Genomic DNA, 65024 nt, shown 5'->3' on the forward strand with positions numbered 1-65024 from the left:
CACAGCTGGATACTGGAATGCCTAGAATTGTACAAGATCAATGGGACCCTAAGAACCTTCATCAGGAACTCAATGGGGATGTGGCGTACAACACTAGAGGCCAACTCCAAGCCCATAGCACAAGTCACCATCAAGTGCGGGATCTACCAGGGAGATGCTCTGTCCCCACTGCTGTTCTGCATAGGCCTGAACCCCCTCAGTGAGATCATTAACAAGACTGGCTACGGATACCGACTACGGAACGGAGCAGTTGTCAGCCACCTCCTGTACATGGATGACATCAAGCTGTATGCCAAGAGTGAACGAGACATCGATTCACTGATCCACACTACCAGGCTATACAGCAATGACATTGGAATGTCGTTCGGACTGGAGAAGTGTAGTCGGATGGTATCAAAGAGAGGGAAGGTAGTCAGAACTGAGGGGATTGAACTACCAGAAGGCAACATTGCAGACATAGAGGACAGTTACAAGTACCTGGGGATCCCGCAGGCGAATGGGAACCATGAAGAGGCCGCTAGAAAAGCTGCAACCACCAAGTACCTGCAGAGGGTCAGGCAAGTCCTGAGGAGACAGCTGAATGGTAAGAACAAGATCCGGGCCATCAACACGTACGCCCTGCCCGTGATCAGGTACCCTGCTGGGGTAATAGGCTGGCCAAAGGAGGAGATAGAAGCCACTGACATAAAGACAAGAAAGCTCCTTACCATGCATGGAGGGTTTCACCCCAAGTCCAGCACCCTGAGGCTGTACGCTAAGCGGAAGGAAGGGGGCCGGGGACTGGTGAGTGTCAGCACCACAGTCCAGGATGAGACAACGAACATCCAAGAATACATTGGGAAGATGGCCCCAACTGACCTAGTGCTCAGTGAATACCTCAGGCAACAGAAACCCAAGAAAGAGGAGGGAGACGAGGAACCATCATGGAAGGACAGGCCCTTGCACGGTATGTACCACCGGCAGATAGAGGAGGTGGCTGATATCCAGAAATCCTACCAGTGGCTGGACAAAGCTGGACTGAAAGACAGCACAGAGGCACTAATCATGGCAGCACAAGAACAAGCTCTGAGCACAAGATCCATAGAGGCTGGGGTCTATCACACCAGGCAAGACCCCAGGTGCAGGCTGTGTAAAGATGCCCCAGAGACAATCCAGCACATAACAGCAGGGTGCAAGATGCTAGCAGGCAAGGCATACATGGAACGCCATAACCAAGTGGCCGGCATAGTGTACAGGAACATCTGTGCCGAGTATAACCTGGAAGTCCCGAGGTCAAAATGGGAGATGCCCCCAAGGGTGGTGGAGAATGACCGAGCTAAGATCCTGTGGGACTTCCAGATACAGACGGACAAAATGGTGGTGGCTAACCAACCGGACATAGTGGTGGTAGACAAACAGAAGAAGACGGCCGTAGTGATCGATGTAGCAGTTCCGAATGACAGCAATATCAGGAAGAAGGAACACGAGAAGCTGGAGAAATACCAAGGGCTCAGAGAAGAGCTCGAGAGGATGTGGAGGGTGAAGGTAACGGTGGTCCCCGTGGTAATCGGAGCACTAGGTGCGGTGACTCCCAAGCTAGGCGAGTGGCTCCAGCAGATCCCGGGAACAACATCGGAGATCTCTGTCCAGAAGAGCGCAGTCCTGGGAACAGCTAAAATACTGCGCAGGACCCTCAAGCTCCCAGGCCTCTGGTAGAGGACCCGAGCTTGAAGGATAAAACCGCCCGCATGGGCGTGCTGGGTGTTTTTTTTATTTTTTATTAAATATATATAAAATTGTAGGTTGTGTATCCTTCAGGTGTTAATGGGGTTATTGAAAATGTGTATATGTGCGTATGTGTGTATATACGTAGGTATGGATAGATAGAAACATATATGTGTATATATTAAAAAAAAAAAAAAAAAAAAAAAAAAATTACACATAACATATAATGTAATTACAAGGAGGTATTTCTGTAGTCTATTGATACTAGATAGTGGAAAAGGGGTGGGATTAAATAAGCTTATGCTTCTTCCTGCTCCTTTTTGAACATGGACGTTATTTGGAGTTGTGGTTGCTCGTTTTCCTTTTGTTTGCTTTGTTCATTTGTCTCTTTTAATTCTATTTTTTTTTTATACTTTTTCAACATGTTCAAAATAAAGATTCAATCAATCAATCAAACATAATTGGTGATATAGGTTACAAGCAAGTCTGGCGCTGAACAGAAATTGTCGCGCTATGCTCCTTTATTTATTGTGCATAAATAGTGAATTGTCCTGACAGAATATTGTGTTTCGCTTCTGTTATTATGGTACATTGACAAAAACATATACTTTTATTCACAGGGTAAAACAGTTGTCTTGTATCACTAATTGTCCAGTGCGATTACAGCATACAATATTATTGTCACTGCTACATTTCTGTGATGCTACCAGAAATTATTTCCACTGCTAATTAACTACCGTTGAGCTCAAAGGTCCTATTAATAAACGGTTAACGAACGTGTATTTATGACGACGATTTGTGAGACTGGTAAACTTATGATACGTACGATGGTCTTTACTTTCTACACGGTGCATTTCAAGGTCCTGCACCCATCCATCGGTAAACTGTACCTGGGCTTGTTGCAGTGACCGGAAGTTACTAAACTTCATGAGTGTATGCACTCACTCCAAGAAGCGTATAATTATAAATATGCATATAAATATGCTACGATGAGATAGCTGACTTCATCTAACTAGCAAATGTTTTCCAGGCTACGTTGGTGATGCAGTTTTTTTTTAAATTATATATTTTTTAAAATATCATTTATTTATGTATGATATTTTTGTCATGCGATTTTAAAGCCGGTCCTACAAGCGCATCCAAGAATAACATGCAGCTTATCTCAGAACTGTCGGTGAAAATTATTCTTGGAGCTAGGTTTAATTGAGCTGCATTTTAAAGAGGTGCAATTTCACAATTTGTGTATATTTTCTAAGTTCACTATTTTGTCATGTGTTGAGAAAAACACAGATTTAAAAATTACATGGTCTAATATTTACATTTAGCATATAACTGCAACATGCTTTTTTTCGGTTTTTTTTTAAAGACTCGAAAGGACTTGAAATTCAAAATTTCAGACTTGTGACTTTACTTGGACTTTTACACCAGTGACTTGAGACTCGACTCTGACTTGCCTGACATTACTTGAGACTTGACTTGAGACTTGAGGATAAAGACTTGAGACTTACTTGAGACTTGCAAAACAATGACTTGGTCCCACCTCTGCCTGTTTGTAACCGCCGCCTGTTTTTTAATAAAGATTTGGATTTCTGACTTCAACACAGCCTCTGCGTGTCCTCCCTTTGTGTCCTCTTCCTCTGTGAATGTGTTGCATGTGTCACAGATTCATTTTATTAACAGCTTTCCCACAGTGAGTTGCATCAGCATTCATTCACAGCACATTTCAGAAGGATTCAGATTAATACAGTGATCTTATAGTCAGAATGATCCTGACAGAGTGCCACTGTAAATGATCTTTCATCAGGTAAATTTTAAAGTTCAGTATTTCAAAGCAGGAGTTATGAAGACTCATACTGGCATTAGGACTAATAATATGTACTTACAAAGTCAAAGTTTTTTAATTATGCTAGAATATTGGAAGACAATCAACTTTTAGTGTTTTCCACATATTAATTATTCTGAAATAGAGAAGGTGACCCTAACTGTACAGAAGCACTAAACAACTGACAATCTAACAGACATCATTGGCCTGAGCCGTCATGCACAGTGAGTCTGATCCTTTGCTGTGAGAGTCTGACAAGCATGTTTCTGGTCAGTTTGGAAGAAATAATATCACAATGTTGATCTTTTTTTCAATATTCCTTCTCTTTTACAACATAAACTGTGATCAAAGGTACTTATGTTCACAGCATGTAATAATACTGACAGTCCAGGGCATTGTGGTCTGCTGAGCTAGGGTTAGGGTTAGCAATTCAGACATATGTATTCAATATTAAACGTCTCTGACGTGGGCCACTGTCCACAGTGTTGGGAAATCCATACCAGGCTGGAATGAGTCAAGGTAGGTGAGCATCCACGAGAAGACACAGCAGATGCATCCTACTAATACTGACAGGACCAGGAGACTCCAGAAACCGAGCATCTTCTCTTCAGTGCCGTCCTCTCCTGTCACCCTCTCTGCCCGCAGCTGAGTATGGAGTAGATAAGGGCGCAGAGAAACCCTTATTACTAATTTGTATTTTAATTCAATTTTCATGAAATATTCAAATTCAGTATTGGTCCTTTTATACTAATAACCACGTATCCACCCAGGCTCATGGTGGGGCAGGGCTCTGTCCTGGAATACTTGAGTACAAGGTAATGTACACCCTGACCAGGTATCCAGTCTGTCAGAATTGTTTTCAATATTTGGTGCAAAAACATGAGTGACAACAAAAATCCAACTAGGATTCTTGCATATGATGAATGAAGTCTGTCTTTGACTGTTGTCCAGCTGATCCATCAAACCCCCAGCAGGTGAACCTTATTCATGACATAACACCGCAACAATGTAAAAAATGAAACAGCAACAGTCTAAATGTAAAGTGCATTCTAAAGTCCTCTTCAATAAATCATATGCAAAGAGTCATTCAGGACTGTAAAACGTGAACTACAGAGTCTTCATCATTAAATCTCTGGTTGCTTCATTTTTCTATCCTATATCAGATATTTTAAAGGTTAGCTTAGGTAAAGTTCCATTCTCATGGTGAGGCAAAATGCTTTATGTGTGTGTGTGCGTGTCATGAACGGCTATAAAAGGCCTATAATTAAAGAACAAAGAGGGGTTTGAGTTCGAGTTGCGGCAGACTGTCACTACTTGTAAGTGGAACGCAGCCTTCCTGCGGCGGACAGCTAATAACAGGAATCGGACGCGGTCCACCCAAGTCCACAGCAACCACCATAGCAACCGCCTAGCATGACCTTAAAAACATATTTTGTCTTCATAACTATCAAAAACATGAAATGATTTGCAAAGTGTGAAAGTGTTACAGCTGCAGAGAGCTATGGCGGTATCTTTGGAAGCTACACAGCTAATAATATACGATGTAACCATGGAGACAGTCAGTCACGTGAGCTAGCGGTGCATGTTTACTACAGTGAATAAGGTGATTGTGTGCACAGCATCCACACTCTGCAGAGGGTAAAGACATTACTTCAATATTGTTTTATATTGATATATATTTGCCTTCTGTTGACCATCACCTCAGGTTCACCATTACAGTTTCAGCATACAGATGCACACTGTCTAAATATGAACACATTCAAAAACTCATGTCTCAAAAATAAGCACAGCTGTTCATGTTTGTCATTAGAGTTTTATTTGTAAGAAAATTATGAACTTCATATTGTGTATCAAATAAAAGAACATTTCACAACTCTGAGTCAACAGAAACAGGAAACAGAAATGTCTCTAATGTAGACATGTACAGTGTAGTGTAAGCATTAAAAGATCATAAAAGGAAACACTAACATTTATGTGAAACTAATTGTAATTAAAAAAAGGAACAGGAATCTGAAAACAACACTTTTTTGGTCTAAGTGATCAAAGTAGAAAACAGAACTGATGTTCAAAAACAAACCGTAGCTGCACTAATATTACACATCTCGATCGTTGTACTGAACAGACATGTTGCTTTTAAAACCACATGCAGTGTGTGACCATGACTGTTCACTGAGACCATGAACGCCACTTCGCTGAAAGCATTCTTCTTCTTCTTCTTCTTCTAAATTGGAAGCAGAAGGAGCACGAGCTGCTTTGATCTACTGAAATGAAAAAGCAGAACATCTGAGCTGAAACCATTAAGACAGGAACAAATTCAATGCAGTGTCTCAAGTGGCTTAGCCTGTTACAACTGTTGATACAAGCTAAATACGGTTAACACACAGTATCAGGGAGCTCCAGTGTGGGAACTAGTGGCTTTAGGTTTGTAGTCATTTAACTTTCATCCATTCATTCATTTAATTCAGGAGGAAGAAATGCCAGGTTGGTGCAGGCTGGTTACATGCATTTGGTCCCATGCTGTCTTGAATTAAATGACTTGGTTCACTTTATGGCTGGGCTGTATGTGGGGTTATATCATGTTATTTGGGCAGGAGTACCTGTCCCCTGTTAGACTTAGAAAGTTTCTCCATAAGTAGAGTTTCTAACTCTTATAGCACATCTGTGGCTGACAGCTTTTTGGTGGCTCTTTTTACCCCACACTGGTTGTGAGTGTGTAAATAGCCCCACTAGTTCTTTTGGGTTGCAGTTAACTTGGGAGGAAGAGGTGGGTATGCCATGACTAGATGAATAACAATTATCTGGGATACATAAATTTCATAATGCATGCATATATCTCTATAAACCTGCCTGAGGGCTGCCATTTTTACATTCAGTTATTTCTTTGTTGAATCTAAATAATGAATGTGTTACAGTTAAAGTGGCACTGATCAGTGTAAATGGCTCATTGGGACACAGAAACCTTTAAATTAAACCCTATCACCTGATATCGAGTGTCAAACAATATCAAAGCTGTAAAAGATGTTTACAGTCAGAATTTATAAAACTATGATTGTAAATAAATTCAAACAAGTGAGCTTTTCTCTTTGTGCTGAACATCAACACTGTGATTTCTTAGACTGTAAGCTTTACTTTAGTGCAACCAGTTGTAGAAGCTGCCACTCCAAATGTCTTTTGATAACAAGAAAAAAATACCTTTTCAGTACACGGCCTGAAGTTCTTCTCCGACATCTTCTGCAATCAGCTTTGTCTGCTGGTTTGAAGACAATAAACCACAAAAAAGATTATTTAGTCACTTTGTCTGTGTCATGCAGCTCGAATGTGTCGTGTAACGATGTTGAATAGCTGTCGTTATCCCTCTGCTGTGTCAGTAGGATTGTACTGTACAGCATCTCATTGATATGTGAGGAATGCTAATGTAACACGATAACAGACTTACATCATTAAAATATAAAGTGCAGGAGATATTTAGATATTTTTATATTTATATTACATTTTATAGCTTTTTTTTTTTTTTTTACCTTTTATTGTTCATTTTATTTTCACTTACTGAATACAGGACACACTTGACTGGGGGAAAGAAGGGTAGAAAGAAAGAGGGAAAGAGAAACAGCTGAGAAGAGGGACGGGGGAGAAGGGCAAAAGACAAAAACCAACAGAATGAGCAGAAAAAAAAAGAAGAAAAAAAAATGCATATATCGATCACCTGGGTCACCTGCTGAGAAAGAAAAAAGAAAACAAGCAGAAGAGAACAAGAGTAATAGAATAAACAACATCACAATGATATATGGGAATATGACAGTAAATACTAAATATTAAACATTATTGTGCAGCACATAAGATCAACAGAACACAGTGTGCTTTGAGGTAGGAGCCAAAAAGGGTGTAGTTTGTGGGTGTGATCACCCGTGTGTACACCTGTGAGCATGGACGCGCTTGTTTTTTTTTTTTTTTGTTTTTTTTAAAGGTTCCTTCATGTAATGATCTGCTAGAGGGTGTGGGGGGGCCACAGCCCCGTCCTCCAGGGCATGAAGCAGGTATGGAGGAGATCAAAACTCCAGACATCCAGAGGCCCCCAGAACACAAGAGACCAAGGAAGACCAACAGAGGGGCAGCCGCGCCACTGTCCCAGTAAGAGCTGAGGAGAGTCCCAGATGAGGGCTCACTCAGCAGCCGCAGAGCAGAAGCCAGGGGGAGTTGCAGTGACGCGCCCTTGAGCTCCGCCGGCAGCCAGTCGTGCCTGAGTGACCGAGCCCCAGGCCGAGAGGCCGGGGGCACCCCACCTCCGAAGTGGCCCGAGCGAGCCCCAGGCTCCAGGCCCCGATAAGCGGCCGCCAAGGAGTGAGCCGGTGTGTACCTGGACGCCCATCCCCGGACACAAAGAACCACCAACGCACCGATGTCTGAGGGGGTCCGCCACTGGCAGGGGAAGTGGTGGTAGGGGGAGATAGGTCTCCAAACCTTGGAGGGCCTAAGATGTCCCCAGAGAGGTGGCGCCTGACACCCAACCTGACATATAGACACAGAAATACAGGCACACACATATACAAACATCCATTCCCACCCTCATGCTCTCATATGCACTCACTCCACACTCAACCAACATGGAGACAGACATAAAGAGACGCTGTACACACGATCACACTCCCCAAGCGTACTCTACACACCGGGTCTAGGTACCCTTGCCCCTGGAGGGGGGAACTGCGCCCAGACCCAGGTGGTGTTACCCTTTTCCCTGCGGTGGGGGGAGGCAGACCGCCCCGACTCCGCAGCAGCAGGGATATTTATATTACATTTTACATTTTATAGCTGACGGATATTACTAAATAGACAGAATTTACTAAATAGCTGGATGAATATGAAAAATATGTCTATAATAACAAATGACCATGAGAGCCAGTAGAATTAATTCAACTGGACACTCAAAAGACGTCCTTAAATGCTCTTTAAGTGGCAGAACAAACGAACAAACAGTTAATCGCTTACTTGAGATGAAATCTAATCAGCTACTTTGAAAACAGCTAAGTGGTTCCTCCTTTAACAGGATGACGGCTCAGGGGTAAGGCCATCATGCAGTCCAGCAACCTTTATGGTTCTGCTTTGATTCACCAGGAACTATTAGGGAAACCTTCCAGCGCCTCCTGTGAAAGACACAGGCATAAACACACAAACATTTATTAACATGTTCCACAGTCTTCCAGTTTGATTTTCTCATCCTGTGGACAACAACGTACATGGATGCAGGTTTATTGTTAACTTTTGTAAGGTTTATTTAATGAACATATCCAGCTGCAGCTCCACTGTGATCCTGAACTGGATAAGCACTTAAGAAAATGTGTCAATAAATGGACAAACATCAACTTACTATATTTATCCAAACAGACAGGACCAATAATGCTTCACTGAGTTAGAGACTTTAACAGACTCTTCTATGTAAGAATGTCTCGTGCTGATAGACCTGCAAACTTGACAACAAAGGTTTTTCAGACTACATGTAGCTGTCCTCTATGTCAGCTCACACATTTACATTTATGTCACACTTATTTCTGCTTTCCCATTTTATAATTATTACTTACATTTTGATTAGATACCTTGAGTTTGTAAATGATCAGATTACATAATTGGAATACAATGTATCCAATTCAGGGTTGCGGGAGGATGAAGCCTATCCCAGCTGATACAGGACAAAGACAGGCTGCCAGTTTATCGCAGGGCTAACACAATATGTGTAACAGAAAATCCACTTAAATGTTTGATATTTCTTATAATAATCATAATTATGACTATTATTTAAAGGTTTCTTTATAAATACATTTTGATTTTTTATAACCCCTAAAATATAAACCTGAGCTGTTTCAGATTCTGACCTCTGACCTCACTGGAGCTCCCTCTTGGAAGTACATCTGCTTCTTGTCTACCCCCAGTGTTGACCGCCTGCCCTTGATATCACGTACTGTACCTGAGGAACAAAAAAGGACAAACACTTGCCTTCATTTAAGAAGTACATTCATACAGAGGTAATCTATGGAAACACACTAGTTCAACCTTTGGGAGGAATCAGTTCCTGTGAAACATTTCTGTAAATGAACATCATGTGGAGAATGAATGAAATGAGTTTTTCAGGTGACTCAGCAGTCCCACACTGACAAATGAAATCTAGTTAAACTATTAAGCATATTTGCTCTTCTGAAATCTGTGTTAAACAACAACAAACATAAATTAGTAACAAAAATACAGCTGAGTAGAGGCTTTACAAACCACCAGCAGCCATAATGCTAAATTTTAATCTTCAAATGTTTCTGAGCCGTCTTCAACCTGCTTTCAACACATTAAAGTCCCACAGTCAATGCAGCCTGACTCAATCCTAAATGTTCAGCACACAGAGACACAGAGGTGCCGTTTAAAGTTTAGTGTTAACCTGAGTCACTGATCATTTGCAGTATTACAGAGTCTGGCAGTCTGCTTCTAGCTGACTCTCAGGTGTGACAGGTGTGCCAGCAGGAAAGAGTAATAATAACCTGCATCCTGAGGTTTTTCATGCAGGATTAAAGGAGCCAGGCTTTGTTCACACAGCTAGGATTGTATTTTACACTGACCCTGGGTCAGTTAAAGCAATGGCGACAGGGAATAGGTAGCTCGAGGACATTCAATAAAAATCAGGTATAATTATAGAATTATGAAAACAGTGTGAAATATGTAACGATTTACTTCTCCTTCACTATATGAGAATATTTTTCTTGGCAATACGAACAGCTGTACCTTGAATTTTTCAGTATGTAATCCAGCCACACATAAACCAGCGTAGTAAAAGTCTAAAGCCTGCTGGTATTATGAAGTAGTGTTTCTCAGTTTTGCGGCTACTGCAGTAAAGAGTTTGTAAAGGCTGCAACAGAGTATTCTGAGGAAAAAAGTATGTGATTTAAAATACAGGCACAATTTTTGTTTATTGAGGATATCAGTAAGCGACGTTAGTGATGGTGTTCCTCTCTCCTGGTGAGAAAATGATGTGCAGTAGCTGTAATGTCAGCAGTGCCTCTGTTTCCCTTATATGTCTTGTTTATTTCTGTCTGAACAGCATTTCCTGCCCATGTGATGGTGGATTTCCTGTTAACAATCCCTACACCCATTTCAAATAAAGCTCCAACTATAGTTGAAATGTTGCTGGTCTGAGAAAAAGAATCACTGGCTGCTATTTTAAGAAGAGAAAAACATGTTTAAATGAATTTTATCACTATGGTGCAATCAGGCACTTTCCGGAAAGCACAGATTTCTTTTCCATTGACTGCCTCCGTTGTTCAGTTTCTGTGTGGAAACTAATCTATAAACAAAAATGAAAGTATACTTTTGAGATAATGTAACATTAACACACAAAAAAGAATAAACAAACAGAAAATGAATCATGATAAGCATAATCGAGGAAGAGGCCCATCTTCTTGCAAAGATAACTCTGAGGCCCACTCCACACTGAAGTTCATACCAGAAAAGCCACCAGACCATATAAGGTCAGACATATCCAGGTTGTTTGGTTAATGCAGTGATGCAGTTTGAAGTTAATGATGTGATGACGAATGCTACAGCAGATCACGAGTGGGATTAGATCCCCTTTGTAAACAACCGTCTCCCTCCCAGACACCCCACCCAGAAGATATCAAAGCCACTTTTCTGTATCTACTGTCTTTGAACATGAGCCCATCATCATCATCATCATCATCATCCTTTCAGCACCCTGCCCTCTAGTTCACCAACAATTCCCATATTAACTCCAGCTACACATACAAGAAAACCGACTTTAACCTTTGCTGATGTTAAAATTGTATTTGAACAATGAGGTTTGAGTAAATTCATTTATGTTAATAAAAGTCAAACCATTTAGCCACATAATGGTGTTTTACACTGCACCTTAAAAACCTTACAGTACTGACTGTATCCTTGTTGTTTGCTTCCAGCAGTTCTTGTAATTAGGTGTTACACTTCATTTTGGGCAGTGCTTAATGATAATGATACTTGTAGTGATAATAATTTCTTTTGGGATCAATAAAGTGTTCTGATAGTAATGGGTACCTTGAATAATTTCAATAAATGACCGATGACAGCCGTTCGTTGACCTCAGTGAATCGTTAATCCAGTTAGACACAGCTTTTCTTTGTGAGCTGGTGCATGTTACAGATAGTAATCTTTGCTCTTAGCTGACATCAGAGCCCGATGGTGTATTCTTTGATGTTTTTTGCTCATCACAAATGATTCCATCTGCTAACAACAACGAAGTCACCATCAAAATTGGTGTGCTCTGGCTTTCCTGTATCTAAAGGATTTTCTACATGTTGGTCCTCGTGATAGGCTGATTAGATAATTGAATGAATAAACAGGCGTGTGCCTTTTCCTAAGAAATTGTATGTTTGCACAGCAATGCATATACATCATAGTTAGGACCCAACAGAAACTTACAGTGACATATCAGTGAAACTTTAAATACATATACTATATACAGTGGGGCAAAAAAGTATTTAGTCAGCCAGTTCCCCCACTTAAAATGATGACAGAGGTCAGTAATTTGCACCAGAGGTACACTTCAACTGTGAGAGACAGAATGTGAAAAAAAAAATCCATGAATTCACATGGTAGGATTTGTAAAGAATTTATTCGTAAATCAGGGTGGAAAATAAGTATTTGGTCACCTCAAACAAGGAAAATCTCTGGCTCTCACAGACCTGTAACGTCTTCTGTAAGAAGCTTTTCTGTCCCCCACTCGTTACCTGTATGAATGGCACCTGTTTGAACTCATCATCTGTATAAAAGACACCTGTCCACAGCCTCAAACAGTCAGACTCCAAACGCCGCCATGGCCAAGACCAAAGAGCTTTCAAAGGACACCAGGAAAAGTATTGTAGACCTGCACCAGACTGGGAAGAGTGAATCTACAATAGGCAAGCAGCTTGGTGTGAACAAATCAACTGTGGGAGCAATCATCAGAAAATGGAAGCCATACAAGACCACTGATAATCTCCCTCGATCTGGGGCTCCACGCAAGATCTCATCCCGTGGGGTCAAAATGATCATGAGAACGGTGAGCAAAGATCCCAGAACCACACGGGGGGACCTGGTGAATGACCTGCAGAGAGCTGGGACCAAAGTAACAAAGGTCACCATCAGTAACACACTACAACGGCAGGGAATCAAATCCCGCAGTGCCAGACGTGTTCCGCTGCTGAAGCCAGTGCATGTCCAGGCCCGTCTGAAGTTTGCCAGAGAGCACATGGATGATACAGCAGAGGATTGGGAGAATGTCATGTGGTCAGATGAAACCAAAGTAGAACTTTTTGGTATAAACTCAACTCGTCGTGTTTGGAGGAAGAAGAATACTGAGTTGCATCCCAAGAACACCATACCTACTGTGAAGCATGGGGGTGGAAACATCATGCTATGGGGCTGTTTTTCTGCCAAGGGGACAGGACGACTGATCCGTGTTAAGGACAGAATGAATGGGGCCATGTATCGTGAGATTTTGAGCCAAAACCTCCTTCCATCAGTGAGAACTTTGAAGATGAAACGAGGCTGGGTCTTCCAACATGACAATGATCCAAAACACACCGCCCGGGCAACAAAGGAGTGGCTCCGTAAGAAGCATTTGAAAGTCCTGGAGTGGCCTAGCCAGTCTCCAGACCTCAACCCCATAGAAAATCTGTGGCGGGAGTTGAAAGTCAGTGTTGCTCGGCGACAGCCCCAAAACATCACTGCTCTCGAGAAGATCTGCATGGAGGAATGGGCCAAAATACCAGCTACTGTGTGTGCAAACCTGGTAAAGACCTATAGTAAACGTTTGACCTCTGTTATTGCCAACAAAGGTTATGTTACAAAGTATTGAGTTGTATTTTTGTTTTTGGCCAAATACTTATTTTCCACCCTGATTTACGAATGAATTCTTTGCAAATCCTACCATGTGGATTCATGGATTTTTTTTTTCACATTCTGTCTCTCACAGTTGAAGTGTACCTCTGGTGCAAATTACTGACCTCTGTCATCGTTTTAAGTGGGGGAACTTGCATGATCAGTGACTGACTAAATACTTTTTTTTGCCCCACTGTATACTATATTCTAGAGTAAACTAGATATAGTATATGTATTTATTCAGATTTATTTTAGAAGCCAGCACAAGAATTATTTACCATGACCTGTTCATCCCCTTTAGAACTCTACTTACAGCCATTAAAACATCAGCGTCTTTTGATCTCACTTTCTCATTAGCCCCCTCCCTTTGGTCGGTTGTTTGTGGTTAATTTCCTGTCACAGAGGAAGTGCCTCACCCAGCTGCCTGGCTCTTTATTGGCTCAAGCTCTGATGAACAGTGATTTTTGGGGGTGAGACAAAGTGACATGAGCACTCAGCCAGCACAGAAGATAGGCAGAGGGACTGGAATTTGGAGATTGAGACATGGGCACAAGAACTGGCTGAGGGGGTAGTGGTGCTTACAAAGTACTCATTCATACAGAGACAGATGAGTGCTGGACAGATTCACTGCAAGGGAGGAAATGGCTGCGTGTTGCAAGAGGTAAGTAAGCACAAAATGCAGACAAAGCAACTAAATGAGATTCAATAGAGCATGTTGGAAGAGCATATTCTCTGTTTTCTATTTTATTTTGTGTTTAAAGTGACTAATTACTGTAATTCTGAGTTCCATGTTTCCAATACAACTTACTGACAACATTTACTGTAATTACTGTTTTGACTGTAGTGTGCAGACTTGACTTATTCTTTTATATTTCAAAGCACTGAAGCACTTTCCTTATATGTTTTGGGGGATTTTGGCAGTTGTGACATTATTATTTATCAAGTTTTGCAGTTTAATCTCACCATTACAATCTCCTGAAGTCCTGCATGCGTTCTTGGTCTGGTCACTCCCAATCCTTGTACCAGTGTCTTGACACCAGTGACGCTGGACGGGTTTTGGGGGGGCTGTGCTAAAGACTGTTCATCATTCCTATTGCCTGTGTTTTCATAACTAGTATAATTCTCATTTTGATGTTGTTTTTTCATTAGAATTCCGTCATCGTGATAAGTACCTTCCTAAATAAAATAGACGCCAATCTTGGCGCAAACATTTTTCTGTCATGATCTTTGTATTGTTGTATGCTTACTTGGTCAAGTGGGAGCAACACACATATCACAAATAAATAGCACAAATCTTCACGTATACAGACAATGTTCAATCCAAGGCGTTGTGTGGCACTCTGAGAAAACTGCTCAGAAATAGTGGTTGTGTCTCTTGCCCTCAGAAGATAATATATGTGGGAGATATAACTATACTGTATCATAATGACTTGTTTCACGGGGTATGAAAGATTTGGTGTAACGTCAACCCTAACCCAGTTAGAGAAAGTTCTCCACTGCCTGTCCAGTGGCACAGAGAGATTATCCATGATGAATAAAAGTATGTTTGTTGACCTTTCCACCACAGCTTCAAATGTGTATATTCATTTGATATCAAAAAACATTTAAAAAAAAGATTTACAATTTAAAAAAAGGAAAAATCTGTCTAAGGATGTGGAAAGACTGAAGTGTTTCCTAAGAAATAAATGATATTTATATGACATTAAGAATCACAACAACAACAAATAAAAGACTCATCAAACCAAAATATTTTTATTCTGTGGGGATGATCACATTTGATCAAAGGTAGCTCCATAAGCAAACACGTCACCACATTCTGATGCAAATGCTCTTCAGATTAACTCGTGTATGATAGTGCATGACATCACATTTTTCCAGCAATATCATGTCACATCTGGAGAGGATCTTTACTGTTTTGTGTCCTAAATTGTATTATGTTCAGAAGATTAGATGATGAATATCATGAATCTAGAATTAGAGTCAGGTCAGACTACAATCCCACACCTTTTCCCAAATTTAGTGTGCATCCTAAACGTTTCAAGCACTTGTGTTTACTTTTGTCACAGAAGAGTTATGAGAAAGCCAAACTCTTATTTTTCTGTTGCCAATTTTGGTACTGCAGTGTAGCAGTGTGTGGATCCATAAAACCTCAAGGCAAAATCTTTGCAGCTTTGCTGCAGCTCACACCAGAAAAGTCAAATACAGACATCTAGTGAAGTCATGTACAAATAGCATGTGAAGAACCGCACTAGTGCAAGCTAAATTCAAAAAACTGTGTGAATAGTATTGTGGAGATCGAAATGTACACTGAGATTAAAAATGAGTGCAGTCCATACTGTGAGTAACCTACTGAAGTAGAGTTATATTGAAAGATGTGAGCCCATGGCATATTACCTTACAATCCCCATAGTAATCTCTTTAGCTTATATAGAACATCGTCATGGCTGGTATGGCAAATAGATTTAACGGACTCTTTTGTAATATTACTCACCATAAACTGCCAAAAAAGCATTCTGTTCACCTGGATTAGCGTTTTCAGTGGGAGAAATGTTTCTTCGCTCATCAAAGAGACTTCTTCAGTCTCAGCTGACTGCAGGTTCATAAAGTACTTACTTCAAAACCATGTTCTTATACACACAGACACTCACACTTGCTTCATTGAACATATACTCATACACTCCTGTACCACATGAGACCACCTCAACATACAGACTGGAGCAGGAAGCAAATCAGAAACCTTCCAATAAGTGGAAGACATCGACTTCCTCATTCTGCAGCAAGAAAACAGAAACATACAGATTGAACTCAAAAAATAGCTTTTACAAGCAGTCACAGATACATAGACTGATTTAGACAAATTTGAGTAATAAAAAGAGGGAGGAAAATGTCATGTCAGGAGACAGTTACTGGTGTATCTGGTGGAGAGGAGAATGAAATTGGTGGTGAGTGTGGGAAAATCAAACACTAATATCAACATCTTCTCTTGTGGACTCATAAGCAGGACTAGTTGTCCTGGAGCAGCTGGTGACAGTCTAGAAAGGCTCTGTACAACAATGGTGCTCAAGCAGTGTTGTCTGCAACAAGTGATAGAAAGAAACAGAGGAAAACTGACAGTGACAGCAACAGTATGGACAGAGGAAGGAAGAGGAGGAAGAATGGTGTTGAGTGTTGAATCAGAAAGCAAAGGAAGAGGAGTGGTACACAGCTAACTTACTGTGGTGGTGAGATCTGAGAAAGAGGGGTATGTGAAAAGATGGACCCAACAAAATTAACTGGAATTATCAGAGGACAATTGGGAGACGTAAAAATGCACGTTCTGAGTTATGGAAATTTACTAATAGGCAGTAAATCTGAAATGGGGGTAAAGAAGGTTAAAAAATGTAAAAAGAGAGTAACTGGTGGAAAATCTACAAGTGAGAAACAAGTGAAGTAAATGAAGAAAATGCTTGGGAGAACATATAAAAAAAAGGGACTGCAGCTATGCTTTGAGGAGCAGGAACTATAATTTTGATATGACAAAACTGCTTATATGTACAGAGAATTTGCACCAAAGCCCATTAAATGTTTTAGCTCTTAAGAATTCAGACAGCTGTATGTAAAAGGAATCACAGGTGAGCTCATTGTGGAGGGGACAATAGAAGTGGCAAGTGTGCAGCAGGAGTTCCTCCAGAATCCTGCAGCCACAGAGGAAGCCACAATATAGCATTGTGGGGTTGCAAAGCAGTGAAAAGAGAGACAAAAGTACAGAAAATTAGAATTAAATTTACAAAAAAATTAAATAAAACTAGTGATAAATGCAACATATTGAATAAAACTGAAAGAATATAAATAATAGTTAACGCTGCGGACCACCACTTCAGGATGACAGATTTAAAATGGGAGGAAATAAATGACAAACTTAAGATTCAGTCAAGCCGAGAAGCAATATGTATCAGATACTGTAATACTATTAACTACACTCATTCTCCAATGGAATGCCAGAAGTTTCAATGCTAAGAGCCAGAAATTCAAGCAATTTATTTGAGATATGAAAGAAAAGTCCAAGATAATCCATATCCAGGCATCCTGGGTTAAATCTAATTCGGAATTCGTTCTATTTAACTATGCAACAGTTTACAGGGACAGAGAAGAAGGAGAAGGAGGAGGCTGTGCCACGCTTCTTAAGCAAGGCATCCCATATACAATACTCATATAGAATAGGGGAGTGCAAATGAGCAAGGATATGTTGTTAGAAATTGGGCTGAAAGACTATGTGATAATAAATTATTATAAGCCATGTGGACGGCTGTAGCTCAGGTGGTGGTGAGTATCCTTGGGCAAGATACTAACCCTAACATGTTGATCATCTCCAAATGTGTGTGGATGTTAATTAGGAAGCATTTAGAAACAGTAGAAAAAACTGCTGTTGTGAATGGGTGAATTGTCTAAAGCCCTTTGCGTGCTTAAGATAAAGTAGAAAAGCACTTTATAAGTACCAGTCCATTTACCAAAATGTTGAAAAAAAAATAATCCAGAGAAACAACAAAAACATGTCATGGTGGGGTTTACGTTCATATTTTACATTAAAAATGGTTAACCCACCTTGTCTATGGTCACTTTGCAGCACAGCTGTGTGACTCTATGGTTTTCATTTTGGAACACTGCATTAACACCCAATAATCCACCACAATGAATATGAGGAAGAGAGGAGAAGATTAGTGACTTTATTTAAGAACAGCAAACAAAGCATTAAACTGTGGAATCTGTTAGTACACGGAAAGTAGGCAATCTTTAATTTGATTATGTTTGAACAACGGGATTAATGGTGGTGGCAGTAATGCACCTGTAAGTTGGGTGTGCCTACCGCATTTAAACTAGTAGTAGTTGAAGAAGAAGTGGAATCAAAAGGATCAGTGATGATTTATCAGTGTACACAGGTGAAATGGTTTCAATATTGTTAGCAGTCCACTGGATTGAAGAAACAAAACCACTAAGATCTGTGATATGTTCAGACTCGAACTCTTCACTGGCCAGTCTGCAAGACAGTCACTCAGAATGCAGACCTGGCATTCTGATAGAGATCCAGCAAACATTGTTCAGAATTGTTATGATGGGGCTTATGGTCACATTCTTATGGGTACCAGCGCATCATGGAGATAAAGGAAATGAAATGGCAGATAGGACAGCAAAAGTCGCAACAAGGAGACCGATAGTAGATATGGTTATTAGTGTGAGTAGGACGGAGCTCAAGAGTAGAATACGATACAAAATGATCGAAAGGTTGGCAGAAGCAATGGGAGGAAGAGAGGAAAGGGCGATGGTTTTATAGAATCCAAAGGAAGGTGGGGGAAATGAGAAGTACAGGCCGAAACAGGAGAGAGGAGACGATTATATCTCGACTGAGATTTGGACACACTGGTTTAAATACCACATTGTTTTTAATAGGTAAACACTGTACAGGGGAGTGTGACTGCAGTAGGGAACAGGAAACAATAGAACATGTTTTCTTGAATTGTCAGAGGTATGATATTGAATGCAGACAACTGATCAAAAAGCTGGACGATATGGAAGTGCAGTTGGACTTGATTGTTTTGTTTCGCACGACCTCTGTAAGTGAAAGTTATCGGGCTGCATTTTGGTTTTTAAGGCAGGCCCATTTGTTCGAGAGGCTTTGAATTTTTTTTTTTTTTTTAACTTTTCATTTTTTTGTCATTTCGGTCCACACTCCACACCAGTTGGTGGCGGTAATGCGCTATTTTGCTGTTTGCCAACCGCCAGTAAACCCTATACAGAAGAAGAAGAAGAAGACGTGGAAGCGGCAGAAGAAGACGATTACCACGGAGTTCAATGTAGCTGCGCAAGAAAACGGCAAAAACATTCTAAACCTCAATTCGGGTCTACTTCGACACGTCGAGACACACCTCGAGGTACAAAGTTTTTATTGTATATATAAGTTTGTCTCAGTCTAGCATGTATTTACCTTTCGTAAAAGTTAGTGAAATATTCTTTGAACTCGAGTCATCAATACCGCGGAAAAGTTCTGTCCCTGGTCGGTCGGGCGATTACTGTTCTTAATTCACGTATTCTTTGATTAAAATGAATTGAGCTAAAGTTTTTAAACGATATTAAAGAGTACCTTGGCAGAGGTATCTCATAGATGAGGGTCGTCGTAAATTTTGTTTTTTTGGAGGGGGGTTATAAAAAGTGTGTAAGGCGGTGTTTTGTTAGGTGGTGTAAGGAATGAATGGAATGGAACTATTAGAATCACTTGTTTGTTTCTGTTTCTCTTTCAAGCTGTTTCGAACCTGTTAACAACAACAGAGAGTTCGCAAAAGAATCGATTGGGCGGAACGTAGAGAACGTATACACAATCGAACGTCACTTGAATATTATCTAGAAAAAAAATTCTTTAATTGAAACATGTAAATAAGCAGTCAATTCTATAGCTCCATGGGGTTTTTCCATGTCATTTTTGTCTCTTATGTTGAGCAAATTTGTTCCTTAGGGAAAAAAAACAAAAAAAAAACTGAGTTACTAGCATAAGAAAGTACATGAGTATACATATTATAAGGAACAGCTCTTTATACTACCATCAAATAAGGAAAAGCACTGGGGGATAACTTCGCAATACGTCAGAATCAGAGAAACGTTACTAATTCCAGAGAGAATTTGTGCAGCACACATACATACAGTGCAGTGAAGTATGTTTAGTCTGGTTCAGTTTGTGTTGGTCTAACCCAAGTTGATGAACTAAACACTCTCATAGCACCAGAAATTAAAATAAAGCAAAAAAAAAAACATGCATAACGACAGTCGATTGTAAGTGCTAGTTTCAATCATTGGATCATGAAGTCAGTTCCATGATAACTAGACGAAAATCAGCCACAATAAACAATTTGCTGATCAACTCTGTGGATAGATCAAGTTCACCAGGGAGGATATGAAAAATGGCAGACTGGCTTTGTTGGTCTGCAAAATTTTCCTCAGTAATGGAGGACATTTGAAAGTCACTGTGTATTTTAAACATATGGATTAGTATTTAAGGTTTGTTTTAGTTATATTATTAGTTGTATTATTATTACATTTTTGCATCTTGGAGCAAAGGAAAGGAGATTTAAAGATTAAAATATCAGAATTTCCTAATGCAGGACATTATCCAGTCATTTGATTTAAACTGCTGGACTGTCTTAAAGACATAAAGACCTGGATGGCCTCTAACTTTCTGCTTCTTAATTCAGATAAAACTGAGGTTGTTGTACTCTGCCCTGAAAATCTTAGAAATATGGTATCTAACCAGATTCTTACTCTGGATGGCATTACCTTGGCCTCCAGTAACACTGTGAGGAACCTTGGAGTCATTTTTGACCAGGACATGTCCTTCAATGCACATATTAAACAAATATGTAAGACTGCTTTCTTCCATTTGCACAACATCTCTAAAATGAGAAATATCCTGTCTCAGAGTGATGCTGAAAAACTAGTTCATGCATTTATTACTTCCAGGCTGCACTAATGTAATTCATTATTATCAGGATGTCCTAAAAACTCCCTTCAGTTAATCCAAAATGCTGCAGCAAGAGTCCTGACAGGGACTAGAAAGGGAGAGCAGATTTTACCTGTATTGGCTTCCCTTCATTGGCTCCCTGTTAAATCCAGAATTCAAAATCCTGCTCCTCACATACAAGGTCGTAAATAATCAGGCCCCATCTTAGAAACCCAAATCAGAAAAAGTTGGGACAGTATGGAAAATGCAAAAAAAGAAAGAAAGAAAGGAGTGATTTCTAAATTTGACTTATATGTCATTGCAGACAATATGAACACAAAATATTTCATGTTTTGTCTGGTCAACTTTATTTCATTTGTAAATAGACATCCTTTGCTGTCATTCAGACCTGCAACATATTCCGTAAAAGGTTGGGATAGGAGCAATGTAGTGCTAGCAATCAGGTGAATTTGTTAAATAATGACGTGATTTGAAACACGTGATGTCAACAGGTGATTGTAATTATGATTTGGTACAAAAAATTAAAAATTGTCTTTACATATTTCAATAATTTTCAAAAAAATTAATGTTCCTCAAATAAAGATAGAAAGAGATTTGGATAGTTTAACTTCAACAGTGCATAAGATAATTAAAAGATTGAAATTCCATCAATGTATTATTGTAGGGTCTACCTTAGAATATAAAGTGCCTTGAGGTAGGGCTGGGCGATATGGCCTAAAATCCATATCACGGTATAATTTGAAGCATGTGCGGTAACGATATATATATCGCGATATATTATTTTCTTTTGTATAACGTATTCTACACACTAAGGCACGCTTAAAATCCTTTAATTCTCTCAAAAATCGACAGTGTGCCTGGTTCTGGGTGTGCTTACTGACCTCAAACAGATTTTATGCGGTACACGGCTCTCAAAAATCTGTCAAAAATGTTTGTCGGAGCATTACGGTTACCGTAGTCAGGAGCCTCGCGGAGTAATCTGGGTCCAAAACTCCATCTGCTTTCAGGTCCCAAAGTCAAACGAACACTGCAGCATCACTGAGAGTTAAAAACTGTCTAAATTCTTTCATCTTTAATAAAATGATCAGCGTTGCTGCTTTACCAGGTGCAACAATTAAGTTTAACATCCAGGCATCCATGAAAACAGAATTTATTCAATTCAACGGAGTTAGAAGTTAGCTAGCTAGTTTCCACCTAAACATGATGTGCCATGTTCTGACTGAGAGATATCTGAAAAAATTAAAACGTACAGCTCTGCTATCACTTCCAACATAAATGAAGACAGAAAACTAAACAGCAGTGACGTTTGTAGGGTTACTGAAGTTGGACTAGCTGGTATATAGTGATGTCCTAAGTCACAGGTGTCGAACTCCAGGCCTCGAGGGCCGGTGTCCTGCATGTTTTAGATGTGTCCTTGATCCAACACAGCTGATTTAAGATAAGATAAGATAAGATAACCTTTATTAGTCCCACACGTGGGAAATTTGTTTTGTCACAGCAGGAAGTGGACAGTGCAAAAGTTATGACGCAAAAATTAGAATACAATAAGAATAAATACAGTACACAGCTGTACAGAATAGAATAAAATAATATACTATATACAGTAGAATAAAATAGAATAAAAATATACAATAAGATAAAAAATAGAATACGAATGCTATATACAACTGAGTAAAAATACAACGATGCCAGAAAAGATTATTGCACTTAGTGTTATTGCACATGTGTGGATGTGTGTGTTTGTTCAGTTAAAGTTTAATGGCTTTAATTTAAATGGCTAAATTATCACCAACATGTCTTGAAGTTCTCCAGAAGCCTGTTAATGAACTAATAATTTGATTCAGGTGTGTTGAAACAGGGTGATATCTAAAACCTGCGGGACACCGGCCCTCGAGGCCTGGAGTTCGACACCCCTGTCCTAAGTGATTGCTAGCAAAACAGCTACATTGGCATAACATTAGCACAGTGAAGCTGAAGGATGAACGCTAACCTTTTTCCACTCAATAAAAGATAACGTGAGGGTTTCTGGTGGTTAGGGACAAATGCAATTGCATAACAGGATGCTATAAACGGACTAAACTTCAGTCAGGAAAACTACTGAGATAATCCATCCACAATACGAGGTTGGTCATTAATATACTGCAACAACATGGGAATAGAGCGGCTGCGAGAGAATTCGGCATTAGTGAATCAATGATAGGGAAGTGGAGGAAGCACAGTTTTTGGCTTTCCTCATATTCCAAAAGTGCTTCATCTTTTTGCTATTACTGTTGCCCAGCACAATTTGCAGATGATGTTGTTTGCAGCTGCTGCAATGCTTTCGACCAAAACAGGTGCAGCTTGATGATGACACCATCAACATGTGCTATTGCGGTAGAGCGGTATAGTAAAAATCTCTACCGTTGGTCAAATTTATATCGTTTCTATCATTTACCGTTTATACCGCCCACCCCTACCTTGAGGCGACTGTTGTTGTGATTTGGTGCTGTATAAATGCAGTTGAATTGAACTATTTCACACAGGGCCATGTAGGTTTGGATTTTTTTTCCCCTTAACCCTTTAGAGCCGGTCGGAGCGGGCACGCTTTGTTTTGTGTAACTATTTTTAAATCCCGGTAGCTCTGCAACCACGTAAGCTAGTGCAATAATTTTTTTTGCATATGAAACTGGAGGAGTTGTACTTACATCTTATGCCATCAGCTTGTCCTAGGTCACGGTTTCCTTCCACATAAAGCTTTGCAAAAACTGCATAAAAAGCACTTGCAGCAACAAAAACATAATATTACGGAAACACGCTTTGCCGATCCGTCAGCGCGAACTTTTGAATGTCCGCCATTACCTGCCCGAAACCGGAAGTGATGTCATTTTCGCGGAAATGTAGTTTTTTTTTTTTTTTTTTTTACCATCAGGGCCTCAGGGTCTATACTGGTGTTTTTAAAAGTTATCTTTGACTTTATGACTTTCTGTGTCGTTTCTGGGATGCTTAGGACTCATATTGCACTGCTGGAAATAGTTTATTTTGATGCATATGCTGCTTTTTTGCAAATTTGTAGTATAATATTTTCGTTTTTCCTGCAGTATATAAAAATTGGTGTATTCAAAAATAAAACTATGAAGACACTCAAAATAAATTTCCTGTGGTAGGAAACTATTTTGTGCAACTTTTTTGTATTTACAGTTTTGAGGGATAAGCCTCTTAAATTTCTCTAACTAGAAATATATGTTAAAAAAGCAAAAACGATTTTCAATTTTTTTGTAGTTTATTGCACGGTTTTGCAATTTATGTAATTACTATGCACTTAATGAATACATATTATTAAAATCTGGGCTATAATTGCTGTATTGATGTATAGCAACTTGAAATGCTCCCAAAAATGGCACCACACGATGTAAAAATATACTATAAGCTCTGGCGGACTTGGTTCTATGGTAGGTCTTAAAGGGTTAATAATAAACACCTTCATTTAGAAACTGCATTTTATGTTTACTTGTATCATCTTTTTCTAATATTTAAATTTGTTTGATGAAACATTTAAGTGTGACAAACATGCATAAAAAGAGGAAATTAGGGGGTCAAACACTTTTTCACTCTATTGTAGCTTATTTTTTGAGGATTTTATAACATGACTTAAGTTTTTTTTTTCTTCTGTAAACTGCAGTGATGTCAGACTCTGAAGGACGCCGCTCATCTGTGTCCTCCATCTCTTTGATTGAGATTAAGAGTGAGACTCATTTAGTGCTCCAAGCTTTTCTACATCGCTCCCTTTTAATTCCTCTGAAAGAGAGGCCTGGGAGGGTAGGAGGGGCCTACAACGATCACCACAAGTACAGGTAATATAACTCACTACTATTCTATTTTTTGCTTGTTTGTCTTTGTGTTTGTATCTTTTTTTTAAAAAAATTGTAGCTCAAGACACAACATTCTGGATAATAACTCACTGACTTGTGCCGTTTGTGACCTTTACCAGTGAGTAGCAATGATTAAAGGGTAGATAGTTTTAGGACTTACTACATTTTAATCAATCTAAAGGTTTAAGTAAGTAATTATTTTAAATATAGTAATTGAATATTTGCAATATTATTTATGTGACCATTTATTTTTAATGAATTGTCTTGTTTTCCCATGCTAGTTCCAACCCAAAACCAAAAACAAAGGATGAGCGGAATCCTCAGGTTGTCACTTCAGGAGATGAAAAAAAGACTGGATTCAAAGACCTCATAAAGCAACTGCCACATCGTAACAGCACACAACGTCCTGCCAAAGACCCTGAAGGCTCATTGGGCAGGAAGAGCAAAGCAAAACCTGCACACCTCAAAGACAAAAGCGAAGTAAGTGTGTTGTATTGTTTTGAGCTGGAACACATGAAAGACCATGAGTGATGTTGGACACAAACCTGTAGTGTAGTGTCTACATGGTATTGTTATACATTAGTACTATGATACATTAAGACCATGGAGGCTAGAAAAGAGTACTAAATGGGAAAAATTTATAATTTTCACTTCAGTGTCTGAGACTGGTTCTTTTTTTTTTTTTTTTTTTTTTTCCTTTTTTCTCATCATAATTATCAGTACTTAACTAAAATTTAATAGTTTAAATACTTCAACTGTTTCCACAGGATGACACCTCCTGTACATCAGAAGAGGATGAAAGTGAAAAGAAACTAAAGAAAAAGCTCAGCCAAAAAAACATCAAACAGAAGCTCTCCAAGATCTTCAGTTTAAGGTTACAGAAGGATAAGGACAAACAGGAGCGTCCGTCTCATCCGCAGCGACCTGACACATTACCAATTAACAAAAAACCGGAGCCTACACCAAATGTCATCTCTCCCAGTAAGCTCTCTGACTGTTACATTTTCCAAAAGAAGAAATATCAGTCGTATTTAATCACCTGGACACACAAAATTCGCTCGTCTTGTGTACATTTGTAATATTAAAGATGTATAAAAATTGCATAAATGTATTCATCTAAATGTAATTTTCACCTGTTGTGTGGTGAACTATTCATGCCGATTGATGTCAGCAATACTTCCTGACCATTTAATTTAGTAGGGCAAGGAATTTTTTTCCATTACAGCACCTTTTCATCTGACTTTTACTCAGGAACCTCTTCTCACTTTTTACTAAAGAATTTTATTTGATGATCTTGTTGACAAAGATAATCTACATAAGGTTCTTGCACTCAAAGGAGGTAACTTCTATGGTACAACTTTTATTTTGATATTAATATTTAAGATCATGGGGGACTTAAATGGCAACTAAAAATGGATGAGATTGACATTTTTTTTTTTTTTTTTTAGTTGAATGAACTGAGTGAGGTGGGAGAGATAAGATATAAATTATTTTGAAGGGTATCTCAGTGAGTCGAATAGAAGCTAGCCTGAGAAGGAGAATGCTGCAATGAGCTATAGTGCCAAAGGCAGCACTCACACTGAGGAGGAAGACAGTGGTTAATAAACCAGAGTCAGCCATTGCTTTCTTGGAAGATACTAGTGAACATAGTTCTCCTGCAATAACTCAAATTAAACACTTGACTGCATTTGAGTGGCAAAAGTCTTTTTATTGTTCATGGATATTTCATATACATTTGTCCATACAGATCACCCTCCTGAGTTCTACAGTAATGTGGCAGAGAAGCTGGAAAAGATTGCCCAGAAGTCTACCAGTATAAAGAGAAATAGTCCCAAAACACAGCCACCAACAGGTAATTGCATGCACAGCCACGCATATACATTAATTCACTTTAAAATGGTATATTGACCCAAACTAGAATTCACAGAACGGTAAAGTAACTAATAAATGTAAGTAAAATGTATTTATAAAGCAGATTTACCGTGTTTTCACACTTACAAGGTCCTATAGGGTAGCAACTAACCACAAAATGAACATAAATTTTTCATGTTCTTCAATAGTGCAGAGCACCTTCTTTGTGTTTTACTTTGCTACCACCCCAGATGCATCAAAACGTTAAAAATGACAACAACCACCAGAGGACAGGAGGGGATGCATGAGTTAGACATGCAGCAAATGAGACATTAGTTTGTTAGCAAGGGAATATTAACAGGGACAAAGGTGGGTTTTGAGTCTAGACTCAGAAGCAAAGATGTGGGTCTCCTCCTCCTCCTCCTCTCTCCCCCCCCCCCCCCCCCATTTCAGGTGATAAGATCATTCAATACACATGGAGCAGTGACCACAAAGGCCGCATCACCTTTTTGTTTGAGGCATCAACTTGTATGTAAAGATCTGTAAAGAGCTTTGATTCTACAAAAGATCTGACACGTATAGGAGCTAAATCAGTGATATAAGCTGACCCCTGCCCATTAAGAGTCTTAAAAATAATGAGTAAGCTCTTAAATGAATTCTAATGTGGCAAGGACAAGACTGTAATGATGTGCCAGTCAGCAGTCTTGCTGAAAGGACAAAAGATTTCAAAGAGGTGATGACGCTTAGCTGGTTTTTGACAACGGAGCAAATTTGTTTGTCAGAGTAAAGCTCTGAGTCACAAAGTTATATTTTGCAAGAGATGTAAAATATAGGATACAATAATCTAACACGCTGGCAAAGGAGCTTGTATGGAGATTTGGATGGACAAAAGATGATGAAAATCTGTTTCGTTCTTGTTCAACTGGACGAAATTGTTAGTCTTCCAGCCTTTTAATATATATTTTAGTGGAAGATATAACTCAAAGTCATCAGTGTACAAATGAAAGGAGATGTTATCTTCTAATAATATTACCAAGTGGAAGCAGATCCAAACAGAAGAAGATTGATCCTGAGATGAACAGTTACTGAAAAACTCTTCTTCTTAAGCTCTACATTGGCTCATTGATAAGAGCCAATGTAGAGCTGCACCCTTAATGCCAAGCCAGTCTGCAAGGGGTGGCAAAAAATTTTTTATCCACAGAATAAAATGCATCACTGAGGTCCTGCAGACTCGGGGCTGCAATATCACTTTAATCTAATGTGACTGGTAAACTACTGGTCACTGTCAGCAAAACTGTTTCTGTACTATGAAAGGCTTTGATGCCCATCTAAAATGCTCCAGAAAGGCAGCACTTGTGACATGGTAGTTTAGAGCAAGGATAATGGTTTTTGGTCAGTTTGCATCCAAGTTTTGTTTGTTTAAGTATTTTTATTTTATTTATTTATTTGACCTGGACTACAGCATGCTTAAAATATGCAGCAATATTTTCCAAGGTTAGGCGTATTGTTAGGTATTAATTATAACTTGGAAACTAGGACTGAGTGTATCAACTTAGTTACCTATGCTGTAACACAGGAAACATCATAGAAGGGGCTCATGTGAAATGTTACATGAAAAAGTATTTGCCCCTTGCCTGATTTTGTTTTTTTGCATATGATTGTGTCCAAAAAATAAATATAAAATATAGTCATTTATTTATTATTTCATTTATGGGGAAAAAGCTGCCCAAATCTCCTTGGCACTATTTGAAACCTCCCCCCTTGTCAACTCATGAATTAACTGTGATTAACCACGTTTTTGGAAATGGTGAGTTTAATTTCACTAGCCACACCCAGAACTTACTCATCACTGCCAGACCTGAAATAGAACCTGATAAGATAAAACCAGCATATCATTCCACAATAAAAAGAAACTCAAGAACAAATGACTTGAACTTGGTTCAGGTCACTAACATCAGAATAGGTATATCTATAATCCAGTTTTGAGTTCCCTCCCAGACGCCTTAACGCCCACTCACATCCTGGGCCATCTGACCTCAGGAAATCGCATGATAAGGTGGGGCTAGGTTTCACAATGAGCTCACCTGAAAACCCTGGCTGATTGGGACCCACACCCGTTTTCACACCTTCGCTCAGGCGATTAGAGGATCATCAGGGGGTCCTTTTGTCCCTCTTTGAGGGGATACTCCCACTGGGTTTAAATCTGGGACTCTCCGCCATTTAACCTTAGAACTGAAGAAGCTTCTCGGATGAGAGGTGAAACGTCTTCAAGCAACTTAAAGAAGTCCAGATGCTTTTCTTTGCAAGCTCCTTTGACTACGGTGACCTGGATGACTGAGAACCTTCACAGACATCAGAATAGGTTACAAAGCCATTTCTAAGGCTTTGGGACTCTGGACTGTCTCTCAGCTAAAGAAACCTTACTGAATTGGTTGAAGGTGACTGATAACACCGGAAAAACACTTGAGCAACTGGTGATTGATTAAAAAAAATTGATAGATCAGAAATACATGCAGTACATTATGTGAAGTTAGAAAAACTGATCAAGAACTATAATATCTTCATCTTCAGTAAAGCTGATGTTTCTTTCTCAGCAGTATGTGATAAAGAAACAATAGTGCAGGAACTTGTCAAGGTGCTCTCTTCGGAAGGAGACTCTATCAATACTGTGGTAAGTAGTGGTTCATTATACTGTCTGTAAAGGTCCTTTATTCATTTGTCAAATGTTTTGGGAATAATAATAATAATAATAATAATTACAATAAATTAATCAATTCAGGTAAACATAAAGCTGAAGACGGTGTAAATTTTCCTCATGTGTTTGCGTGCGCACTCAAAGCAAATGTGCATCATTTAACAGATCCAATCGGACCGTTTTCTTCGCTCCAGTTTGACCCGTCTTTCATATGCATCGTTTTCCAAACTCCTGGATGCTGTGAGCAGCAGTCATGTAGCTGAAACTCTTTCTCAGCAACCAACAGCCAGTCCTACACTGCAACGGATGGCTGTCAGCATGGAAGTATCACGGCGAATAGTGACAGCCACGGGAACTCAGCGGATGCAAGGCTATGCAGAGTGCTACATGGAGAACTTCGCCCCATGGCTGAAAAGCAATGGAGGATGGGTAAGTGATTTCATTTTTGCATTGACTGTGATTATGTTTTTTACAGACGGGCCTCGGCTGTTATGAACTCTAATTTTTCCTCTGTATAATTAATCATACAGACTTTTTCATCTGCAGGAGAATGCAGTAACTTTGGATGCGCATCTAGAATATGACTGAGCAGTTTTGTTTTTTTTGTTTTTTTTTTCAACTAAACACCAACTGCTGGACCTGACGGGAAAGTGAAGAGGAATAGAGAAACCTTCTCTGCTTTAATATGTGACTTACTTTTTCTTCCATGGCCTTATGTAAACACTCAGTAATTCTTGAAGCCTTTTGAATTCTGCTGACATTAGAAAGACTCTCCAGGTTTTTGATTTGCACAAGTCATTTGTTGTTACTAATATAGATTATTTTATAAAAAAAAAAGGCCTGTCAGTTAAATTGAGAATACCTCTAACATCAGTTTTCTGTTCTGTAGTGACTGGGCAATTTTTGCCTTCTTCCTTTCTGTTCAGTGAATTGGTAAAAACTCCTACTTGTTTCTGTGTCCTTAAGACTGAGTCTAAACACTTTATTTGTATTAAAAAAAAACTGTAAATACCACCAGCCACCCAGTACCCTTTTAAGATTGAATCTCACTGAAAAATCTAATTAACAATCACCCTTATAGTTTAGTTTCACAACTATCCAGTGAGCTAAAGCAGACCAAGATTTTATTTCTTCTTTAGTCAATTTCCAAATATTTACATTTGCATTTTATTCTAAAGTTTGATTTGTTAGTTCCTGCACTGCATGCCTTACTACTGGTATTGTTCTTTCTGTGGATCTAATTTACATGGGATCACAAGATGTGGATTTGTGTATGTTAGCAAAAGCTATATAGAGAGGGTATAATGTTTAGAGATTAGTGACTGATATTTCTATTGCTATCGTTTGATTGACAGGTCTTTAATCCACAAAAGGTAAACACTAAAGTTTTTGATTTTTTTGTTTTTGCTATTTTTCCAGTTTTTTTAATTGAGTTGGAACAGTCTGTGTTTTTGCATGATCCAAAGTGTTTTTGTGTGTCTATTTTCTATTTGAGTAGGAGCATTTAAACGCCTCCTGTCTGTAAGTTATGAGGAGAGATTCTACATGTTTGAATTGCACTAGGTGTAATAGGGACTGTCCCTTTTTGTTGTTGTTTTTTGTTTGTTTGGTTTGGTTTCACACCAAGATGATCCTGGGTTCAAACCCACCAGGAGGAGCCTTTCTGTGTGGAGCATATTGTCCCTGTGCTCATCTGTTCACTCCAGGCAATCTGGGCTTCCTTAGCCACAGTTGTAAATCTGTCTCTCTATATAACTTGTGTGTGTGTGTGTGTGTGTGTGTGTGTGTGTGTGTGTGTGTGTGTGTGTGTGTGTGTGTGTGTAATATTTTATTATTTTTATTGTAAATAATAACCGTTTCCTGTTGAAAGTGGACAAATTCCTTAAGGATGTAAGTATTAACATGAATGGACATAATGTAATATTCAACCTAAAACCTTAGTAAAGCCACAGTCTTTACACTGTATGTATGTAATTGTGAGTTTACCTTTTATGTTTTTATTGATTTTTTTTTTTTTTTTTTTTTTTTGCAAAGGCACTTTACATTATTTTGACATGAAACATCCATCTCTGTTCTCTTAAGGTTTTAATAGTTCACTGTTTTTGTTAATTAATTACACCAATTTACAAGCAAAACACTGATATATGCCACACAGGGGATGTCATGTCTAAAGGATAAATTACTGGTTTTATGTGAAGTCCTTTCTGTGTGGAGTTTGCATCTTCTCCTCCTGTTTGCGTGGGTTGTTCTCTCCGGGTACTTCGGCTTCCTCCCACAGTCCAAAGACACGGAGCGACCAAGCGAGAGGGAACAGATGGATGGAGTTGAAACTGAGCTGCACGTCTTACAGGGAATCACCTGAATCAAGTCTTCATGTACTTTATCTTACTTTCTGCTAGTCTCACAAAGCTTACTCAGTTTGTTACTCAAACTTTTGTCAAATAGGACATTTTTTATTTATTTATTTTTACTGTTTTTCATTTTTAGGTGAACTTACTCTAATGTTAAGACATTGGAGTCATGTTGAGTATGTTGAGACTAATGTCTCAACATACTCAAATTCTTGTGCATGTTGTGACCTTTAAGCAGGGTGGATATCAGTGATCCTCACATCTAATAAATTTTACCAGTACTACCCTTGCCTGCATCTGTACTTTAAATTTTGCCCTGTATCAGTTAGAATATATAGGCTATAAAGGAATACCAAGAGTTACATTCTGAGTGACTATGAGGATATTTGAAAATTGTTGCGGTAAAATAAGTGAAGCAGATGTATATCCAGTATGCCTACATTTTACAGGCTAGAAATTTAGAATTAAACGTCAAATAAAAATCTATTTTCCAGGGTCCATGTGTCAAATATATTTTCTGCTACTACCGTGCTGGACTAAATACACAAACTGAACCAGCAGTTTGTGTATTTAGCCCCTTGCAGCAGTTCGTGCTTACAGCCATACCACCCTGAGCACGCCCGATCTCATCTGGGCTTGGAAGCTAAGCAGTGTTGGGCTTGGTTAATACTTGGATGGGAGACTGCCTGGGAATACCAGGTGCTCTAAGCTTACTAATCTAAGATACTAACCTCCACTTGGTCTCCAATGCATCCATTGGAGTATGAGTTAAAGCACTGACAAAGGTTGGTGCTGGTGTGTATGGGTGAATGCGGTGTGTTGTATAGAGCGCTTTGAGTACTTCAAGACAGTAGAAAAGCGCTATATAAGAAGTCCATTAAGAGTGCTCCTCTGTGCTTTTTTTTACATCTTAGATAAATGACATCCAAAGGCTAAAAATATAGTATATACTAAATAAATATTTGTCAAATTGTATCTACAATGAAGGAAATGATAGTCATTACTAGGTTAATTAATATATCCCAGTTAACAGATGTCTTTGTACAGCGCGGTGTGGAAGAACTAAGTAAATCGGTGTTAACAGTAATTGCCATGTAATAATGTAATGACTGAAAATCTGAACCAAAATTAATCAGTGGAATGTTCCAGGCTGGATTATGGATTTTAGAAATTCAGTTCATGAGTTTGATAGGCGTCACGTGACATCTGTTGAACAGCTTTTCTGCAGTTAGTCCAAGTGTTTCTCGACCGAAAGAATTTGACAATACATGAGCATGGAGAACACCAGGGCCAAAATCTGACAAAACAAGAGGAGACGTACAGGTCATTAATTAACAAGTCATTAACGCTACATATGACAGGAACTACACAGAAATACACCAACTATGCACTCAGACTCCAGGTGGACTAGGATGTATAACAAGAACTACTTGTCTGCACTGTCCTCAGCTGCCCATGTTCACATCCACAGTGTATAAGCGAATGCAAGTGATTTCGACCAGTTAAAAGCAATCAGCATGAATAACTGAATCAAGAAATTCAGACTAAACACAAGTATTCCTAATAGCTGATATATGATCTAAGATTTTGGAATCTATACCACCTTTCATTGTAAATGTACAAATAACTGAGCTACAGCTTACAACACATAATTACCAAAAGATACGTTATTTCAAGTTTTATGAGCCTAAAGGGTAGGCAAACAGTTACTAAGTTTAAATGTACATTTTGTTTATGGACAGTATGTATGTATAGTATATAGAAAACATTAATATTGTCTACCTGCACAACACCAATACACACTCCAAACACCAGGACAGAGGTGATGTTTTTTATCAGCCACTTTCTTGCTTTCTGGTAGCATGGCTGCAAACGACATGGGGAAACAGTTGAGGCAGAGTAGTTATAGATAGAAAGAAAAGCGAAGAAGAATGCCAGGGCTATATTCCAGTATGCAGGTTTAGCTAGCAGCTCTGAGTTCCTAAACCCTGAGATGTGTGAAACTCCTGTTTTCTGCTCCAGAGAGTTAACGTCAACTCTGAGTCAGTTATCAGGGTAAAAGACACTATGTTAGATGCAAATTTGTCCACAGATTAGAATTCGGTCATTAAATATCAAACAACATGTTGGAAAGAATGGTGGCTGAATTCAGAAACATATTGTCCACTTAAAAATCACCTAAATAGTCTCAGTTATTTGACCAGATCAACCAGAAGATATCACAGGCTCTGTTATGGATCAGAACCTATGCTGCCATTTGAACCGCAAGTCAAATCCAAACCGTGATCCGTTTTTAATTAAGGCAAGATCAGGCACAAATTCTGTTCAGCTCCAGGTAGACCCTGGCTATTGTAAGGTAGACCCTACAATGATACATACAGAGGAAAAACCCAGCAATCAATTTGGCGACAGTGGGAAGGAAAAACTCCATTATAACAGGAAGAAACCTCCAACAGAACCAGGCTCATGCTCTGTGTTGGTACAGGCCATTGAAGATGATAACAGTGGGTGGATTATATTCTTAAATGTAAACAGTTTCTATGCCGTATGTTAAAACAAGATCTAGAGTGTCATTAAAGTGGTGGGTGGGTTCTTTTACATTTTTAGAGAAGCCAGTTGAGTTTTCAATTACTTGAAAACTTTGAAGAACCTGCTATTCTTCCTGCAGAGGTCCAAGGGATCTTCCAGCAATTGTGATGCTTTTTTCTGGAGAATTGCTTAGGGTGATTTCATATCTTTTGATCTTGAATCTGGAACCTAAGCTGGAGCAGAGCTGGTTAGATCTACCGCATTATAGTGATCTACCCTGGTAAGAAGTGAACCAACTTTGTAGTTGACCACAGAAAACCATGGGCCAACCCTAAAGTTACCCAGATAAGCCAAAATCTTGCTTCATAGCCTCAGGTTTAGTTCACAGAGTCTGTTACCCTGGTAACTGACTCAGAGTTGAAGTCTACACAATTCCTGAAACATAAATCTTGTAGTTACCAAACTAAGATTTGTTAGCAAATTCTGCTCTGAAAAATGCAAAGACTTTAGTATGCAGTTGCCCAAGCAGTATGTGTGACACATACATTCATTGATCTGTAGGAAAATTCTGTTTCATTTGAGAGGTTTATCCCCCCAAAAAATAAAAATTAAAAAGCAACAAACCTCAGTCCATCCTTCAACACACGTCTGTGTCCCAACTGAGCAACATGATAAGGGTAGCTTTCCCTGCAGCACGTTATACCAGTCTGTTTTGTTGGTTACGCCACAGCACTTGAACTGGAAGAGCAGATGACAGGATGCAAAGAGGACAGTAATACCAAATATTTAATCTACGTTTAACATTTGCACGTGTAAACTCATGTAGATCCTTTTGACTTGACAGTTTTCTCTTGGGTTATTAGGGTGCCTATACTCTTGTCATGTACTCTCATCACTTATTTTGAATCTGTGTTTTTTTAATGTTCATAATTTGTGGCTGTAAAGTTCATTAAACTGACAAGGTGGCACCATCACCAAGAACAGTAGTTACTTCTAGATTTTGCCAACTGCATCTTGGTCTATGGTTTTGTCAGGTTTATTTTGAATTGGGGTTGCGTTTGGACTGCACCAAGCTGGAGATGTATCGCAGACTGTGGTGCGAAATTGCTTCATGCAGTCCTTGGCAAATATGACTGTAATGTGTTGAGACTTTATTGTGTCAATACTTTAAAAATTTTAAGGCAATATTTAACAAGACTGTGCATGTGTTTGTAGCTGTTGTTGGTGATCAGTACCTTCCGCACGGACTAGAAACCTCCATGAACTTATATGTGTAGCAAGATGCAGAGTCTGCAATCTCCAGTGTGTCCAGACATGAAGCTAGTGAAACTGTAGTGTAAGTGCCTACGGTCATTTTGCAATCATTTGGTGGTTTTGGCTTGGTATTAATTTGTTCCTTCGTTTGTTTTTGTCTGTAGACAGAGCCACTGTTGTATTTTCAGTGCATATTTTTTTATTGGATGTTTTGTGATTTTTCCTTTTTGTTTATTATCTGTATGCCATTAAAATGCTGCAAGAACCCCTGTTATTGTGTCCCATGTGGCAACTAATTTCCCAGGCTACACAGTATATCCGTTATTCTGTTGAAAAGAGGATTATTGTATTTTCATGTGCTGTTCAGTAAAAATGCTCACCATTTTCTGGACATTGTCCCAGGAATTCTTAAGGCCAGGATCTGATTCATACATCTTCATATCTTCCTTTAAATCTTTTTGTGCTTTTGAATCCAGCTGACAAAAAGACAGTGAACGAAACAAGGATATACAATTAATCATAAAAAAATCAATTGTATATATATAATATATAATATAGACAGACTGGCGCGTCCATCCATCCATCCATCCATCCATCCAGATAGATAGATAGATAGATAGATAGATAGATAGATAGATAGATAGATAGATAGATAGATAGATAGATAGATAGATAGATAGATAGATAGATATGGAGCCCATTCCAGCTGTCGCAGGGCTAAGTATCTCACAAAAGTGTGTACACCCCTTACTTTGATATAATGTAAAGTAGTCAGTTTACAGATTGTATAACAGTGTAAGTTTGCGGTCCCCTCTAAATAACTCAACACACAGCCATTATTGCCTACTTGGCGATGGCAACAAAAGTGAGTACACCCCGAGGTGAAAATGTCCAAATTGTGCCCAATTAGCCATTTTCTCTTCCTGGTGTCATGTGACTCATTAGCGTTATGAGGTCTCAGGTGCAAGCATGTCTTCAGACTTAAACCCTATTGAGCAACTGTGGCGCATCCTCAAATAGAAGGTGGAGGAGTGCAAAGTCTCTAACATCCACCAGCTCCATGATTTCATCATGGAGGAGTGGAAGAAGTTTCCAGTGGCACCTTGTGAAGCTCTAGTGAACTCCATGGCCAACAGGGTTAAGGCAGTGTTGGAAAATAATGGTGGCCACACAAAATATTGACACTTTGGGCACAGTTTGGACATTTTCAATTAGGGGTGTACTCGCTTTTGTTGCTAGTGATTTAGACATCAGTGGTTGCATGTTGAGTTTTTTTGAGGTGACAACAAATTTACACTGAGCGAGGAGGCTCTAAAAGACTGTTTTGACTCTACTGTGTGGGAGATGCTTTGTGACGACCACGGGAAGGACAGTGACAGACTTGTGACCTTCGTTACAGCCTACATTAACTTATCTAGGACCTCGTGTTGCTTCTCCAACAACAAACCATGGATTACCCAAGAAATAAAAGCTGTCCTCAAGCAGAAGAGGAGGGCTTTCAAATTTGGAGACAGGGAGGAGCTGAAAGGGGTGCAGAGAGAGCTGAAAGGACTGATCAGTTCAGCTTCAGCAGAATGATGTTAAAGAAGTCTGGAGATGCCTTGGAATCATCTTGGGGCACAAAGATTAACACCTTCTGCCCATGGGGGATGCGAGGTGGGCAAATGACCTGAATTATTTCTTTAACAGGTTTGATTACCAACTGTACCCTCATACACACAATAACATGGACTGAACCACCAATTACAACCACTAGCACTTTATATAACTACTGTAGAAATTATCCACATATCTCACTGATCTAAACTACACTACTGTAAATGTTGTATAGACAATCATTCTGTACAATACAATAATTATAGTTTTACAACTGTTTATAACTGTTTATTAATACTCACAATTGTATATCTACAATCTGTATAATTTCATATTTCTGTATAGTTTTCATATTTTTAACCATATTTATATCCTGTTCATAACCTGTACATAGCTTGTACACTCACTACAGCCTGTGCATACTTATAGTTATAGCATATTCATAACATACCTTCATACCATGTACATTGTAACATACCTTTAATAGATCCATATTTTGTAATATATCTATATTATTTCCAAAGCACTTTCTGGATGGATGCAAACTGCATTTCGTTGCCTTGTACTTGTGACATGAGTTGAATTCTATTCTATTCATCCAGGATGCAGTCTTCAACATCGGCTGCAGACTCACCCACCCCCCACTGATGCTGTTCCACCTTTGACACCCCAGACACTTCACACCTCCCCCACACACCCTGGTCACTACTCCCCACCCCCAACCACAGCATCCAGTACACATCCAGCACACATCTCCAGCATGTCTCTCACTCAACCACCCGGGTTAGAAGGCAAATGAGGAGGATTAAAGCCAGGAAGGAAGTGGGTCCAGATGGCATCAGGTTGTCAGGTCCTGCGCAGATCAACTGTCTGAGGTGATGGAGCGCATCTTCAACCTGAGCCTGAGGCTGGGGAGAGTTCCACAGCTCTGGAAAACCAATTGTGTGGTACCAATGCCAAAGACTCCACGTCCAAAGGACCTCAACAGCTAAAGGCCGGTGGCTCTGACATCCCACCTGATGAAGACCCTGGAGCGGCTGGTCCTGGCTCAGCTTCAGCCCCTGGTGAACTCATCACTGGACTCACTTAAGTTTGCCTACCAGCAAGAGCTGGAGTGGATGATGCCATCATTCACCTCCTACATTGTTCCCTCTCTCACCTGGAGACCGCTGGGAGCACTGTGAGAATCATGTTCTTTGATTTCTCCAGTGCCTTTAACACCATTATTCCCACAGTCCTGAAGGACAAGCTGGAGAACTCAGGAGTGGACCATCACCTCACAACATAGATACTGGACTACCTCACCAACGGACCACACGGACCAGAACTCAGGACTGTGTGTCGGACAGGGTCTTCTGCAGAGCAGGGGCCCCACAGGGAACGGTTATGGCTCCATTCCTCTTCACCATCTACACTTCTCCCACAACTTCACCCAGTGCTTCCTGCAGAAGTTCTCTAAGGACTCTGCAATAGTTGGCCTCATCACTGATGGGGACGACAGGGAGTACAGAGAACTGACCCAAGGCTTTGTGGACTGGTGCCAGCAGATCAACACTAGAAAAACGAAGGAGCTGGTGGTAGACTTCTGCAGGCACAAACATTCTCCACTGCAACCACTGAACATCCAAGGTATGGACATTGAGGCTGTGGACAGCTACGGGTACCTTAGTTTTCATCTGAACAATAAACTGGACTGGATTCACAATTCAGATGCTCTCTACAGGAAAGGGAAGAGCAGGCTGTACCTGCTGAGGAGGCTCAGGTCTTTTGGAGTGAAGGGCCCACTCCTGAAGACCTTCTGTGACTCTGTGGTGGCCTCAGACATTTTTTTACGATGTGGTCTGCTGGGGCACCAGCATCTCTGCTGGGGATAGGAAGCGACTGAACAGGCTGATCCGGAGGGCCAGCTGTGGTCTAGGATGATCCCTGGACCCAGTGGAGGTGGTGAGTGACAGGAGAATGGTGGCTAAGCTGTCATCCCTGTTGGACAACATCTTCCACCCCATGCAGGAGACTCTAACAGCACTGATCAGCTCCTTCAGTGGCAGAGATTCCTTTCAGCAGCTGTCAGACTGTCAGAAGTATTTTATTGTATATATATATATATACAATAAAATACTTCTGACATATATATATATATATATATATATATATATATATATATATATATATATATATATATATATATATATATATATATAATGCTTTATGATGTTTAGAATATATTATTTTCTAAGATATTTAACTTTTAGAGAAATATCCCTTTTTTAAAAGATTTTTTTTTTAAACTAAAATATGCTGGTTTGATTCTTAGAAGTGCTAATTCCCAATTGTTCATTTTTCTTCTTCTTTTTCTTCCTAATTTAGCCTTTTCTAATGAGTCTTCTCAAATTTAACTATGGGATCGTTACATATTTTCACATTCCTTACTGTGTACATTGCACTGCAGCAACTCTGCTTCTTTTTCTTCTTTCAACTGCTCCTTTTAGTGGTCTCCAAAACAGAACATTTGCCCCCATCTCACCCTGTCTCTATGATCCTCATCTGTCCAACTAAACCTGTTCATGGCCTTGCACAACTGACACTTTTTTTTTTTTTATTGTTCTGGAGCACCTCAAAATGAAAATAAAGAAAAATTAATGAAAATTTGAACCTTGTAGAGAGTGAGCTTACCTGGTCATGAAAAATGTGGATAACTAAAACGAGAGTCACTTCTGTCAGGACCAGGAGTAACAGGATCAAAAAGAACTGCAGAGACAATAAGAGCAGTTGGAGGGTGAAGCGATTCATTCAAGGGTGGCTTACCCCACTAATATGTTTTCACACTAAGATTAGAATTTCTCAACATAAGGTACCTTTATTACATGTGGATGAAGTCTTACCGTAAACAATAGACAACGCTGCTCCTTAAGCGCTCCAAGACAACCCAGAAAGCCTGTTATCATAGTAATACCACCAGCAACTAGCAGCAGATTGGCAGCTGAGAGAGACGGAAATGAAAGTGGAAGAGAGGAAAACTCTGACTGCGTGAAGGACAGCCAGACTCCAACTCCAAACAGGCCACATCCTCCTAGCTTCTCAGAAAATGTAATGTTAACACAGCCAAAATTTAGTACAGAGTGGAACACAGTGTGAGTGAATGAATGCAGCATACAACACTAAATTGGTAGAGACCACAAAGAAATCTTAAATTAAACACAAAGCCAACTTAGAAATCAAATAAAAATTCTGCAAATACTAACCCAGAAGATGAGATTAAAGACAAACATCAAATACTTGACAACACATAAACAGCCCTGTGACACTGGCATCCTGGAAAAGAGAGAGGGAAATAGGACAAAGAGAGATCTTTTAACAATATTTGTCCGATCAATTTTAGTTATTTGTTTTTTTTAGCCTTTGTGAAATATCCAGTACATTGTTTTGTTCTGAAAAACACAGTTAAATATAAATTAATAATCTTTCATGGTTTGTTGTGCTGTGCTTTGGGTGTCTTATAAAATGTTGAGGGATCTGTGTCAAAAGAGTAAGTTAAGTTTGGCACACTTTCTATGTCTAACCAACAGTGCTGAAGCCATTCAGAATACTATCCTTAAAAAGCAAAATATTTTGTGAAAGCCTGTTCCACCTCTGCTAACTTTCTATCATAGAGTTCTGCTCAGACCACTTGCACTCATCCGTCTCCCAAAAAGAAACAAAAATCTAATGCATTATTGGGGGAAAAAGCTGAAGTAAAAAGAGTTGAAGAGTGAAAGATTGTGAATGTGTATTTAAAAATCTGTTTCTTTTTCACTACACTGTCAACATACCCAGGTAGAAAAATTTGCTTAATAAATTATGAGCCCTACTCCGGCCCACCAAAAAGTACTCGAAGATCCCATCACAACATCTAAAGAACCTGCCTCATTTAAGATCAGTGTTTAGGACTCGGTTAACAGCTGGGCAAAATGTGGCCTCCACGAGAGAGTTCCTATGGCAAAAACTACTGATGGTAAAGGACCAAAAAAGGCTTGTCTCACATTTGCCAAAAAATCTCTCTCTATATATAAAATATCTTTAAATATCTGTCTTTTTAATGACTCACTTCAATTTTATTTTTCCAAATCACAACAGTTGCTTGAAGGGTCTTTGTATTGTAAGCCAAGGCCTCTACAGTAATACAGAGAACAGAGAGTATCAGATGGCCCCCTATGAGCAAGTACTTTGGCAATAGTGGGAACAGGTGAGGGGAGGAAGACAGGACAAAGGACACTCTGCAGAAGAGACCCGGAGATTAATAACTTTCCATCCATCCTCTTATCTAAGGATTATAATTTTGCTATATGGTTTTGATCATTTTGTCTACTTATCCATTCAGACAAGGCACAGGGGTGGTAGTGGGAACCTGTAACAACTGTCCGTCGATGTAACAGTTATCCATGACAAGAGAGGCGTGTTTGCCCTTCTGTCTGTGTCGTTTTAGAATGGGCAAAATTGCTTTACGTCCGTTGTTGATTTCCCTAGGAAACTAGCCGTTCATACCATAAGACATTCCTTTTAATTCACACCGTTTGCTTTTAACAAGTTCTTTAAACTGGAAATGTTCAAACTTAGCAATGATAAGATCAGGCTCTGAGACGAGACTGCATGAAGTTTCTAATCCACGTTTCGGCCGGGATTCCAGAGAAAATCAATGTCTCGCATACGTCTTGTTTACATGTCGTGAATGTGTTTTAGGGATTTATTGTCTGCGTTTAGAGTTAATAGCTTTTGTTTGTGGACTCGCGTATCTGAATGTTGGTTGTGAGTAGGTCCTCTGTATCTGTTATATTTATGTTGGTCCGGGGGATTTCTCCGTGACGTGCTGCTCAAAATATCCGTGGAGGAACCTTCGAGTTCCTCCATTCTGCGTGGTGATATCGTTAGTGGTTGTATGTTTGATTTAAATTTGCTGACAGATGTTTGTTTAAATTAAAGTCATAATTTCACTAGTTTAGAGTATAATCTGGCAGCCGGCGCAGCAGTTTTGTAAATCTCAAACCTCGCAATTTCACAGCATCACGCGCTCTTTATCTTATCTTATTTGCTCCCCTCCCCTAACTTCTACTTATGCCATAATGGCTCACCGTAGCAGGTAGTTTTGATTTGGCAGGGTTTACCACTGGATGCTTTTTCTGACGGAACCTCAGAGGGGACTTGCGTTTCTGGCTGGTATCGAGCATACCAGAGCATTGGAACACTTTTTAACAATACTTGAAAGGTTCTTGAATTTGACTTGCTTGAACCAACTTTAGTGGGAAAGTCTTCATTTATAAACACTTAGATTGTGCCATGGACTACTGACTCCACACAGGAAGTTTCCGACAGGAAGGAAGTTCCCTCCCCTACTCACTAGACCCAGTTACAATACTCAAGTTATTTTACATGCCTTTGTGAGTCACAGAGCCCAAGGCCCAGATTTGGTTTTTATTTTATAACAACACAAAATTCCGAGGAAGCCATGTTTCAGTGATTAGTGTGGGGAATGAGCTGGAAAACAGACTAACCCAAAGTTATCTGAAAAAAATATCCAGGATGCCTCAAATGTAGCTATGGTACTTAGGAATTCAAACTGTCAAAGAAATTTATATGAAGTAATATAAGATTTTTTGTTAATAAGTAGCTAATATGACATAAGCAATGACTCAAGACTATTTCTTTGTCCCTTGAGTGTTGCATGTTTACTTGTGTGTGCAAACTGAAAATTAGTAGGTCTTCTTTTATTGCTGATTTATTGTGATTTCTGATTTTAATTAATTTGTCACCACTGATCCACACCCACTGCATTATCATTATTAATAATGATATATTAAATCTTGCAACACAAATTTGCAAAATATGGGTCAAATATTTATAACAGTATCTTACATTCCTGACTGCATTTCTTACCTTTGTTTTAGCACCTGATTTTCCCGGGTCACAACAGTCTGATCAACGGATCATTAATTTGTGTGTAGGAGATTTGGGGAAATCTGCACATAATTTATTTTTGCAAGTTCACAGAACAGACATAAAAACGTGTGATGGAAGATGAAGCCCTCAAACTTAATCATAAGATTTAAATAAAAAATACAGAGAAATTATTATCTCAGATAATGAGATTTTCATTCAGTACAATTTGTTTAGTCTGCCAAAACTTATGCATATTAATAAAAGTAATACCTTCATATAAGGCACTTGACACATTATGTAATTTTTCTTGTCAGGCTAGTCCCACCCTGGCCTATTTTCAGCAAAAATGTTGCAAAGAAGTATATCCATCTGATAGAAAAAGTGGTTTCTACCAATTTTCTATTGGTAGAACACAGAAACATATCCCGTCTCTCTGTTTTTTTTTTTTTTTTTAGAGTTTAAGAGTTACCAGCTGTGTCCAAAAGCAGAATAGCTTCATGAAAGCAAAATGTTTGGCACATTTATTTTAAACATATTTTAAACATTATCAAGATCCAAAAATACAGTTCAATTTTCTCATTTATCCTCGAGCTCTTCACTCCTATCCTCAACACAGCCATCTTTATCCCTTTATGTCTTTAAATAAGTGAAAATCTTGAAGGTAAGAGGGGGAAGCAAACACCAAAATAGAGTTTTAAAATATAGGGAGGGACATACTGTATCTAACTAATACTTCTGATAGTGTAGCATTTCTGTACATACTTTACCTTAGCATGTGGTTCAAATCTTCAAAGTCTCTGGTCTTTGTGACGCTCCTGTTCCAGGCTCCTTCAGCTCCTGACTTGGATCTTTACTTGGTTTTCCTTTTCAGATGTCTTTCCTAGAGCAAACAGCCTTTTCAGTTTGTTTTCTGGATCTTCTCTTCTCTTCTCTAGACCATGTTAATGTTCATTTTTCATGCTCCTCTGTAGGACTTTAAAATTTTCATATTAAAGTTCTTTATACCGCTCTTTTGTTCCTTTTTTTCTAACAGACCTTCGTCTATGTCTGTCCTACTCTTTCACTTCCTCTCTGTTTCTCCCTTCCTCTCTCCCTGTTTCCAGATGGTTGTGGACTGCGCTCTGTGTCCCTCCCCCTTCACAGTTTATCACATTACTTACCCCTCCTCCAGGCCACAGCCTCTAAAGTCTAATGTGGCCTGCTTATTCTGTCTTTTTTTTTCTCAGTTTAAGAAATTTTTGGTCACTACACATTTAAGAACACTTAGGTACAAACACAAGCATACAAAATATCCTGAGCAAGTTGCTTTACTTCAGATAACTGCAGACATGTCTAAACATAAAGGATTTCTGACAAAAGATCCATTTTCTTTGTTTTTTGCATGTCACTCCTGAGTATTTCGGTTCCTCTGTTGCTCTTCAGGTGATATTACATATTTCTTGTTATTGTCAAGCTATGAACAGTAAATAATGTACTTGCATTTATATAGTGCTTTTCTCATCTTACTGTCTCAAACAACCCGTTCTCACTCCCAAAGCGTAACATTTTACGCTAGGTGACAAATCGTCACCATATTACGTTTTCGGCTACCCACCACGTTCCTAAATGACGACCTCGGAAAAAGAGGAAATATGAGAACCGTCTGGACTGAACCTACACATGTTCGCTCTTTTTCTTCAAATCGCTTAGAAACACGCTATTTAACATCATTAAAGTCCTGGTTACGGTCTGGAATAAGGTTATGGTTAGGGCTAGGGATAAGGTTAGGTTTAGGGCTGGAATACAGGGCTGGAACGTCTATTACCGCGGGAGCGTCATTGCACTGGATTCCAGCCATAACCCACCGCGTACCATAAGAACGCTGAAGGTCTCCTTTCGCGTTCCTCAGGAACGCCGCGGGACGTGACAAAACGTCGACATGTTACGCCTCGGGAGTGAGAACGCTCTGTCTCAAAACATACAAATCACATGTTTACCATACATTTATACAACAGTTTGTTCTATAGTCTAGCACAGAATAATAAATAAAAAAATAAATATATATGTTTTGGAATGTGGGAAAAAGCTGGAGTACCCAGAGGAAATGGACACTAGAATCCATCCAGTCCCCAGTCAAGTTATGAATCAGGACCTTCTTGCTGTGAGGTCGGGGCAATGCTAAAATCCTGAGTCTGCAGACTCAGCAAAATGAATGACATATTTACTGCAGAGATAGACATATACACAAGACCAACTAATCATCACATGATTCAGTAAAAGCACTAGCTGTTAGAATCCCTGACAATGCATTGCTTTAAATGGAGAAAATCTTGGGGGATGGCTGTTATGAGGAAAAGCAGCCCAGAAACTACCAGCGGCACACAACGTTGTGTGCCTTAACTTTTGTTCTTTTACTCAAGCTAATCTGTCATTTTTCCTTGGTTAGGTTTAGGGATTAAAGATCTAATCTAAATTATAATATTAAAATTTGGGACATATCATCAGTAGTGGACCTTGGATTCATCGGATGTTTCGGCCATTATCACTAGACACCCTAATCCTAGGAGGCCCTCCCAGGGTTGATCAGAAGTGTGTCACTGGTTTATGTTAAAATTGTCATTTCTCTTCTCCTTTCTGCTGTTTAGTTTTCTACAGTTTATTCTATCTATTCACTGCACCTGAGAAATGCTTACCTCTTTAACATTTATGGAGCCTCATTTTTTTTAAAGGGACAGAAAAGGTGATAGAGAGAAGTAAGACAAGTAAGTAAGATATGCTTCCAACACCTCGCCAGATTGGGCTGTACGCTCTACCTCCCCACTGCCTCCCAGAAGAGGGAAGAAGAGCAGCGGGAAGAAGAGCAGTGGGAAGAAGAGCAGCGGGGAGAAGAGCGGAATACTTTTCTATTATTATTATTATTTCATTCCTCCTTTTAGTTTCACTACCATGAGATTAACTGCACAGTCTCCAGGAAGCTCTGAGACAGCTCTAGAGGCTTCAACAGTACACCAGGGCCGCACTGGCTTGCTGAGGATATCTTGACCACAACAAGAGCCTGTGTTGCAGCAGCTGTGCTGTTGGATAAGGCCATCTCCATCACACCAGGACCTGTGCTGCTGGCTGAGGCCATCTACATTACACTAGGGTCTGTGGTGCTGGCTTAGGCCATCTAAAATAAGATAAGATAAGATAAGACTTTATTGATCCCACAACAGGGAAATTTTTGCGTCACCTCAGCTCAGGTACAGATATCAGAAGGAAATACAAAAATACAAATAAGTACAATCAATGAAAAAAGTAAGATAATACATTATATACAATGGTAGCATACACAGTATGTGATTATGGATATGGTTGGAAATATGGAAGACATAAACTATATAGCTTAGCATAACTATTGTACCACTACTATTCCTGTTTATAGACATGTACACACACATGTACACACTAAATATACATACGTATACATATACATACATATATACCTGCACATGTCCATACACATGGAAGGTCCATTATGCATGAAGTGGTGACCGTGGATGTTCACAGTGTCCAGTGACTTATGACATCGTGATTGAGGAGTTATAGAGTCTAACTGCTGTTGGGATGAATGATCTGCGAAAGCGCTCCTTCCTGCAGCGAGGGTGTTTCAGTCTCTGACTAAAGGAGCTGCTCAGCCCACTCACATACTCATGCAGTGGGTGATGTGGGTTGTTCATGATGGATGTCAGCTTTACTAACATCCTCCCCTCACCAACCACCTCCACAGACTCCAGGGGACATCCCAGCACGGAGCTAGACCTCCGCACCAGTTTGTCAATCCTGCTCCTGTCCCTGTCCATGCATCCACTCCCCCAGCAGGCCACTGCATAGAAAAGAGCAGATGCTACCACAGTGTCATAGAATAACAGAGTCCTGCAGACTCCGAAGGACCTCAGTCTCCTCAGCAGGTGGAGTCAACTCTGGCCCTTCTTATACAGGACGTCTGTATTTGTAGTCCAGTCCAGTTTATTGTTGAGGTGAACACCCAGGTACTTATAAGAGTCCACTATCCCAATGTCTTTCCCTTGGATGTTCACCGGTGTTGTAGGGGGTGACTTCCTCCTGAAGTCTATGATCATCTCCTTTGTCTTGCCGGCGTTGATTTGGAGTACGTTGGTCTCACACCAGCCAACAAAGTCACTGATGACCCCCCTGTATTCCTGATCATTCCTGTCTGATACGCATCCAATGATGGCTGTATCATCTGAGAACTTCTGTATATGGCAATCGTCCGAATTATAACAGAAGTCTGAAGTGTAAAGGCTGAACAGGAAAGGTGAGAGAACTGTGCCCTGTGGTGCCCCCGTGCTGCAGATTACCACCTCGGACACACAGTCATGGAGCCTCACATACTGTGGTCTGTTGGTAAGGTAGTCGATGGTCCATGCAGTCAGCTGTTTGCCTACTCCGGCTCCCTCCAGCTTCCCTCTCAGTAGAGCAGGTTGGATGGTGTTGAAAGCACTGGAGAAGTCAAAAAACATGATCCTCACAGTGCTCCCCGCCTGCTCTAAGTGAGAGAGGGATCGGTGTACCAGGTAGATTCAATTCAATTCAATTCAATTTTACTTATATAGCGCCAAATCACAACAAAAGTCGCCTCAAGGTGCTTCATAGATACAGAGAAAAACCCAACAATCATATGACCCCTTATGAGCAAGCACTTTGGCAACAGTGGGAAGGAAAAACTCAGTTTTAACAGGAAGAAACCTCTGGCAGAACCAGGCTCAGGGAGGGGCGGCCATCTGCTGCGACCGGTTGGGGTGAGAGAAGGAAGACAGGATAAAAGACATGCTGTGGAAGAGAGACAGAGTGTCATGGTCTCCGCTCCTCGTCAGCTGACAGCCGTCAGGTGCTTTGTTTTTGTTTCCCTTTCTCTCTCGCCCTCTTCCATTCTCTCTTTCTCCTGCCGGGGTGGAGCTCAGTATGGGCTCCTGCCCCTGGCCCACGCACCTGGAGGTGATCAGCACATCTGTCGCTGATCATGAGAGATTGGAACCCTTCTTAAGAGGGCGAGTCTGCTCTACTCGTCGCTGGATCGTTGAGCCATCAGCGTCAGTCGTCCTGTATTTTGTAAAGTGAGTTTGTGAGCCTGTCTGAACCAGGAAACTAATGGTTTTTTTCTGCCTGTGTATAGATTGCCTCTGGACCTGTTCTTTCCCTGTGCATGGCGACTGAACAGAAGCAAGAGAGATAGAGGAAAGGAGAGGAGATGTGCGAGGGCTGAATGGAAACCTTCCCTTCCTGGACTCCTGCCTCTTTCACTCCTGGACCCTGGAACCCCGGCCCCTTTTCCCTTGACACCATTATGTGTATATATGAATTCCACTGTAGAGGAACACTGTAAATCAGTTGTTCTTAACCTTTTTGGTGGTACCGAACCCCACCAGCTTTATATGCGCATTCACTGAACCCCTCTTTAGTGAAAAATAAAATGTGATTTTTTTTACTGGTGCACAAAATGAGCCATGCATGTCATGGCGGAGGCTCTGCCGAACCCCTGAGACCGACTCACCGAACCCCTAGGGTTCGATCGAACCCAGGTTAAGAACCACTGCTGTAAATAAATGCACCTTTTGAAGACACTAGTGGTCTGCGTGTGAGTCTGATCTACGAAACCTGACACAGAGGTTAATAACAGATATGATTCAATGCAGAGAGGTCTATTAACACATAGTGAGTGAGAAAGGTGACTGGAAAGGAAAAACTCAATGCATCATGGGAATCCCCCGGCAGCCTACGTCTATTGCAGCATAACTAAGGGAGGATTCAGGGTCACCCGGTCCAGCCCTAACTATATGCTTTAGCAAAAAAGGAAAGTTTTAAGCCTAATCTTAAAAGTAGAGATAGTGTCTGTCTCCCGAATCCAAACTGGAAGCTCCTCTGTCCTCTCTGTCCAAAATGTGAACATTGGCATCCTCGAAAGAGTGTCCTTTGTCCTTAAGATGCAGATGGACTGCTGAGTCTTGTCCTGTGGAGGTGGCTCTTCTGTGTTGTGCCATGCGCTTGTGAAGTGGCTGTTTGGTCTCTCCAATGTAGAGGTCTGGGCATTCCTCGCTGCACTGTACAGCATACACCACATTGTTAAGTTTGTGTTTTGGAGTTTTGTCTTTCGAGTGAACCAGTTTTTGTCTGAGCGTGTTGCTGGGTCTGAAATGCACCGGGATGTCATGCTTGGAGAAAACTCTCCAGAGTTTTTCTGATACACCGGCTACATAGGGGATGACAATGTTGTTGCGTCTGTCTTTCTTATCCTCCCTCGCTGGTGTCTGATCTTCTTTTCTGTGCCTCTTTGCTGACTTTAAGAACGCCCATTTAGGATAGCCGCACGTTTTGAGTGCTTCCTTTACATGTGTGTGTTCCTTCTTTTTTTCCTTCAGGCTTAGAGGGAACATGTTCTGCCCGGTGGTGTAGGGTCCTAATTACTCCAAGTTTGTGTTCCAGAGGGTGATGGGAGTCAAAGAGGAGGTACTGGTCTGTGTTTCTGGGCTTCCGGTAAACTTCGATGTTGAGGTTGCCATTCTCTTCAATGTGCACGGCGCAGTCTGTTGTAACTTTATGCAGCGTTGTACCAACTGCTGGTTTGACGTGGGTTGCGGTCAAAGTCAACTTTAGATCAAGCACAGAGGACTGAGACGAGGCTATGGTGGAGGTCAGGTCTTTTTCTCAGCTCCCTTTCAATCACATACAATACCACAGTACCACCTACTGGTGGGAGGTAGTAATAGCTGCTGCTTATTACAATATACCACATCCCTCTTTTCCGAGATAAAGATACTACCTCTTAACTCCAATATTTTGTAACATAAATGCACCTTTTAAATCGTAGGAACATTAACAATATTATATTCTTGAGACATTAAGTAAAGCACACCTTAGATTGCCTATCACTTGAACAATGCAAATACATATCAGTGCAGTGTTTTGAAACAGATGAACACATGACAAATTGGATGAGACATGTCAAAATGAAAATATGAAACATGACATATTTTCTCTCTTTTCCAACAAGACAGTTATCTAACTTGTACAGAACAACTCAGGTACAGGATAGAGTGACTTTAAGTTTCCCAATCACTTAGTCTCTATATCTGGCAGGGCGTATTATTGCTCGGCCACTGCGTGTGTAGCATGTGGGTGTATTGTCCATACTTGCAGGAAGAGAGTGTTGTGGGGTGTCACTTTCTGGTGGCACAACTGGCTCTTGGGCGTGAACAGACAGTTCATCTGGGTCCATGGATGTGTCCTTGAACAGACTTGGGTGTATTTTCCTCAGATGTCTCCTGTTCCTCCTGAGCACCTCACCCTCTGGTGTTTGCACAGTGTAGGAGCGTGGTTCCTCTCGCCGATGAGCTACAACAGCTCGCTCCCAACCGCGCCGTGTTTGCATGTGCACAGTATCGCCTGAGGTCAAAACAGGCAGTGGTCTTGCATGCTGATCAAAGTGGTATTTCCGCTTTGACTGCAGTCCACGCACTTTATTGTGAATGTTCTGTGGGGTTGACTGTCTCAACACAGCACTGGCGCATGGCAGCGTGCTGCGGAGAACCCTTCCCATCAACATTTGTGCAGGTGACACATTCAGTCCTGTGACTGGAGTGTTCCTCAGAGATAACAGCACTAGATGTGGATCTGTTCCAGTTCGTATTGCTTTTTTAAGTGCATGCTTAACAGTCTTTATGGCTCGCTCCGCCATTCCATTTGAAGAAGGAAAACCGGGACTGGAAAAAGTTAGCTTTATCTCCCAAGATGCTGCAAACGATCTCATCTCGTAGCTGGCAAATGGAACATGATCGCTCACTATCTCTTTGGGAATCCCGTGTCTTGCAAAGACTGATTTCATCTTCTGAATCACAGAGTGTGCCGTTTTGTCAGGTAAGTTAAGAACTTCTGGGTATTTGGATAAATAGTCAACTAACAAAAGATATGGCTGACCGTTCAGTTCGAAGATGTCTGCTCCGATTTTCATCCATGGCAGCTCTGGAATCTGATGTGGAATAAGCGGCTCAGCCTGGTTCTTTGGCTGCATTTGCTGGCATTGTTCACACTTTTCAAGCATAGTCTCTATATCGTGTGACATGCCAGGCCAGTACAGTACTCTTCTTGCTCTGGCTTTTGTGCGCTGTACACCTTGGTGAGCGAAATGCAACTTCTCCAGGATCACTTGTCTGAAGCTTTGGGGTATTACAATCTTGTCCCCTATCATAATAATGTCATCGTGGATACCGATATTGTCAAGCTCTCTAAGTTTGTGCAGCTTCCCCGCTTGAAAGGGATTGATGCATCTACCACAGGTGTTTAACTGGGTTTCACTCAATGACCAGGCAGATCTTTTGTTTTCCTTTTCTTTAATCTTCTTTTCGGCCACAGTCAGCCATAGGTGAAAAACCTTTAAATACAAACCAAAAAACCAAAATACAAATTATGTTTGTTATCACACATCTGCAAATATTGTAAACAATCCCAAACACATTTTCTTTTTTAAACACATCAATGCAGTGCGCAAGCTTTGTAGTACAATATTTACTTGAGTATTTTTAAATGCTCAAATTATGTAATTCACTAGCAATTGTACATACACCTTGAGAAATACTGCTTTCTATTAAAGTGCTAAATTAAATAATCAATCTGCATTAGAACTTGAGCAATAACAATAGTATTTATAACCAGCTTCTCTTAACCATATGCAAGCATTAACAGTCTTCCATATGCAGACCAACAATAAACAATGGTGCCGCTCGTAAACAGGCAACCAACTCACGGCACAGTGCTAATGCTACGTAAGCTAGCGGCAGCCGCGATTCTTTAGCAACTCGCTTCAAAGTCTTTTACCATAGTCAGCAACCATTCCCTTACCGGCTGCCTCCCTGGCTTTGTAGATACTTCAGTTCCACACAATATTCATGTTGGCAACAACTTATTGAAAGAATTATGCTGGGCTTTTCCCGAAAGTGGCAACTTCCTGTTGCTCCCCAGTTCGCCTTCTTTTTCCTTCCCGACAGAAACCCAGACACAAGATTAGTTCCGCCCTCCAGTCTGTCACGTTTACTTTTTTTCCTCAGGGCTCTCCACCTCCTACTCGGTTTGACTTGACACCTCCCACTCGATCTTCCCTTGGAACACAGGAGATCGCCAAGTTCACAAGCAAACCGCAGTTTAACTCATCCCATTTAAGCATGACACTGACGACTTGGTCCCATTTTGCTCCTCCACAGGTAACAGAACAACTAGACGTCTGACGTCTCTATGAAGGATGGTAGCTTGAGCCACTGGAGTCGCTCCTCTTGAACTAGAGCTTAAGTCCTCCGCCCTCAAGGACTTAGCCACAGAACCACTGTAACTTGGGCATACCCGGACATTGACGTCCCTCACAATACCCTTTTTGTCTGGATTAGTGCTGACAACTATGCCCATTTTGAAGTGCCCTCTCAGCGCATTCTGATCACTTAACCAGACGACATCTCCAACAGTGACATTTCTGTGTGCAGTGTGCCACTTGCTCCTTACAAACAAATTAGGGCCAGCAAGTTGGCTCCAGGACCTCCAAAACTTGCTCACTTCTGCCTGGATTGCTTGAAGTCTCTTATAGGGGTAAACGGAAAAGTCAAACATCTTGAAGTCCCCACTTTGAGATGCTCGACCAAGCAAAAGACTGTTGGGTGTGACGTAATGAATGCAACCTTCCCGACTCTGTACTCTGGCATCAATCGGGCGCTCATTTGCAAGGTTAGCTGCCACATGAAGAGCTGTCTGGAACTCACTGTAACTTAGCCCAGACTCCCTTCTAAGACTCTGGAGTGCTCTCTTCACAATGCGCACAGCAGCCTCAGCAGCTCCATTTCTATGTGGGGAATCAGCCGGATTTACTTTCCACATCCACTCTGTTCCATTCTTTGCTGCAGTCTCCTCCAAGACAAACTTATTCTGACTTTCCAAGAATCCGTAAAGTTCCTTCAAGACAGACTTTGCTCCTACGAAATTAGTACCTGGGTCTGACCAGATCTTTCTTGGATGTCCTCTAATTGCTGTAAATCTCTGGTAAGCCATTAAGAAGCCTTCAGTCGACAAGGAATTTACTAACTCCGTGTGAATCGCTCTGCTGGCCATACAACAGAATACAACCCCCCAAACCTTTATCATGACTCTTTTCTTGATGTCATCCTTCACTTGGTAGGGTCCAAAGAGATCCACTGTTGTGAACTCAAAAGGTAAAGCAGGTTGAGTTCTTTCCGGAGGTAAGTCGCCCATTATTTGCCGGCAACTCTGTGCTTTTGCTTTCCGGCAAACCACACAACCATCCACAACTTTTTGAGCAATCCTTCTCCCTCTTATGACCCACGCTTTCTTCCTCATTCTGAGCAGGGTCCCAGCAACTCCCTCATGACTCTCATTGTGGGCCTCCCGAGCCAACAGTGTAGAGATCCAAGCATCATAAGCCAAGATGGGAACACTAACCTGGTCTTTCTTAAAAGCTTGCACTCGGCCGCCACAAACAAAGAGCCCAGAGCTTGGGTCTTTGTATACAACCAGTCTATCTGTAGTAGTGCTTGGGAAGACAGCGCTGTCTTGTGCTGCAAGGAAGATGTCTCTTAGGGCATCGTCACGTTCCTTCACCGAAATTACTCCTACCAACGGGACTGCCTCCCACTTTGGGTCATTAGCAGCTGGATGTCCCCCAAGAAACTTTCTAGCTGCTCTCCAAGTCCAAGCAACTGATCTAACTAATCGAGTTAGGTCACTGAACCGCTTGACATCTACAAGGTTCTTGATGACTGACCCCGCAGGTGGCCTTCGCTGCTCTCCCTGGGCCTCAGCAGCCCGACTTCGCTTTTCTTCTTGCCCTTTTATCTCGGCCCTTGTCAAGGCAGCGACAAACGCCTTTCTTTGCAGCTTATTGACGTTTTCTTTGGCAGTGGCGGCTAACTCTTTAGCTGACCTGACTGGCCACTCGCACACCGGCAAACTCAAGAACTTTGGACCATTTTGCCATTCTGAGTCTTCATCTAGATCCCTGGGACTAGCTCCTCTTGTGACTACATCCGCAATGTTCTGAGGGCCAGGAACCCACCACCAATCTTGAATCCTTGTGCTGCTCTGTATTTCTCCAATCCTATTTGCAAAAAAGGTCTGGTACCCATAGCTCTCCCGCTGTATTGCCCCAATGACGGTTTGGCTATCGACAAAGTGATACCACCTCTCAACCTGAATCCGGCTTTGCGCCTCAAAGTATTTCTTTAGGCGTGAGCCAAACACTGCCCCACACAGCTCTGCTTTGACAACATCCCCTTTGTGGTCCAATGGTGTTAACTTAGCTTTGGACTCCACCAACCTGATGATTGGGCCCTGATCTGAATTCCACCTTAAGTACAACACTGCCCCATAGGCTTGCTCACTTCCATCGGAGAAAGTAATTGCCCAGGGTTCTTCGGTGAAGCACGGGGGAGTTAGCGCCCTTGCAAATGTGACTTTGCTGAGCTGGGCATACTCCTCAAAAAGCCTAATGGCGTCCTCCCTCAGGGCATCTGAGAGCGCCATATCCCAAGTGTCCTTGACCAAGCAGCTTTCTACTTTTGTCTCTTGGAATGCCCTGCGAACTAAGATTGCTCCTTTTTGCTTTGCAGGAGTGACCAAACCGACTGGGTCATACAACCCTGACACTTGGCTGAGAAGCTCTCTTCGCGTCAGTGGGTTTGGCGTGTGGGTCTTAATCTGCTCCTGGGCAAGGTCTTGGCCAACTCGCATCTTTTTCTTCCTCTTGGAGAAGTTGATTGCTACCATGACATGAAGCTTGTCTTCTTCCACTATGTAACCCAGACCAAGAGCTTTGTTTTCTTCGTCACGCATTTGGTTTGGTAGGACAATGGTTTTCATTCTTGTTTTCTCACCCTCGTCATTGCGCTTCCTCCTCCCACTTTGACCAGACAAGACCCAAGGTTTCAGCTCAAATCCTCCAGCCTTTAGGATCTGCTCAATGTTCTCCGTAATGACTTTTAGTTGGTTCATGTCATTGTGAGAGGTAAGGATGTCGTCGACATAGCTGTCTTGCTGGAGTACACGACGTTCCTCCTTGAGGTGGGAAAAGGTAGAAAGGCTGGCAGTTTCACGCATTGCCAGCTGTGCAATGCATCCTGCCGGTTTATCTCCAATGTTCACCCTTGTGATGGCATATTCCTCTAGCTCGTCATCCTCAGAGTCCCGCCAGAGGAACCTATGCAGATGCATCTCTTTGTCTTCTAACCAAACTGAATTGTACATCTTTTTTATGTCACCAAGGGCTCCGTACACTCCGCCCCTGAATCTGAGGAGAACTGCTCGAATCTGGTTGAGGACATCTGGACCCTTTATTAGCAGGTCGTTCAAGCTCACACCTCTAAACCTCTGGCTGCTATTCCACACAAGCCTCACTGGAGTTGTAACAGAGTGGGGATTCGGAGCAATGAGGTGGCTCACGTACCACACTGGCCCATCCCAGTTACTGATCATGTCCTTGGACAACTTGACTGCGGCTCCACGCTCCACCATGTCATGCACCTGAGCGGCATAAGCAGCTTTCCATTCAGGCTCCTTGGCCAATTGTTTCTCTGTCCGGAGGAATGTGCTCTCAACTCCTTTTTTGTTATCTGGTAAGGATACTGGATCTTCAGCCCAAGGGTATCTGGTATGCCAGTGTGGCTCGTCGCTGTGGCCATCACCCGTGACATAGGTGAGTCCTTCTCTTATTATTTCAAGCTCTCTCTCCTCGGCCAGTGTCATTTCTTTCCCACCTGGCTGGCAATTTCCGCAACGACAACCCCCACACCTTGGCTCACATGCAGCACCAATACTATCCCACTTCCACCACTCTAAGAATCCTCGACTGGTGGTTGAGGTACTTGACCTCTGAAGCTTAGCAGGAACATGCTTCCTTGTTGAAGACTGGTCCGAGGCCTCGCCAATGAGCTCCTCATACTTGACAGCTGCTGCTCTCATTGACCTGGCAAAGTGTGTCTTGGACATGTGGGCAGAGACAGTAAGCTCCTCGAAGAGCTCAGGGTGAGTTCCCCCAACTGTCTTTCCAAGTGGCCCATCCCATAACACAAGGTCACCGATGACTCTGCTCCTCTGAGGCGCTAGCCGACCTTCTTTATGACTTATAAGCAGATGAATGTCTTTCGGTCTTACAAGATCGTTGAGTGGTATATCCGGAAAGAACCTTTGTAGCTGACTCGGTGTGACATGTTTGTGGACTTCTGCTATGCTGTCGAGTCCATAGCAGACCAGTTGGTGTGACCTAAGGGTGCCTCTAGGCGTTCTGACTCGGATCTTTAAAAGATACCGCCTTGTTCTCACGTGCGTTTTCATTGCCCCTACTCCATGAACAACCAGAGTGATTTCTTCACTTCTTAGGTTAAGACTGCTTGCAGCCCTGTGGGTTATATAGTTGGTGTCAGAAGCCAGGTCAATTAATGTCCCAATCTTTTGCCCAGCATTAGCTGTGACCTCAAGGAGCATCATGATTACTGGCAGCTCTCGAAGCCCACCTTCAAATAGGAGGCTTGGCTGCTCCTTGGTGGTGCTGCATGTCCTAGATGCAGTGTTTGAAAACGCATCCCTGCATTCTCTTGCCAGTTCAGGTGACAGTTTTCTGAGGAACTCCTCCTGATCCTCTGTACATTTCCTGCTGACCTTTCCTCCCTCTGGATCAGATCTATTTTGCTTCCCTGCTGCACTTCCCTTCCTCACCTCAGCATTAGGGCATAGGTAGTAATGGTGCTCCGCAGCGTGTGCTTCTTTGCAGCCTGGGTTTTTGCACAGATAAGTGGGTTTGCAGTATGACCCTTTGTCATGAACGTCGAGACAACTCCAGCATGCGCCTAGTTTCTTAATTGCGGCCTTCTTTTCTGCAAGCTTTAATGTCTTAAATTGCCTGCAGAAGTAGAGTTTCTTTTTATGCTTTCCATCACCGCAGACCACACACCCTTCATCACTACCTGATTTGGTGAATTTGGTTCTGGAATGTTTCAGCTCCACTCTTTCTCGCTTACTTGGCTCTTCCTCTCTCAGATGATCAAGCTGTTCATATATGGTTTCTTGCTATTTGAGGAATTCCAGAAGACTATCAAATCGTTTTTCTGGGGTGACCGTGTTTCTACTGTCAGCAACATAAATAAGCCACTCCTTTTTGAGTGTTTCCGGAAGTTTACTTTCGATTGACTTTGTCACCAGTGGGTTTTTTATGGCCCCCGTGTCACCAAGGTCAACCAGGTCTTGAAGTGCCTTCTCCACAGCTTGAATTAATTCCACTATTTTTCTTGGCTGGTGGCTCTTGACAGCTGGCATTCTCTGTAACTCCTCCACTATTTCAATAGCAATTGATGTTTGATTGCCGAACCGATTCTCCAAAACACGAAAGATGTCGTCTGCAGTGTTGTAAGTGGTGAGTCGAAGTTCTCTCGTTATTTTCTCATCCACACTATCAAGTAGTTGAAACTTTTTGATCTCTTTCGAACCAGATGGCTCCGCCTGCCCCTGAAGAACCTCCCATTCCTTCTTCCATCTGTGGAAGTCTCGTTTATTTCCAAGAAACTTAGGAAGTGCTGTTGGTTTCAGCTTGATGATTGGCATGGGGCAGCTGGAGGTAACTGGCAATGATGACAGGTGATCAGCATCCTCCTTTATTCTCATCTCCAGAAAGTCAGCTTTTCTGGAAACCAGCCTGGGGACGCAGAGTTCCAGCTTCTGTATATTGCTTTGAAGATCTCTCCGAATACCTGATGGGATCCAATGCTTCCACTTGCTATACCTCTCCTTTGCCACTCCCACCAGTTCTTTCAGGTGGCCAAGAACGAAATCATACACTTCATAATTACCGTCAGGCGTAATGGCAGCAACATGTTCACACTCAGCCAAGAAAGCCTGTAGTGCTGTGGACAATTCTGCACTTCCAAAGTTGGCCCAGAGAGCCTCTCTGACTAGGGTTTTTATTTCCTTCAGTTTTAACTCACATTCACTTGCAGTCTTTGCTAAGTCGGCTCTCTGCTGTTCTGTCAGCACAGCTGCTTCACTTGTGTCAGGCTTTGCCTCTAGCTCTGTAATGAAACCGGCCTCTAGATCATCATTGGCCTCCATGACTTTCTCTGCTTCCATCGTCAGTCTATTGAAACTGTCTTTGAGTTCTTCTTCAGTCATATCCTCATGCGTCCTCGTAATGCTATTAACCAGACGAGAGAATGATCTCTTGGCTGTTGCCCTCACTCCTTTGAGTTGTTCAACTGACTTTCCAGCAGCTTGGTCTGCCATTTTTGTGTGCTCAGGCTTGAACTGGGGTTTATTTACTAATGGGAATGGCACATGCAACTTGAGGGATTCTCCGAATTTCCTCTTTGCACTAATTATTCCCTTATCCCAGGACTCCAGGTCATTTTTCCCAGATTTGATTTCCCGGTTTTTCACTGTCAAGCTCTCTAAGTTTGTGCAGCTTCCCCGCTTGAAAGGGATTGATGCATCTACCACAGGTGTTTAACTGGGTTTCACTCAATGACCAGGCAGATCTTTTGTTTTCCTTTTCTTTAATCTTCTTTTCGGCCACAGTCAGCCATAGGTGAAAAACCTTTAAATACAAACCAAAAAACCAAAATACAAATTATGTTTGTTATCACACATCTGCAAATATTGTAAACAATCCCAAACACATTTTCTTTTTTAAACACATCAATGCAGTGCGCAAGCTTTGTAGTACAATATTTACTTGAGTATTTTTAAATGCTCAAATTATGTAATTCACTAGCAATTGTACATACACCTTGAGAAATACTGCTTTCTATTAAAGTGCTAAATTAAATAATCAATCTGCATTAGAACTTGAGCAATAACAATAGTATTTATAACCAGCTTCTCTTAACCATATGCAAGCATTAACAGTCTTCCATATGCAGACCAACAATAAACAATGGTGCTGCTCGTAAACAGGCAACCAACTCACGGCACAGTGCTAATGCTACGTAAGCTAGCGGCAGCCGCGATTCTTTAGCAACTCGCTTCAAAGTCTTTTACCATAGTCAGCAACCATTCCCTTACCGGCTGCCTCCCTGGCTTTGTAGATACTTCAGTTCCACACAATATTCATGTTGGCAACAACTTATTGAAAGAATTATGCTGGGCTTTTCCCGAAAGTGGCAACTTCCTGTTGCTCCCCAGTTCGCCTTCTTTTTCCTTCCCGACAGAAACCCAGACACAAGATTAGTTCCGCCCTCCAGTCTGTCACGTTTACTTTTTTTCCTCAGGGCTCTCCACCTCCTACTCGGTTTGACTTGACAGATATTGTGTCTCATAGGCCAGTAGCTGTGGAGTGTTCTGTCTAAACTCTTCCTTTTAGCTGGCCATCCGTTGAAGTGTCTTCCACGCACAGCTTGTAGCACGCTGTCTGCTGCAACTGCCGTTCTCAGGTCACTCAGTGTTTTCTCACTCAATGCTGCTGTGGCCTCCAGAGCATACACAACTCTTTCATCATTTGTGTTTTCACTCACATTTTCATTGTCACTGGTGGTTGTGGCACGTGAAAGTGCATCGGCTATGAACATGTCTCTGCCGGGGGTGTATGTGACGGTGAGATCATATCTCTGTAGTTGCAGCAGCATTCCTTGTAACCTTGCTGGTGCCTTGCATAGCGGCTTACGCATTATCGCCTCCAGGGGTTTATGATCAGACTGCACGGTCACTGGTCTTCCATAGACATACTGGTGGAATCGTTTAGTGGCAAACACAATGGCTAGCAACTCTTTTTCTATTTGTGCATACCTTTTTTCTGTGTCTGTGAGTGCTCGTGACGCAAGAAGCACACAGGTTGCCCTTCTTGTAATAGGCATGCACCCAGCCCATCTTTTGAAGAATCAGCCTGCAATGTTAATGGTTTCTTGTGGTCATAAAATCTCAACACTGGTGCTTGTGTGAGCGTCGCCTTGAGCATCTGCAACGCTGCTGTGTGGTGTGGCTGCCACTGCCACGCTGTGTCCTTTTTGAGTAGCTGTCTTAAAGGTGCTGTGAGTGATGCTTCATTTTGAATGTACTGTGCCAAAAACTTCGTCATTCCCAGCAGACGCTGAAGGCTTTGTTTGTCTTCTGGAGTCGGCATGTCGACAATAGCTTTGATCTTTGAAACATCTGCTTTCTGCCCTGCTGCTGTGATAATATGGCCCATGTATTTCACTGTGTCAACTTTGAACTGAATTTTGTCCTTGTTAAACTTCACGTTAGCTGCTCTTGCTTTCTCCATGACCTTCTGCAGGATTTCATCGTGTTCGTGCTCTGATGTAGCTGCAATTATCATATCATCTGCAATGATAAATACACCAGGAATGTTGCCAAAAGTCTCACAATTCTTTTGTTGAAAAACCTCGCTGGCGGATTTGATCCCGAATGGGAGCCGGAGGAAGCGATACCGGCCCCAAGGTGTGTTAAAGGTACAAAGCTTTGATGACGGCTCGTCCAGCTTGATCTGCCAGTATCCATCTTTTTCATCCAATATGGTGAAGATGGATTTTCCTGCTAGCTTGCTGCGAACGTCCTCGTGTGTGGGGATGGAGTAGTGCTGGCGTTTAACTGCTTGGTTCAGATCACAAGGGTCCAAACACACCCTTAGTGTTCCGTTCTTCTTCTGTGTGGCGACAAGACTGTTGACCCAATCTGTAGGCTCATTGACAGGTGTTATGACATCTCTGTTTTGTAAGTCCTGTAGCGTCTTCTTCAGCGGGTCCATTATGGAGAGAGGCACGTTCCTGCATGCATGAATCACAGGTGTTGCGTTTGGGTCAGTGTGTATGTGGTGAACTCCAGGGAACTCACCTAAGCCTGTGAACACATCAGCATACATCTCCACAAGCTCTTCCTTGGTAGAAGGTGGTTTGGCTAGTTTCGTTTTAGTGGATGTTATGGCAAGGGTCTCAACTCGTTTCACCAGATGCAGCTCTTCACAAGCTTGTCCACCTAGGATCGGTTTATCAGCATGGCCTGATGCAAGAAAGTCAAACACAGCCTTGTGGTTCCGTGCTTCACACTCAAGAGACACCACACCATCTGCACGTATGCGGGCTCCACCAAAAGCTATGAGTACAGTCTTTGTGGGCTGTAACCGAGGCATCCCTGGTAACTTGTTGTAAACTGATCTGGGGAGCACATTTGCGTCCGCACCTGTGTCTAGCTTGAAGGTGACTGATACGTCTCCGATTGTTACACTTTCATGCCAACTTTCAGTTTTGTGCTTGTCACTGCACACCACGCCAATGTACAGTGAATCCCCATCAGTCTCAATGTTATTAATAGTTTTTGTTTTCTTGTAGTTTCTACTTTTCTCTGAGACTGAGGAGGTAAGTGACGGAAGTGACGGGCAAGGTAAGCGACTCATGTTGTAACTGACGTCAGACGCCGGAGATTTTGGCGGAAAATTAAAGCGAATGGTAGTTTAGATTTGAACAAATTCATTTAAGCTTCAGCATTACCAAATACACTTATCAATTGTCTTATAACCATCACTATTTGCCTAAATAATCTCCAACACCCTGGAGAACAACGAGGAGAGTTTAGAGACTCTCCAAGATATATTGATCAGTGCTTTCAGGATCTCGTGATGAAGAAGACCCCGTGTGCAGCTTCCCCGGCCAAACCTGAGATGCCGTCGTCGAAAAGACAACGCCCGGCAGATTCCCCCGGCTCAACATCGCCAGCCGGCAAAGATATTGCCGACATATTGGAGTCAATCGACAAGCGATTGTCCAGTTTCGACGCAAGGCTGTCCTTGGTGGAGATTCTTCACCGAGAATTTAAATGCTTGCGAGAATCCCTGGAGTACAGCCAGCAGCAGGTGGAAACGCTTGCTGCTGAAAATGCCACGCTAAGGGAGTCGGTGAAATGTCTCACAGATAATGTTACCCAGCTCAATAGAGAAAATAAAAAAATAAAAGAAACAGTTATCGATCTACAAGCTCGTAGCATGCGTGATAATCTGGTATTTTCTGGTATTCCAGAAGCCGCTGGAGAGGACGCGGAGACCACGGTAAAAAGCTTCATCAAAACCCACCTGAAGCTGCCGGAGGACACTGTGAAGAACATCGTCTTCGATCGGGTACATCGCCTCGGCCCCATTCGGGCTACGGCCGGGAGACCACGTCCTATCGTGGCCAAATTCGGCCACTTCAAACAAAAGCAACATGTGAAAAGCCGCGGCAGGGAATTAAAAGGAACGGACTTCAGCGTGAACGACCAGTTCCCCAAAGAGATCTTGGAACGACGCAGGGTCCTCTTCCCAATCCGACGCGGCTTCATCCAGAAGGGCTCCCGCGCTGTCATCACTCTGGACCGGCTGTACGTGGACGGACAGCTCCACCGCGACCCCAACATCACTCCGTGGCTGTATTAACCTCACACCAGATAAGAATCAGCTGCACCATTTCCCTATCCACTCACACTAACTTGCATTAACATCTGTTTAACTTACCAGCATCAAATCGCATCTTAAAGTGTGATTTCATAGCAGAATTAACACCGTCACTCTCCGTCAGTGATTTAATTGGAATGTTTACGTTTTGTTTTGTTTTTTTTCTTCTCGTTTTTTTTCCCCCTCTCTTTCCCCCCCTCTTGGTTTTATGCTGCTCACCCCTGTCCTTGGTTTCTTTCTTTATTCCTTTCACTGCCTCGATCACCTGCTTCGACACTCATCCACAAACATCCTTTATTTCGACACATACGCACCATGCGCTCACCGGCAGCACATTTACATCAGTCAGACAGCGCACACAGTCGTTTAGGATACACACACTTAAGCCAAGCCTACTCATATTAGTAACTATGCATACACAAAGTCAGACTCAGGGAGCATCTCGCCACACATTTTTTCTCTCTCTCCTTCTCTTTATTTATGAACAAGTGACGTATTCTCTCCACCTGGCTAAGCGACGCACACAGCATACATCCCTAGTTATACACAAACATCTATGGGTACACTGAGGTTCATTACATGGAATATAAATGGAGCTGGCTCCAGAGTAAAGAGGTTAAAAATATTTAACCAACTCAAAAAACTACAGGCAGATGTTGTCCTTTTACAAGAGACCCACAGACCTCTTAGAGGTTCGAATGAACTTAAAACACCTGAGTTTCCTAATGTGTTCTCAGCTTGTTATAATTCTAGACAAAGGGGAGTAGCAATTTTAATACATAAAAATATTAATTTCACAGTACTCGATACAGTTATAGATCCAGAGGGCAGATTCTTAATCATTAAACTATCTATACTTGATAAAAAGCTATGTATTGCAAGTGTATATGGTCCAAATGTTGATGATCCCTCATTCTTTCACGGTTTTTTCAGTGCACTCTCTGAACACTTAGATGGCACACTTGTTCTTGGAGGCGACCTCAACCTTGGACTAAATGAAGACATGGATAGGCTCAATACAGCGGGAACTCAGCGTAATTGGCAGTCCACAAATATAATCAAACAGTATATGAGCGACTTTGGTCTTTGCGATGCATGGCGCTCCCTTCACCCCACCAGTAAGGAATATACTTTTTTCTCACATGTCCATCACTCCTACTCTCGTCTGGATTATTTTTTGGTCAGCAGCTCACTGCTGAACGACATTTCAGACACTGAGATTCATCCTATAGCTGTCAGCGATCATGGTCCTGTATCTTTAACACTAATGCACAAGAATAATACTACGCCAAGAAAAAACTGGAGATTTTATTAAATCTCCAGTTTTTTCTATCACTACTTAAAGATGAAGACTTTATTAAATATTTTAAAAAAGAGTGGACTTCATATTTGGACTATAATGACACTCCCGAAACATCAGCTTCTGTTCTATGGGAAGCAGGGAAAGCTGTGATGAGAGGTAAAATAATTTCTTTCTCATCACATAAAAAGAAAAAAGAAAACAAAAATATTCAGGAATTAGATAAAAACATCAAATCACTAGAAGAAGCCTACGCGTCCCACCAAGATCAGGAAACATTGAACAAAATACGCAAAACAAAACTAGAATTAAATGAGATAATTGATAAAAAAAAAACAAAATTCTTAGTACAAAGACTACGCCTACAAAATTATGAACATGGTAATAAATCCGGTCAATTTCTAGCAAACCAGCTAAAAATAAATAAAGAAAAAACAACTATATGTGCTGTTCAAGATTCATCTGGGAACACAATATATGATCCGATACAAATAAACAACATTTTCAGGGATTTCTATAAAACGTTGTATTCACCACAAATAAACCCATCTAAAAAAGAAATTGATCAGTTTTTGGACAACATAACTCTTCCAAAATTATTGGACACTCAAGCAATGGCACTGGATTCACCACTGACACCAGGTGAACTCCAGGAAGCTTTGATAAGTATGCCCAATAATAAGGCTCCAGGTCCAGACGGCTTTCCTGCAGAATTCTACAAAGAATTCTGGTCGATTCTAGCACCAGTTTTCTACAGAACGTTGTTGGAAATTAAAGAAAAGGGCAGACTTCCATCAAATATGAATTCTGCAAACATTAGTCTCCTGCTAAAACCAGGCAAAGACCCTGTATATCCCTCAAGCTATCGTCCAATATCCCTTATAAACGTAGACCTTAAAATAATCTGCAAAGCTCTCTCAAAGAGACTGGAGAAAATAACCCCCCTCTTAATTCATCCTGACCAAACTGGTTTCATAAAAGGTAGGCACTCATCAACAAATACACGTAGATTACTTAATTTGATAGACTACTCATACAGTAAAAAACCTAGAAACTACAATATTCTCTTTAGACGCAGAAAAAGCATTCGACAGAGTTAACTGGAAATTTCTATTTGCAACTTTACACAAATTTGGTTTTGGATCCTCTTTCATAAACTGGTTAAAAATATTATATAATTCCCCAACAGCTTGTGTTAGAACAAATGACCAGACATCCTCCAGCTTCTGTCTCTTGAGGGGCACCAGGAAGGGATGCCCACTCTCCCCTTCACTGTTTGCAATTTTTATTGAACCACTAGCAGCAGCAATTAGACAGAATTCAGTAATTAAGGGCATAAAATGCAAGAACGTGGAACATAAAATCAGCCTTTA

General features: G+C 41.1%; 3 protein-coding genes and 1 pseudogene across 4 annotated transcripts; 2 read left to right on the top strand and 2 right to left on the bottom strand.

Moving 5' to 3' along the window:
* The first annotated feature begins 19190 nt into the window (after window positions 1-19190).
* On the top strand, window positions 19191-31163 carry bcl2l12 (BCL2 like 12). 2 transcript variants are annotated; one of them, XM_085403123.1, is made up of 8 exons: window positions 19191-19314; window positions 24550-24721; window positions 25021-25219; window positions 25507-25720; window positions 26487-26591; window positions 29185-29261; window positions 29451-29714; window positions 29832-31163. In XM_085403123.1, the coding sequence occupies exons 2-8, from the start codon at window positions 24552-24554 to the stop codon at window positions 29871-29873; spliced, it is 1071 nt and encodes a 356-aa protein (XP_085259249.1). In that variant the 5' UTR covers window positions 19191-19314; window positions 24550-24551; the 3' UTR covers window positions 29874-31163. The 2 variants fall into 2 exon arrangements, with proteins under 2 accessions (XP_085259249.1, XP_085259250.1); XM_085403124.1 differs by having other exon boundaries at window positions 29188-29261.
* Window positions 31164-31272: 109 nt separating this feature from the next.
* Window positions 31273-44031, bottom strand: tspan4b (tetraspanin 4b). The gene is made up of 8 exons (XM_085403126.1): window positions 43693-44031; window positions 40258-40327; window positions 39898-40089; window positions 39689-39763; window positions 35800-35895; window positions 34790-34903; window positions 33419-33502; window positions 31273-32933 (listed from the first exon to the last, which is right to left on the bottom strand). Exons 1-8 carry the CDS (start codon window positions 43698-43700, stop codon window positions 32865-32867), a joined length of 708 nt encoding a protein of 235 aa, XP_085259252.1. The 5' UTR covers window positions 43701-44031; the 3' UTR covers window positions 31273-32864.
* On the top strand, window positions 32229-32347 carry LOC146670985 (5S ribosomal RNA; annotated as a pseudogene).
* Window positions 44032-50257: 6226 nt separating the features above from the next.
* Window positions 50258-55740, bottom strand: LOC146670986 (uncharacterized). The gene is made up of 2 exons (XM_085403127.1): window positions 51800-55740; window positions 50258-51332 (listed from the first exon to the last, which is right to left on the bottom strand). The coding sequence occupies exon 1, from the start codon at window positions 55694-55696 to the stop codon at window positions 52100-52102; it is 3597 nt and encodes a 1198-aa protein (XP_085259253.1). The 5' UTR covers window positions 55697-55740; the 3' UTR covers window positions 50258-51332; window positions 51800-52099.
* Between the last annotated feature and the right edge of the window lie 9284 nt (window positions 55741-65024).

This window comes from Rhamphochromis longiceps, linkage group LG4 (assembly GCF_057381845.1).
Source record: "Rhamphochromis longiceps isolate RC_006_pf linkage group LG4, R_longiceps_female_GT1.1, whole genome shotgun sequence".
NCBI lineage: Eukaryota > Metazoa > Chordata > Actinopteri > Cichliformes > Cichlidae > Rhamphochromis > Rhamphochromis longiceps.

Coding starts and splice junctions, on each gene's coding strand:
- tspan4b (XM_085403126.1), bottom strand. Junction 40,090..40,257: donor TCTTTAATCTCATCTTCTGG/GTTAGTATTTGC, acceptor TTTTCTGAGAAG/CTAGGAGGATGTGGCCTGTT. Junction 33,503..34,789: donor GTGTTGAAGGATGGACTGAG/GTTTGTTGCTTT, acceptor TGTCGTTTGCAG/CCATGCTACCAGAAAGCAAG.
- LOC146670986 (XM_085403127.1), bottom strand. CDS start 55,696: ATGACACTGGCCGAGGAGAGAGAGCTTGAAATAATAAGAGAAGGACTC.
- bcl2l12 (XM_085403123.1), top strand. CDS start 24,552: ATGTCAGACTCTGAAGGACGCCGCTCATCTGTGTCCTCCATCTCTTTG. Junction 25,220..25,506: donor ACCTCAAAGACAAAAGCGAA/GTAAGTGTGTTG, acceptor CTGTTTCCACAG/GATGACACCTCCTGTACATC. Junction 26,592..29,184: donor CAAAACACAGCCACCAACAG/GTAATTGCATGC, acceptor TTTCTTTCTCAG/CAGTATGTGATAAAGAAACA.